We start from the raw sequence: 71,215 nt of genomic DNA, 5'->3' as shown, positions 1-71,215 counted from the left end.
TTTGATCAAGAAAGGATGCTGTACATTGTCAAATGCTTTTTCTGCATCTATTGAGAGGATCATATGATTCTTGTTCTTTCTTTTGTTAATGTATTGTATCACGTTGATTGATTTGCGGATGTTGAACCAGCCTTGCAGCCCAGGGATAAATCCCACTTGATCATGGTGAATAATCCTTTTGATGTACTTTAATGTACTGTTGGATCCTATTGGCTAGTATTTTGGTGAGAATTTTTGCATCCATGTTCATCAAGGATATTGGTCTGTAATTCTCCTTTTGGATGGGGTCTTTGTCTGGTTTGGGGATCAAGGTAATGGTGGCCTCATAAAAGGAGTTTGGAAGTTTTCCTTCCATTTCTATTTTTTGGAACAGTTTCAGGAGAATAGGTATTAATTCTTCTTGAAATGTCTGATAGAATTCCCCTGGGAAGCCATCTGGCCCTGGGCTTTTGTTTGTTGGGAGATTTTTGATGACTGCTTCCATTTCCTTAGTGGTTATAGGTCTGTTCAGGTTTTCTATTTCTTCCTGGTTCAATTTTGGTAGTTGATACATCTCTAGGAATGCACCCATTTCTTCCAGGTTATGTAATTTGCTGGCATAGGGTTGCTCATAATATGTTCTTATAATTGTTTGTATTTTTTGGTGTTGGTTGTGATCTCTCCTCTTTCAGTCATGATTTTGTTGATTTGGGTCATTTCTCTTTTCTTTTTGATAAGTCTGGCCAGGGGTTTATCAATCTTGTTAATTCTTTCAAAGAACCAGCTCCTAGTTTCATTGATCTGTTCTACTGTTCTTTTGGTTTCTAGTTCATTGATTTCTGCTCTGATCTTCATGATTTCTCTTCTCCTGCTGGGTTTAGGCTTTATTTGCTGTTCTTTCTCCAGCTCCTTTAGGTGTAGGGTTAGGTTGTGTATTTGAGACCTTTCTTGTTTCTTGAGAAAGGCTTGTATTGCTATATACTTTCCTCTCGGGACTGCCTTTGCTGTATCCCAGAGATTTTGAACAGTTGTGTTTTCATTTTCATTGGTTTCCATGAATTTTTTAAATTCTTCTTTAATTTCCTGGTTGACCCATTCATTCTTTAGGAGGATGCTCTTTAGCCTCCATGTATTTGAGTTCTTTCTGACTTTCCTCTTGTGATTGAGTTCTAGTTTCAAAGCATTGTGGTCTGAAAATATGCAGGGAATGATCCCAATCTTTTGGTACTGGTTGAGACCTGATTTGTGACCTAGGATGTGATCGATTCTGGAGAATGTTCCATGGGCACTAGAGAAGAATGTGTATTCCGTTGCTTTGGGATGGAATGTTCTGAATATGTCTGTGAAGTCCATTTGGTCCAGTGTGTCATTTAAAGTCTTTATTTCCTTGTTGATCTTTTGCTTAGATGAATTGTCCATTTCAGTTAGGGGTGTGTTAAAGTCCCCCACTATTATTGTATTGTTGTCAATGTGTTTCTTTGCTTTTGTTATTAATTGCCTTATATAATTGGCTGCTCCCACGTTAGGGGCATAGATATTTACAATTGTTAGATCTTCTTGTTGGATAGACCCTTTAAGTAGGATATAGTGTCCTTCTTCATCTCTTATTACAGTCTTTGGTTTAAAATCTAATTTGTCTGATATAAGGATTGCCACCCCAGCTTTCTTTTGGTGTCCATTAGCATGGTAAATGGTTTTCCACCCCCTCACTTTCAATCTGGGGTTGTCTTTGGGTCTAAAATGAGTCTCTTGCAGACAGCATATCGATGGGTCTTGTTTTTTAATCCAATCGGATAGCCTGTGTCTTTTGATTGGGGCATTTAGCCCATTTACATTCAGGGTAACTATTGAAAGGTATGAATTTAGTGCCATTGTATTGCCTGTAAGGTGACTGTTACTGTATATTGTCTGTGTTCCTTTCTGATCTATGCTGCTTTTAGGCTCACTTTTTGCTTAGAGGACCCCTTTCAATATTTCCTGGAGGGCTGGTTTTGTGTTTGCAAATTCCTTTAGTTTTTGTTTGTCCTGGAAGCTTTTTATCTCTCTTTCTATTTTCAATGATAGCCTTGCTGGATATATTATTCTTGGCTGCATATTTTTCTCATTTAGTGCTCTGGAGATATCATGCCAGTCCTTTCTGGCCTGCCAGGTCTCTGTGGATAGGTCTGTTGCCAGTCTAATATTTCTACCATTGTAGGTTACATATCTCTTCTCCCGAGCTGCTTTCAGGATTTTCTCTTTGTCTCTGAGACTCGTAAGTTTTACAATTAGATGTCGGGGTGTTGACCTATTTTTATTGATTTTGAGAGGGGTTCTCTGTGCCTCCTGGATTTTGATGCCTGTTTCCTTCCCCACATTAGGGAAGTTCTCTGCTATTATTTGCTCCAAAATACCTTCTGCCCCTCTCTCTTTCTTCTTCTTCTGGAATCCCAATTATTCTAATGTTGTTTCGTCTTATCGTATCGCTTATCTCTCGAATTCTGCCCTCGTGATCCTGTAGTTGTTTCTCTCTCTTTTTCTCAGCCTCTTTATTTTCCATCATTTGGTCTTCTATATCGCTGATTCTCTCTTCTGCCTCATTTATCCTAGCAGTTAGTGCCCCCATTTTTGATTGCACCTCATTAATAGCCTTTTTGATTTCGACTTGGTTAGATTTTAGTTCTTTTATTTCTCCAGAAAGGGTTTCTCTAATAACTACCACGCTTTTTTCAAGCCTAGCTAGTATCTTTAAAGTCATGATTCTGAACTCTAGGTCCGACATCGTACTAATGTCCGTATTGAGTAGGTCCCTGGCAGATGGTACTACCTCTTGTTCTTTTTGCTGAGGTGATTTTTTTCGTCTTGTCATTTTGTCCAGAGGAGAACAGATGAATGAGAGAAGAGAATGCTAACAGGTTAACAACGTCCCCAGCAAATATACTCAATACAAATCAGAAAAGACCTGAACCCAGGGGACAAGAAAGGGAAAGAAAGAAGAGAAAAAAAAAGGAAAAAGAAAAAGATAAAAACAAACAAAAACAGAACAAAACAAAAAAAACAGAATATGACCAAATATGACCAGGTTAGTGCATAGATCAGTGCCACACACTAGCTTTTGGGCATATTTTGGTCTGTTAGAAGAAAGTGCCTGCTAAAATTTTAAAGGAAGAAAGACTTATATATGTACAAAATAAGGGTTGATACAATGAAGGGATGGCAGATGACTGTAAAGATGAAAAGTATAAAAGATTTTATAAAAGGAATTGATAAGAAGTTGTTTTTAAAAAGGAAGAAGAAGTTTTAAAAAGAAGAAAAAAAAGAAAAAAAAAGGGAGAGAATGTGATCAGGCAGGAGACTAGAACAAAGCCATACACTAGTGATTTAGGATATATTTTGATCTGTTAGAAGAAATTGTATCTCAAAATTTAAAGAGAGAACAACTTATATATATATATGCCAAAAATAAGGGTAACTACTATGAAGGGATAAAAATATGACTCTAAAAATGAAAAATAATAAATGTTTTTTTTAAAAAAGGGATTGATAAGATGTTGTTTGAAAAAAGGAAAAAGAAAAAGTCAAAAAAGAGTTAAAAAAATTAACTTTGAAAAACTAATGAATCATGGTAAAAAAGCCGTGAATTCTATGCGCAGTATTCCCCTAGCGCTGGAGTTCTCCCGTTCTCCTTGATCGGTAAACTTGGTCTTGGCTTGCTGGCTGTTCGTGCTGATCTTCTGGGGGAGGGGCCTGTTGCCGTGGTTCCCAAATGTCTTTGCCGGAGGCGGAATTGCCCCGCCCTTGTCGGTCCGGGCTAAGCAAGCTGCTCGGGTTTGCTCTCAGGAGCTTTTGTTCCCTGCAAGCTCTCGGTACAGCTTTGGAGGACCAGGGTGAAAATGGTGGCCTCCCAATCTCCACCCGGAGGAGCTGAGAACTCGGGGCCCCGCTCCTCAGTGCGCCCCCAGAGAAAAGCAGTCACTCCCGTCTCCCCGGTCTCCGGCCGCACTCCGTGCTCACCCGGCCTGTGACCGAGCATTTCTATCGCTGGCACCCGACCCCGTGTGGAGTCTCCAAACCCAGCAGACCCCTGCGGTGCGCTCCCGCGCCGCTCCTCCCGGGGGAGGAAGGGGAGTCTCCCCGGCTCTGCCGCTTGTTGGGTCCCTGCTGGAGGAGCAGTGGCCCGACTGGGCCGCGGATCACAGTTTATGGCCACCCCGAGCTGAGAGCCCGCGCCTCGGCTCGTCTCTGCAGCCGGCTTCCCCGCTCCGATCCCTGGGAGCTCTGCCGCACTCAGGCACCCCCGGTCTTTCTGTGACCCCGAGGGTCCTGAGACCACACTGTCCCGCGAGGGTTCCACCCCCCGCTTAGCCACTGGAGCGACGTCCCTCCGCGGAGCCGACTTCTAAAAGGTCCGATTTTGTGCTCCGCGGCTCTAGCACTTGCCAGAAGCGGCCGTCGGAGGCCCCTCCCCCGCCGTCTATCCTCCCGAATATCGCCTCGGATTCACTTCTCCGCACGTCCTACCTTCCAGTAAGTGGTCGCTTCTCTGTTCAGAGAGTTGCTGCTACTCTCTTCTTTGATCTCCTGTTGAGTTCGTAGGTGTTCAGAATGGTTTGATCCCTATCCAGCTGAATTCCTGAGACCAGACGAAACCCAGGTCTCCTACTCCTCCACCATCTTGCTCCACCCCCTCTTTTTGCCTGGGTTTTGAGCTCAGTAACGAGCTATTGACTTTCCTGCCTATAACTGTTATTTTAAATAAGCACTCATGGGGGCTGTGGTCACAGCACATATTTATTCTTGTCTCCCCTGTCTTTTAATATCCACTTAATGGGGGAAGATTTTCCTCTGCCTGTGAGAAACCCCTTGCGTGTTATGTGCTTACTCTTCTGTGAAGGTAGTCCCGGGGCCACTTTTAGTGAGAAGGCAAGTCGTGATTCAGAATTTAGGGTACCCTGTCACCTGTTATGGCCAAAACACTGACCTTGATTTAGAGACATCTGCTCCTCTTGACTAACAATGTTAAATAAAAGCGTAGGGTAGGTTGTTCGTATGGTGTTCTGGGCTCATTTTTTCAATTTAAAAGGAATGTTTTTAATATTTCCCCATCTAGGAAGACATTCGTTCTGTGCTTTTCATGCATACACATTATTACATCAAGGAAATATTCTTTGTTCCAGAAAATAAAATCATGATTGGGTATTTTCATTTATTGTGATACTCTGAATTTACTGAGATTACCAGATTGATTTCTCTTTTGACGGATTAACATAGTCAATTCTATATGTGCCTCTTCTGATATCAAATCACTTTCGCATAACTGTATAAAATGCAAATTTATTGTGCTGGATCATCTTTATATATGTTCTTGGGTTCCATTTTCCAGTATTTTATGTCTACAGGCATAAGTACTTAAATAATAAATAATAAAGAACAGGATAATATTAATTAATACTTTAATAAGGAATTACATAAGCCCAAATATTCCCTTTCTGTGATGTCATTGAGTTGTATTAGCACCAGGTTATGATGACTTCATGAAATGAGTTTGGAAGTAATCTCTCTTTTTTTTTATTATCTGTCAGAATTCGTATAAAATTCGTTCCTTAAAGTTTTGGTAGAATCAGCCTATAACCACACGGGACTGATGTGTCCAAATTTTAAATATGTAAGCCTTTTGATGCAGTAATCCCAATTTTATTTATTTATTTATTTTTTAAAGATTTTTATTTATTTATTTGAGAGAGAGCATGAGAGGGGAGAGGGTCTGAGGGAGAAGCTGACTCCACGCTCAGCAGGGAGCCCGATGTGGAACTCGATCCAGAGACTCCGGGATCATGACCTGAGCCAAAGGCAGTCGCTTAACCAACTGAGCCACCCAGGTGCCCAACAATCTGAATTTTAGTAATCTATTCTATTGATATAAAAAACATGCTGAGCATAAAGGTTTGTGCATAAAGATATTTATTTCTAGAGAAAACAACTGGAAATAATCTAAGTTGCCTCTATGCAGTGAAACGGTCACATATAGTATATTTAACAACAAATTATGAGACCACTACTATAAAGCATCTCTCACCTCTCTATGCTTACATCTGCAAAGATGTCCAAATACATTGTCAGGTAAAACAAGTAATGCTGCTATAAAGAAAGAGAAAAGAAAGAAAAGGTGGTCATCTGGACCTGCGTAGGTTCATCCACGTCTACGTGTGTTTATTTAAACAAAGAGCATTAACATCTGCAGAAAGTTTGCCCAGAAGGATTAGCAGAGGAGAGTAGCTGTGACCAGGGGCTCCGAATGGAGTAGCTGTGACCAGAGGCTCCGGAATCAGAGATTGCTGTTGAGATCCCAGCTCTGACATGTCCTGACTATGGGACCCGGGGCTTCTTATTGTCTTCTCTGTACCTCCATTCCCGCACCTGTGTCCGACTCCTCTACTTTGTGGATGAATGGACTCAGCTGTGCTCCTGGCACAGAGTAAGCACGTCATGAATGGTGGCACTTCTTATTATTAAAGTATTAATTAATATTATCCTGTTCTTTATTTTTTATTATTTAAGTACTTATGACTATTTAAGTATTACTCAAGAGTTGATGGAAGGAGGGAATATCTGGCCTTTTAAATCCATTACTGTGGCTTTTTAAAAATGTCAATGATTTACTTCTGTCACTGAAAAAAATAAATGAAATGGAAAGAAAAGGGCCCACCAAGTGTATCAAGGGTGAGAATGGTTTCTGGGAACAGCTGAATCCCTGGGCAGACAGATAAATCTGTGGGAGTTTTGATGTTTCTCAAAACGGAGCATTAAGCTGAGTCACTGCCTCTCCTGTAGCTTTGTATCATTCCTAAGTTGGAATCTGTCTCATTCCTACCCCAAATCATCAGCAATGACATGCTCGCTTCCTGGCATAGTAATTAGGAGCCTATATAAATAAGCATTTTTATTTCCCAAACGCTTGGCTCTGGGATGGGAGCCCTGAGTCATAATTCCTGACTCCGGGGTGACAATGGCCTTTGGGGACACGGCAGCTGGAGTCGGACCACACTGGTCCTGCCATGTTCGAGCTCCCGGCAGCTCACTGCGCCTGACAAACTGTGGTTTGGGGAGCTGTTTCTTCCTGATAGGGGCTGCAGTGAAAATTTCAGGAGATAAACGTACACTCAAGCTTTACAGAATGCCTGGCACAGGAGACTCACTTGACTCTGATGAAGATGATAACAGTGGCTGATTTCCAAGATTGGAACAGCATGCAAAAAATAAAATAGTAGATTTGGCTAAATAATAATTGAACAAGTTCATAATTCAAAAACATTTTAAATAAGAGGAAAAGACAAATAAAAATTTAAAAATGACTCAACAAAGCACTTGTGCACCTCAAGCTCAGCAGAAAGTGTGCACTGATAGAAGGACGGACAGTTGGCTGTTGAAAGCGGTAGAGAAGTGTGACCCCTCCTCACTCTCCAAACACCCTAACAGGGCGAATTCTCCCCAGATGAACCGATGTCACTGCAGCCCCTTCCTAATGCTCCCCTAAGAGAAGAGGACCGTTCTGAAAAGTAAAGAGGGGTGCTTACTCACATGCTCCCTACTTCTTTTGGGGAGCCAGATGCCTACGGGGTGGGGGGACCCTCCTCTGTCCCTCCACGCTGAGACTCAGCAGGCAGCGCCCACGCCAGGGAAGGTCTGTCCCAGCAGACTATCCGTCCATCTGTCCAACTGGTACTACTCGGGATGCAGAGAAGTGGGGCTGTTGAATTCATAATGCAGTTCACAGCCATTGAGCCCTCACATGAAGCTGCCTCCTCCCTCTTCACCTTTGTTAAGAATAGAGGTGATATTTTAGCCCCTCTGTCCCTCTTAGGTCTTTCTGCAATTGTCAGACCGCAGGCAGGGGAAAGAGCTGCCATTTTGTGGGCTCCTTCAAGATTTCAGCCATACGTGCAGAAAATGTCCAACCTGATTGATAACCAAATAAATGCACCCTGAAACAAAAGCAAAAGCCGCGGGCCCCTGGCCACCTGTCAGTGAGGTGGGGCGGGGAGGGGGCAGCGGGAGAGCTGCGCATGCTCACACCTGCTTGGTACAGTTGGGCCATGACTGCCAGGACCTTTACAACTGTTGGGATCTTCTGACCAGTGATTTCATTTTCAGGACCCCACCCCAAGGACCAAGATTCACCTCCAAGCTTTTCCATATAGCACTGTTCGAAAGAATAAACTTGAGAACACCGGCAATGTCCAATAAAGGAGAACCGCTGTGTCATAGGCACCAGCTACGGGCCGCTCTGTGATAAGACCATTGAAGAATGTTTGGAAAAATCTTCATAATATGCTTGTAACATAATGTTAATTAACAAAATAGACGTTATTGCTAAATTATAAATTCAGTTATGTACTTAAATTGGGAAGGAGATGATACAAATTATAATGGGATTTCTATCTCAGGGGTTGGGCCACAGGTGATTTTTACTTTCTCTTCTGCATTTTTCTACATTCTCCACCTTATCTGCAAGGTGAACATACTTTTTTAATAAGAAGAAAAATCATTTTTAAAAAGTCTCAAATTGATCCGTTATGAAATGTGGGATATTAAAGGCCGTGACTTGAACACAGAAGATGGGGCAGCTGGTCTGGGTTGGTTGCTGGGGCCTGCCAGGAAGAAGGACAGAAGGACGTGTGAGCGGAAAAAGAAAAAGATTCACCTGTCCGAAGAAGGGAGGAAGGTTTCCCAGGGAGAGCCGGGCTGTGGAAGACACACGCCGGTGCGCCGGGACCAGCTGTGTGGGAGGAGTCGACCTCTCCTTCTGTTGAGGTAGAAATGTTCCCAGAGATTCAGACACACAGGGCTCTGTCTCCATGGCCAGAATCCACCTGTTGTAAGGTCTTGTTTCACTGTAGCCGCGCTTAGGACCCCATCGTCCAGGTCACACCAACCTGCCCCCTCCATCTGGCTCCCAGCTCCGAGTCCGAGCCGCTGAAGGGAAGTTTCCTCTCTGGCCAGAAGGGGGCGCTGTGGAGCGGGACGCTAGTCCAAGTCTCCAGAGACAGGTTCAAGTTCTCATTTTGCCCTTTCCTGTAACCTGCGAAACCCACGTGGGGGACGTGGGATGGTAATAAGGCCTTTATCACCGGCTTCCTATGGAATTAAATAAAGCAATATACACGGATGTTTATAAAGCAATTATACACAAAAGAATAAAAGACCTGCGGGTAGGAGGGGTTATTAATTCTTCAGTGCCTTCTTTGTGAGGGTGAGACTCTCTGTTGATACCGCCCCGGCTCCCCAACCTTTCACATCCCGGATACCTGTTGGCATAGGCCTGCTTGTTGGGCTGTGACCTTGCCCTTGTTCTGCCCTTTGGGCTTTGGGGCCTGTGTGTTGCCAAGACCTGATGAACGCTCCTCTTGACTCAGTCTGACCACCAGGCCCAAGCTCTAGGTGCCCCCGACCACCAAGGAGGGATGACCGTGAATGCCTGGCCCAGGTGTTCCTGCGCTCAGTGATCAACATCTTGAGCCATGGCCTCCTGCAGAACCAAATGCCAGAAGAACCCTCCTCTCCTTTCTGGGGAGAGACCCTGCCGGCCACTGTCTGGGCTCCAGGGCAGCCTCCTGCTTTTGGCTCCACCATGAATCCAGCCTGTGCAATGGGACCTCCTTGTCACTATTGGTCTTTGCCCTGACGCTGGCTCAAAATCTCTCTGTATGGCTGTGTGGTCTGTGCACTGCACATCCCTAGGTGAAGCTGTTCATATTGCAGTCTGCAAGGAACAAGGCCTGAACAGCCACAAACAGCACCGCTGCTCCATTGCAGTGATCATGCTGTGATCCAAGTGCGTTGGTCTTGGCTTGTTCATGAAAGTTCCTGGCCTTTTCTAGCTGTAAGACAGAGACGACCTCAGAATCTCTCTGAACCTTATTTTCCTCCACTGTGAAGTGTGGGGCTGGATTGGTTGATTTCTAAGCTCGATTACCTAGACATGCCAACTGGTACCATTTACCTGGCTCTAGAATCTTTCAAACCTACCTGCATCGGTCAAAATGGGTTCTGGCCAATGCCCTTGATGTTACCAGGTGTGTGCCAGTGCTCAGCCTCTGGATTCAGAATCCCAGCCCAGTCCTTCTCCAAATGCAGTCTTAAACTTGTTGTTGCTTCTGGCCCTGTTCCAGCACCTTCCACCCACCATCACAGGAAGCTCTTCCAAGGCCCCAGTAATAGACATTTATATCCTACCAGCTCATGCCTTCATGCTGCACCTACTCCGGAGTGGGGGCATGCATAGCCTATTCACAGGCAAGAAGGAGCGGGGAGGGTATGGAGATGGTTGGGGAGGTTCGAGACAGTCCAACTGTACTGAATCAGAGAACTCATGGTAGATATTATGGCCTGAAGTCTGTGTCTGGACCACTACGCTTGCTCTTGTCAAGGTGATTTCAAGACTAGTAGGTTAGGAGGCAAAGATCTTTGGGGCAGGTGGCCTCTTGGTGGCCGGCAGTCACACATGTGACCTGCTCCCTGCCCCCACCCTGACAGTGAGAATGCACAGAGACAACTGCCATCCAGCAGATACTACACCCTGGGCGCTATGGGAGGAAGTGGAGCCTGGGTGAGGACACTCTCCCAATGTCATAAGACACTGGCAAGGATACCAAGTTCAAATGCTCCCCATTGTGAACTCTGGGGCTCCACGGAAGCCCTTTGAGTGGGGCTGGCCTGCATGTGTCTCATACCTGTAGCTGGAGGGTGGTATGCAGAGGGAGGGGCTGAGAGGCTGGGCAGGTGCACGTAGTCAGGTCAGGGAGGGCCTTGTGCCTTATTCCGATTCTATCCCGAGGGGCCACTCAAGGTGTTAAGCAAAGGAGGGATCTTTTGAAGGGATCACTCTGGCTGCCTGCTGAAAACGGGTCTGAGAAGGGCCAAAGGGGACTCAACAAGATATTTGGGAGTGTGTGCAATAGTGCAAAGAGCAGGTGGCTACAACTGAGACAGAAATCACGTGCACGGGGCCATGGGGACACCAGCTACATCAACCAGTACGTGCAGAGTGCCTTCCAGGAGTCAGGTGCCTGATGATGGAAGAGGTTGGGGCTCGGGGGTGCCTTGAGACCAGAGAGGCCCTGGCAGAGCCAGGAAGAGGCAAGCCTCTGGTGAGACTGCTCTCTGCCCCAGCAGCCCCCCCACCTCACCCAGGTAAGGCTGCAAACAGACATGGAGCTGTCTCCACCAACCACGCAGCTAGGGCTGTGCATCTGCACTTGTCACAACAGTCAGGGGCTATGCTGATTAAACCAGCATCCTCTCCACACCGTCTGGACTGGATCGTATCAAGGTAAACAAGACTGTACTATGTTGCCTCACAGATCGCTCAGAAAGGATTCATCTTTCTCTCCTTTGAAATGATGGCAAACCTGCTAGGGGCAGAACAAACCGCATCCGGAGAGGAAGTGATAAAGCCCAGAGCAGTGGTGACAATAACCATGGTGATAATCTTGCAATTTGGAGGTCGTAAATAAGAGGTGTGTTTACTTTGGAATTGCAACCCAAAAAGAGAAAGCCACAATGACAACAGCAAAGAGGCAGCCTTCTCTTCTGGGCGCATCTATAAAGAAGAGACGGAGAAGGAACCGTTTCCCAGGGGCTGTAGGTAAATCCAAGATTTCCTTTTGACATTACAGTGTGAAAGGTCTTCAGTTAGGAAGATGAATCATTCAGGGTTTGGTTTGCTTTTGTTTTTTGTTTTTTAGCTTTCTATTTTGAGATCATTTCAGATTCACGTGCAGCTGTTAAAATATAGTAGAGAGATCCCATAAACCCTTCCTAGTTCCACTAGTGGTAACCTTCTGCAGAGCTATAGCATGACATCTCAACCAGGAAATGGACATTGACACAATGATTCAGTTTGGAAGTGCTATATTGTTACTTCTGAAAATATAAAAATATAAAACTTCTGTATTCAAAAAAAAAAAAAACAAAAACCCAACCCTAAAATTAAATTACGAGATAACCAGACAGGGAGAAAAATGTTTTTACCTTAATTCTAGTAAGAAGTTTATGTCCATAGAACAGGCATGTTTATAAGAAAAATATTAAGTGGCCCTTGGAAACATTTTGATAGCCTGTAGAATTATAACCAGAATGAATACAATACAGTAATATCTAAGGAAATTTATGAGTCATCATTGGATGCATTTACTTTACTTTAAGAGGTTTGGGGCACCTGGGTGGCTCAGTCGTTAAGTGTCTGCCTTCGGTTCGGGTCATGATCCCAGGGTCCTGGGATCGAGCGCTGCATCGGGCTCCCTGCTCCTAGGGAAGACTGCTTCTCCCTCTCCCACTCCCCCCTGCTTGTGTTCCCTCTCTTGCTGTGTCTCTCTCTGGCAAATAAATAAATAAAATCTTTTTTTTTTTAAGAATCTTTAAGGTTCTTTAGAGGTATTACTGTTTATCTCCTTTCTGAAGTCTTTCATTATTCTCTTTTATATCTAGGAACCCACTAGTTCCTTCTAGTTTATTACATTGTAAATATCTTGTGTCTTTTGGCTGATTCATTCATTCAACAAATATTTATTCACCATCTGTTGTGGCCGGTTATTTTTCTAGGGTTAGGAAAACAGGAGTGATCAAAAAAGCCCTTTGATCAAAAAAGTTGACATTCTAATTGGTCCCCCCCATTTCATCTCAACTCTGATGGCCTTGTTTCAGATTCCATCGCCTTCCAGAAGGACCACTGTAGAAGCTTCTGAATCCAGCAGTCTCCATATAGTCTCCCTCCACCCCACCTCTGTGTTCATTTTCTGCTCTGCTGATCCTTCTTGGGACTGTTTCATTTCCACTGTGGCCCTAACTGTCAATAAAAGTGATGTTCTTTTTTTCTTCTTCTTCTTCTTTAGAAGACACATCTGATTATGCACCATTCTCACTGGAAATCCAGTATTCTCATGCCTTCAACTTTGCTTCTCTTTGATTCTTAGTAAGATTGCCTAAATTGTCATTTGTTGGTAAGCTTCTTGTGCTTACCTCTATGAGTTTTCTATGCATTTTCTTTTCCCATTTCCTTAATGGAATATTCCAGCTTTTCTCATTGATTTATATGAGCAATTTATTTATTGAAGTTTTAAACCCTTTCTCAATATTGTGTATTTAAAAAACCATTTTAAACCTGTAATTGGCTGTCCATTCTTTTGTGATGTTTGACATGTAATTTTTATATGAATTCAAATCTATCTTTTCCTTTTGATTGCTTCTCATTGAGTTTAAACTTAGAAAGTCCTTTCTCCATCCAAAAACCAAGGAGCTGTTTTTTTTCCCCCCTATTTTTTAAAATAACTGAGCTGTGATCAATCTGCAGTTTATTTTGGTGTGTGGTAAAGTTAGAAGCGGACATTTTCCCCAAATATCTTGCCAACTATGGTATCATCTTTGATTGAGAAATCTTTCATTTTCCATTGTTGAGTGACACCTCCCTTAACATATGTTAAATACTGATCAGTTTCTGGCCATTCACGGTTCATTGATCGGCCACTGCTTCTTCCTTCTATCAGTGATGCTCAGGATCACTTGTTTCAGGTTTATCACACGGTGTAAAATCTAGTAGAACCAGTTCTGCTTCATTTTTCTTTCTGTAGAAGATTTTCTTGGGTGTTTCCTCTTATTTACTCTTCCAGTTTCAATTGGGAAAGGTATTCACTTTAAAACCTAGCATTTTTTTCCGGTGCAAGACCTGGCTACTCCTTCTGAAAACAAAAATATTTGTCAGCTCAGTTTTTAGTTTTATTTATTTGGTCCCTTATATTTATTATTAAGGATATTCTTAGCTATTCTATTTGTGGGTGCTGTTATAAGTGGGATTTTTTAAATTATATTTTTAACTGGTTAAATGCTTCTAAACAGAAAGGTTATTTACTTTGGTGTGCTTACAGTGATTTTGGTTATTTTATTAATTTCTATTACTTCATCAACTAGTCAGTGATCTCTTGAGTTTCTGTATATAGCTAGAAGAAACTGAGAGTGGAGAACTGGTATACCCCCAGGCCAGGTAGACAGCATTCCAGCCACATAAACTGCAAAGCCAAGCAAAGCTGGTGGAGAGTGGCAGAGGTCAGGATGGAGGCCGACTCTGGGAGGACGACAGGGGATGACGAGGAGGGGGCGTCCGTGGGGATTCTGTGCAGTTGTTCTGGGAGGTGTTTACACGAGGGTTCTCCATGTACAAAAATTCACTGAACTGTCCACTTATGATTTGTGAACTTTTACATGTATCCCTGTCTGCAGCGGGGTGGACAGTGGTCCTCACAAAGATGCGTCTAAGTCCTAACTGCCCCCCCACCAGCTGTGAATGTGACCTTATTTGGAAAATGGGTCTTGGCTGATGTAATCAAGTTAAAGATCTTGAGATGAGATCATTGTGGATTAGGGTGGGCTCTAAATCTGGTAACTAGGGTCCTTTTAAAAAAGAGGGAAAAGGCAGACACACAGAAGAGAGGGTGCTGTGAGGAGGAGACAGAGATGGAAGTGATGCATCCACAAGCCCAAGCACCGAGAACACGGGCGACTACCTGAAGCTAGAAGGAGGCGAGGAAGGGTCCCTCCCCTAGAGCTTTTGGAGGGAGCGTGGCCCTGCCAAACACCTTGGTTTCAGACTTCCAACCTCCAGAGCTGTGAAAGGATAAATGTCTGGTTATAGTAATTTGTTATGCCAGCCAAGGAAAGTAAAACAACGCCATACTGTAATAAAAATTTTACTTACACAAACAAACACAAAACACAAATAAAGCCAACAAGGACCAGTGTTGGCAGGGATGTGGGAACAGGTGCTCTGATGCATGGTGACTGCGAGCTCTTTGGGGAAGCCATGAAATTATTGATCTGATCACTAAACACATTCTTTCACTTTATTCCATTCATAGGACAATGACCCAAGGCACAATTTCAGACGGCCACAAGGATTTTCATTCCCACACTGACTCTCGCCGGGCCTTTAGGACACCTACTGTCTGACACCAGACCTTGCTCTTGCTCTTCTGGGCTGCAGTCCTGCCCCGATTCTGGTTCTTCTCTCTCTCTTCAAGGTCACAGCCCCAGGGACTTCCCTTTGCTGCTCAGCTCCTCCATCCTCTGCCTGATATGGTCATGGGCCAGTCCTGCCTCCTGCCCCTACCCTCTGCCAGGCAGAGCTCCTGTCATGGACTGAAGGCATGTGCCCCACCAAATTCGTATGTTGAAGCCCTAACTTCCATGTGATGTTATGTGGAAGTGGGGTCTTTGGGAGGTGATGAGGGTTAGGTGAGGTCATGAGAGTGGGGCCGTCAGGATGGGTTCGGCATTTGTAAGAAGAGACAGGAGGTCACTCCCCAACCCCCCACCCCACCACCTCGAGCACATAAAGAAGAGGCCATCTGTCAGTCCTCATCTAGAACAGACTCTGCCATCTCCTTGACTCTGAACTTCCAGCCTCCAGAACTGTGACAAACAAATGTCTGTGATTTAGATCCTCAGTCTGTGGGAGTTTGTTACGATGATTCACGCTGACTGGGACAGCCCCCGAGCCCCAAACCCCATCCATTGGTCGGGAGGGGGCCAGTTTCTTGAGAGTCTCCTGTCCAGGGAAGAAGCTTCGGTGTTCTACCGCTCTGCCGGCTCAGCCCCATGGCGTTACCCCGACGCCCTTCCTGCCCCTTGGGCAGGCCTGCTTCTCTCTTTTCCCACGACCAGGGACTTCGTTCTGGCCCTCTGCTCCCCACCTGGACGGAGCCCATTCTCCCAGCCTTCTGTCCTTCAGCCTCTACCAGGGGGATCCTTTAAAACCAGGGGTCTCATTAAGCCTTTTAGTCATTACCTTAATGGTCTTTTCTTTTCTTTTTCTTTTTTTCCCCTTCATTCTTCCCTTCCTGCTATCTTCTTCTTCTTTTTTTTTTTAACATATAATGTATTATTTGTTTCAGAGGTACAGATCTGTGATTCAACAGTCTTGCACAATTCACAGCGCTCACCATAGCACATACCCTCCCCAATGTCTATCACCCAGCCACCCCATCCCTCCCACCCCCCACCACTCCAGCAACCCTCAGTTTGTTCCTGAGATTAAGAATTCCTCATATCAGCGAGGTCCTATGATACATGTCTTTCTCTGATTGACTTATTTTGCTCAGCATAACACCCTCCAGTTCCATCCATGTCGTTGCAAATGGCAAGATCTCATTCCTTTTGATGGCTGCATAATATTCCATTGTGTATATATACCACATCTTCTTTATCCATTCATCTGTCGATGGACATCTGGGCTCTTTCCACAGGTTGGCTATTGTGGACATTACTGTTATAAACATCGGGGTGCACGTACCCCTTTGGATCCCTACATTTGTATCTTTGGGGTAAATACCCAGTAGTGCGATTGCTGGATCGTAGGGTAGTTCTATTTTCAACTGTTTGAGGCACCTCCATACTGTTTTCCAGAGTGGTTGCACCAGCTTGCATTCCCACCAACAGTGTAGGAGGGTTCCCCTTTCTCCGCATCCCTGCCAACATCTGTCGTTTCCTGACTTGTTAATTTTAGCTTAATGGTCTTTTCTTATTTGTAATTGCATATTTACTACGCTGACCTTTTGAACACCACCAGTCTCTGCCCACCCCCCTGTAACACACCCACACCCACACACACGGCTTTGATGGCAGAACCACAGCCCGGTTCTGAGCGATCAGCCACCTGCCTCAGTAAAGTCGGGCACAAGAAGCCACCCCAGCTGAAGATCATCACGTGCAGTCGTCAAGAGGAAGTCATCTTGGTGTGACCCATGCTGGTTTCCCCAGGCTCGTCTCCCTCCACTGTGTTCCATTCAGCCAACACTGCACTGTCACCATGGGGCATTCCCACAAATGTGCCTCCAGGCTTGTGCACGCTGCCTCCTCCACGTGAGCCTCTCCTCCTTGCCCACCTAGCTCACACCTCTTTCTCCTAGGAGATTCTGCCAATGTGTCATCTAGCACAGGAGGCTGTCCTGGTGTCTGGAGGCAGAGTGAGGTACCGCCTCTTCCATCCTTCCTTAGCACTGTTCTCCTATCTCTACACAAGGCTGCTACTCTACTCTTGTTGGACAGTGAGCCCAGGTGGCACATCCTGTGTGTTCCCAGTGCCCCATACACCTCCCAGACAAGGAACCTTGATGGAAGTGTGTTTTGTGAATGGATGAATTTCAGATTGACCCTGATTTCTATGATCTGCCTGCCTGGAGCCTGCTGGGCTATCTCTCATGGCCGCCTCCATCTCTGCATCCTCAGCATTCGGATTTACACTAACAAGACTTTGCATTTCTTCAAACATTTTTCATTCATCAGACAAACATGAGTCGTGTGTTTATGATGGAAGTTGTAGCACAAGAGCTCTGAGGACTGAGAGCTTGGGTTTGGTCTCAACTCCCCCTTGACCACATGCATGCTCTGGGAAAGTCATGCAACCATCCCCATGCTTCAGATGTGTCCCCTGCACGCAGGCTAGTGACAACAGCCCAGGTCCTAGAGTGTCCATGAAGAGTAAATACAATCATGCCTGCAAAGCGTTTAGCACAGGTCAGCAGCTCATTGTCCTGACTTGCAAGGTACAGAGTCAGTCCCAGGTAAGGGTTCCTGGGTCACTAGAGAGACAAGACACAAGATGACCCTCTGTCTCCAGAAGAGCTCTGTGTGCTTCTGGCAAAGCCAAGTCCTCTTCAGCCAGGATAGGTGTGGTGTCCATTCTAGTGGTGACAATAGTATCTCAGCAGAGTGACTGCCCTCTGAGATAACATACAGGTCCCCCTGGAGGTGTTCACATCTCTCTTCAAGAGAACTGGCTACAGGTAGACCAGTAGGCAGAACCTGCTTGGTAGACACACACCGCCGGCTGCTGCAGCTTTGGATTCTCCACGGTGTTAGCTCCATGGCCACACTTTCCCAAGGTGGCACTCAGCCAATGACTAAGCATGCTGCCAGGGACCAGAGCTGGGCATTCCATTGCCGGGCACCATTGCCCAGGAACCCCCGCCAGCTGAGGTTGTAGTCCGAGGTCCTTCTTACGTATTCCTTCCTTCCTTGCCTTTTCCCAGATGTTAGACCTGCATCAATCTGAAGGCTTTCCCCATCTCCCTGCCCCTCTCTGTCTATCCTTCACAGGCATATCCTCTCATAAATCTCTCATCTGCCTAGTCCCATCTTGGCTTCTGCTTTTTAAAGGACCCAGGCAGACAGATCAACTTTGCCCCGATTTGTGAATTCAGAGTATCTGCTCATGAACCTGTGGTCGTCCACCTCAGGTGTCACAAACCATTGGCATACAGAAGCAGAATGCATGCCCATCCCCAAAGAGGTGCTGTGGCTTGAATTAGCAGTTCTTGTACCTAGACTAACATGCTGTCTCATTACAAAAGGGTAGTTTCACAAAACCTGAGTGTCAAAATTTCATTAACAAATTTTTCAAACTATGATTTCCTAAAGAGATGCTGAATTTCTATTTCTTACCCTAATTCCTTCCTAGACATGTCTACCCTGTCCATCCCCTACAACCTACACCCACATGTGAGGATCAGTCATCAGATGCCCATGCCATGCCTGCCGTTCACATGGTGGCAGTCCCCTGAGCCACACACACAGAGACTGTTCTGGGAGGGGACAGCATGAAAATCTCTGAGGGGATGGTGTTCTCACAGACATGGTAAGTGAGGTCTGAAGCTTTAATGATTGGCCTATTACCCATTTAAAGACGAGTGGTAATCACACCATAATGTTCTACACCTTAAATGTGTACAGTGATGTATATTAATCATTCCTCAATAAAACTAGAAAAAAAAAAAAGACCAACGGTGTCCACACTGCCATAGAAACAACAGACTTACAGAGAGATAACAGGGAGGACAGGGCAGTAGAGCAGACCCAAAAGGAATCCCAAAGGGATCCTGATAATGTCCTGCTCAGATCTACTGAACAGTAAGCAAGAAAGGAACAAACAAGTTGGGATTTTTATCTGCATTTGACTTAATAAGTACTCCTAATCTCCCAGTGTCATTGCCGAAATTATGAAGGAGTTTCTGAGCCTGAAGATATTCAGCATCAAGAGGCAATTTCATAAAAGACATCGCAATTTAATAGAATGACTACAATGTCACGACTTAATAACCAAAAGTATCTGATTAAAAAATGGGCAGAGGAACTGAATACACATCTTTCCAAAGAACACATATAGATGGCCAACAGACATATGAAAAGATGCTCAACACGGGGAAATGCAAATCAAAACCACAGTGAGATATCACCTCACACTTGTTCAAGTAGCTGTCATCAAAAAGACCAGAAATAACAAGAAATAACAATTGGTGAGGATGTGGAGAAAGAAGACCTGCTGTGCACGGTTGGTGGGAATGTAAGTTGGTTTAGTCACTAAGGAAAACAATGTGGAGATTCCTCAGCCAATTAAGAGTAGAACTACCCTATAATCCAGCAATTCCATTACTGGGATATGTCCAAAGGAAATGAAGACAGAATACCAAAAAGACATATGCACCCCCATGTTTACTGCAGCATTATTTACAATAGCCAAGATATGGAAACAACCTAAGTGTCCATTGATGGATAAATGGACAAAGAAGATGTATATAAAGGAATCTTATTTGGCCATAAGAAGAGGGAAATCCTGCCATTCGTGACAACATGGATGGACACTGGGGGCACTATTCTAAGTGAGGGAAGTTCCAGACAGAGAAAGATAAATACTGTATGAGCTCACTTATTTATGGAATCCAAAAAAAGCTGAACTTAGAGATAACAGAGTAGAATGGTGGTTTGGAGAGAAGGAATGTTGGTCAAAGGGTACAAACTTGCAGTTAGAAGATGAGTAAGTTCTGGGGATCTAATGCACAGCCTTGTGACTATAACTAACGAAACTGCTCATATACTCGAAAGGAGCTAAGAAAGTCAATCTTAAATATTCTCACCACAAAAAAGAAATGATAATTTTGTGATGTGACAGTGGTGTTGGTTAACACTACAGAGGCAATCATATTGCAACACGTAAGTGTATCAAATCAACACGTTGTACACCTTAAATTTCCACAATCTTATATGTGAAGAACGTCTCAATTTTTAAAAATGATCACAATGTCAGAAAAGACTTAAAAATGATATAGGAGTTGTTTTGCTCAGAGACCAAGGGAATGTCCTCAAACCCTTGAAAAAGCACCCGAGATTTCAGGGGCCGTGAGTGTCCTGAATATACCCAGGGAGACTTCTGGGGATCTATGGACCTCAGTTCCCTGATCTGAAATTTGTATCTCTGAAAATATAGCCACAATATTTTCTTAATTGAAAATAAAGTATGTTGCAGACAGTATGCATAGCTCAACCCATTTTTCCTTTCACCATTATGTACGTAGCCCAAAGGGCGTTATCTGAGAGAAGTAAGATTGAGGGTTTCTTGTATTTTATATACAATTTATATATATTTTACCTTGTATTTTATTTTTTTTTTAAGATTTTATTTATTTATTTGAGAGAGAGAGAGAATGAGAGCCAGAAAGCACGAAAGGGAAGAGGGTCAGAGGGAGAAGCAGACTCCCCGCCGAGCAGGGAGCCTGATGTGGGACTCGATCCCGGGACTCCAGGATCATGACCTGAGCCGAAGGCAGTTGCTTAACCAGCTGAGCCACCCAGGCGCCCTACCTTGTATTTTATATACTTCTAAACGCTTTGAAGTATTTAAAATATCAAATATGTTACTTTTGTAATAATAGTTTCCAAACAAATTTAAAAAAATGATAAATATGTTTCCAACAAACCAATACTTGGACCTAGTCTTGCATCTCTGATGGCAGAAAGCAGTGGACGGCACCACCATCCACCCCAGAGCAGCCCAACCACCTGTCAGATGTCTGTTCACGGTGATTCCCCATCTCTTGCCACTCTTGTCTCTTGGTCTGCTCTGTAATGTCTTCTGCCCCGCTGGCTACTGCTTGACCAACTTCCTTGGAGGCTGATATGGCCAAGGGCGTTTGAATGTCAGGTGGGTCTCTGCTTTACTGAACTGATTCCACTGGGCCACCTGCAGTCCTGTCCTGACATCAAAAGGCTGAATTTCTCAGTAGTAAAAGCCCTCATCTGCTCTTGAAGACTTATTTATTCATTCATTATTTTTTAATGCAGACATTCGCTCAGCAAATATTTTTATAGCACCCAATGTGTAGGGGTTCTGTAGAAACAGAGAAATTAGCTGTAAAAATTAAATAGAAAAATACATCCAGCTGGAAATTAAAATAGCATGTTCCTAACAGCTAACAGCCGCTATGCTAAGAAGCATATAAAAAGGGTGTTTCTCACTAGAAGGCAAGGAAATAAATGCACATTAAAATAACAATGAATTGACACTTTCACTTGTCAGGGATTAAAATAAAATCATAAAGCTCATTGCTGGTGAAGATATGGTAATTTGGGCAATTGCTATCCACTGTGGGAGACCAAGTATGAAATCAGGTGTGGCGGGCTAATTCAGTGTGATATTAATTTGTGTTCTTCCTACCGAGTTTTTCCTTTCTCCTTCAAAGAAGGTAATTAGACTATATTAACGTCTTATTGTTACATAACAAATATCACCAACTTAGCAGCCTAAGACAAAACCCATTTCATGGTTCACAGTTCTGTAGGTCAGAAGCCCAGGCAAGGCTCAGCTGGGTTCTCTGCTCAGGGTCAGATAAGACTGACACGAGGTGGCTGCCAGCTTGGGTTCATTTCTGGTGGCTCTGGGAGACAACCGACTTGCAAGTTCATTCAGGTTAGTGGAGGAATTCAGTTCCTTGGGGTTGTAGGACTGAGGTCCCTGCTTCCCTGATGGTCATCAGCCAGGGACCATTCTTGTCTCCTAGAGGGTGCCTGCATTCCTTGTCATGTGGTCCCCTCCATCTCCAAAGCCAGCATCTGTCTCCCCCCCACACACAGGGTCCTTCTCATGCTATTTCTAGGAAGGTCCTAGTCTCCTGTAAGGACTCATCTGATTGGTTCAGGCCCAATTATTGAAAAGACACGGGCGCCTGGGTGGCTCAGTTGGTTAAGTGACTGCTTTCGGCTCAGGTCATGATCCCGGAGTCCCGGGATCGAGTCCTGCATCGGGCTCCCTGCTCGGCGAGGAGCCTGCTTCTCCCTCTGACCCTCCCCCCTCTCATGTACTCTCTCTCTCTCATTCTCGCTCTCTCAAATAAATAAATCTTTAAAAAAAAAGAAAAAAGAAAAGACACAAAATAATAACATGAATAAATGACATGATAAGTAAGACAAACACTGAGTTTTGGAATGAGATTTGCACCATAGTTTTGTGGCAGAAGGGTTACTGATACACTGACCTTCCTATACGTAAGACAAAGATAGTCTGGCCTCAAACTCTGGACCCAACCAAGGAGCTGCCAAAGATGGTGCAGAAGGATTGTTATTAACATGTGGAAGGGTGGTTTCTTTTTCCCTCTGCCTGTCTCTTGAAAGTTAATCCCATCTGTGTCTCTCACTTGTGCCCCCTCTACACACACACACACACACACACACACACACACACACACACACACCCTTGCCCAGACAGATCAACAAGGACTAACAGCTTGACCAGCTGGCCACATTTGGAAGGTTTCCTGCCCCTGCTGTAAATCCCAGAAACCCAAGAAACCAAATCAGAAGCTCAGTCTATTTCAGCATGCCCTAGCCACAGAGGCTCAACTTTTAGATCACAAAGACGCAGGGGCTGTGGAGAAAGGGGAAGTCCAGGGCTGATGCCTCCCGTGGGGAACCCAGCTAGGAAGGCATTTAGCAACCACAGGTTGAAGCCAAAGGACTACATCTCCTTCTCACTTCCTCAGGAGGAAAGGAACCGAGCTCTGTGACGCGGGTGTCAGTGATGTTGGGGCTGGGGTTTCTAGCAGGCGTCATAGCAAGGAAACCAAGGAATTTTCACTTTGGATTTGGCATCCTTCTCCTGAGGGCACGCTGCTCTAATTTCCAGCTCTGACTTCGGCCCTTTGCTCAATGATTCTATTTAGGGGTCTCGTTTTGCTTCTGCCCCCACCCTATACAAGTGTATGCACACACACACACATCCACACGTGCACACATAGACACACACTAGCTACAGACATACACATATGTGCAAAGCCACATAGACACACAGCAACACATAGATGCTTACATTAGCAAACTTACCCACACGGAGGCACATACATGCCAACTCACTCAGATACTCACTGACACGTCTATCCACATCCACATCCACGTGTTTGTATAAAGGTAAATACACCTACTCTCGAACACAGACACACACACAAATATACAGTGTTCATGTGCGCACACACAGACACACAACTTCTTGGCAGAAATTCCAACCCACATGTCCCATCAGCTGTGCATGTGGATTTTACTTCCCAACTGTTTGTTGACGCTTTCCTTATTTTCCTTCAGAGTTAGGTAATTATAGTTCAAAAGAAGTGAAAACTGCTAAGCAAGCGGAGCCACCGACCCGGGGGGTCAGGGAGCCTAACGCCAGCCCTCAGCAGGGCCTGGGGCAGGGCGCTCTGCAGACACCAACTCTGGGTTTGGATTGTGAACCCCTTGGGCAGTGCTGGTTATCTTCCCTGTGCGAGAAGCTGAGCAGACCCCACACCCTTGCAGCCCAGGCACGTGCAGGGTTCAAAACCCTGCAGGCGAGGGGCTGGATTCCCGTCACAGGGCACAGCGCCACGCTGCCTCCTAGTACCCCACGACCTCTCTGTGGAAGGAGGCTTCTTCCGCATCGGGGTTGCCCTGTGGTGCCTGGATATGGTCCATGGCTCCCATGCTGTTGAGATGCACCGCAGCAGTCTGGGTATCATCATGGGACTTCCTGATCACAGGGAAGAAAGAAGTTGTCCTCTGCTTCAACTGGATGCGGCTTCCCTTGGATTTGGAAATTCAAACCATCAGGGGTAGTTTTTATGTGAAATTTCCGTCTGTAAGCACAAAAGTGCGGTTGGTGGAGCCCCGTGTCCTTGGGCGGCATCAGCAGCGGTACCCTGGAGGTCCCTCCGCCGTCCTTCTTCGCTTGGGCAGAGCTCCCCGAGGACAGCTTCTGTGACAGCTGTGCTTTTTGGGACTGGTGCACTCATGCCTTATTTTGCGGAGGCAGTGACCAGGGCTCTACCTGTGAGGGTGAGGGTGCTCTGGAGGAAGGTGCAGGCACCAGGGACCCTGTTTTCCTTCCGGGGACTCATAGAGCCTATGCATGGTCTGCCTCCTTCCCAAGACCTCCCCTGACGTCACAGCCCCCAGATCCCAGCCCAGGAAGACAGCTGGGCTAGTTTAACTTCCCTATTTCCCCTTCTCCAGCCGAGCACCCAGGACCCGCAAGGACAGGCGTGTGCGGGGAGCTGGCTCCTTCATGCCAACACCTGGGCTGGTGGAGGCAACCAGAGCTCCCAGCCCTTTTCCAGCAGATCTCCATCCTGCAGGACCGGCTACTCCATCCTCACCACCTCCTCAAGGGCACGACTGCTTGGAGCCAGGGGAGAAACCGCCTAAAAATCTCCTTAAGAATCCTAAAACTCCCTCGCTTGAAAGTTGTGGGCCCCTGCCCCCATATTTTTTAATCTGGCTTAGGAACCAATGCCTCCAGATGTCTATTCTGGAAATGTCCTTTGGGGTGGGGACCAGGGGAAGCAAGTGAGGTACCCCAGAAGCAGAATCAGAGGAGGTGCTCACTCTCGGTGAGGGAAGGACAGAGTTGTGACCCTGAGATGGAGGTCCCCTAAGTCTCTCACCCTGGGCTCCTAACCTCGTCTCTACTCTGGTGTTGTCCAGATCCCCCCAGGCCCATTAGCGGGTGTCTGAGGGTGAGGGGTTTGATGGCAAGGCTAGACGTTTATCTTCTCCTCCTCAAGGGTGCAGGGGAAGCCCACAGAACAGGAGAGCCACTCAGTTTCTTAAAAAAATGAATGCAATTACCAGACAACCCAGCGATTGCACTCTTGGGCATTTGTCCCAAGGGCATGAAGTCCCAGATGTCCTTCAGGGGGTGAATGGCGAAAGAAAGGGAGGTACATCCGTCCCCTGGACTGCCACTAGATGATAAAAGAAACGAACCATGGTTGCATGCAACATCTAGAACGGTGGGTCTCCAGGGAAATACACCGAGCTGGAACCCATCCTAAAATGTTGCGTACTCTATGATTCCATTTATAAAACATTGTTGAAGTGACTAACTTACAGAAATTGCAGAGATTAGGGGATGCCAGCATTGGGAGTTGGGGGTTGGGAGGGGCCAGCTGTAGTCATAACAGGGTCACATGTGGGGCCCTAGTGGTGTTGGAACCACTGAGTATCTTGACTGTGGCAATGGACACCTGAGCTTGCATGTGTGATTAAGGTCTGTGGAACCAAATGCACAAACACGAGTGCAAGTGAAACTGGGAATTGGAAATAAAACCTATGTTTGGGATCAATGTCAGTATCTCTGCTGTGATGTTGTAGCATAGTGTTGCAGGAGAACTACCTCTGGGGGAACTGAAGAAAAGGCATGTGGGAACTCTCTGCATCATCTTTCGGTTGCATGTGAATCTACAATGATCGCAAAATAAAAGCTTAATTTTAAAAAAAGAGGGAGACACAGGGGTACCTGGATGGCTCAGTCGGTTAAGGATCTGCCTTTGGCTCAGGTCATGATCTCAGCGTCCTGGGATCGAGCCCCACGTCCGGCTCCCCGCTCAGTGGGAAGTCTGCTTCTCCTTCTCCTTCTGCCCCTTCCCCTGCTCACACTTTCTCTCAAACAAATAAATAAATAAAATCTTAAAAAAAAAAAAAGAGGAAGCCACAGGTCTACCATCTTGCTCTGGGCTCCCTGGGAAGGCTGCACTCTTTGGGGCTCTTTTATCTTTCTTCTTTAGATTTTCTTTGTCTCCTTAAATGAGTGAGTTTATTTTGTCCAGTTTTCCCTGGTTGTGACCTGGTGTTCCCTGAGGAGACTGATGCTAGTGACCGTCCAGGAGTTATTCATGCTGTAAGCAGAGGTAAGAGGTGTCCTTATCTGGTTTCCTGCTCAGAGCATCCTCGGCTCCTACCTGTCAGGGAGACAGGCTGTAAAGCTTTTCTAGAGTCACTGTGCCTTCAACAAACATCTCCTGGGCACCGACTTATGGTCCATCATGGTGTTAAACCTTAGGAGGTGGACTGCTGAAGTACAGAGGCCTGACTTACAGACCCTTTGCTCAGGGATCCAGAGCTAGAGGAGAGATAAATAAGCAATCAGGAAATTATAACACCACATGGTAATGACTGCCACAGAGGTGAGCACAGGGATGGAGCTCTAACCCAGGCTGTGATGGTGGCCCTCCTGGAGGAGGAGACCCAGGCTGATTCTGTAGGGAGAGAGTGGACACTATCAAGAGAAGCTGTGAACATCACATTCACCTGGGCTTCCGAGTCTCTGCTGACTCACCTTGACATTCATTCATGCCTCCTGGCATCTTCAGAGTAACAGAGAGTCCTTTCCATCCCCAAAGCCACACATGCAGACCGACGGTGTCGCTTAGCACCAAACATCATACGCCCTGGCATGTTTTGTTTTGGGTTCGGCACACTCAATACCAGAAACAGTGAAACCGAGGATAACAGCTCAAAGGGACCACTGAGGACTTCCACCCAGAAGGCAGGAGGTAGTGAGAACTGAGAGAGTGGGTGAGCCGTATAGCGTGAAAAGATTTTAGCTTGATCATCTTGTCCCTCTGTTCCGTGAGGTAAGTCAGCCAGTCCTTCCAACCTATGTCCACCCAGTACAAAGACAATCGCAACAATCAGAGCCCTCCAAATGCCATTTCATGAACCTGTCCCTCCCTGTCCTGCCTCCCCCAACTCGGATGGTAGTACTTGTAGACGTGGAAGGATGTCTTGATGTATCTAAGGTCTACTTGACTTCACTGGCCCCTTATACCACCACAACAGTCACCAATAAGCTAGGGATGTCTTGAAATTTTCCAGATCAGTGGTTCTCAAACTCCCACACGCAACAGAATCACCTGGAGGGCTCATGAAAACACAGATGGCTAGGCCCTGCTCCCAGAGCTTCTGATTCAGTAGGTGTAGGGCAGAGCCCAGGTAACCAGGTGATGCTGAGGCTCTGAGGACCACACTCTGAGAACTACTGTTGTAGCAATTCCTAAGGGCATAGGTGATCCACCTGACGCCATCTCCCCAATGTCCCACATAGTCAAAAGAAGTACAAGGGTGGAACAGGGACAGGGACCAGTAGAATCCCTAAAAGCATTAATTGATACCTGATTTACTCCTCTCCATGATGTCACTTCCACAACTAACAGCTTTGGGGAGTTTTTTATTAACCACTGGAGCAGTCAGAGGACAGGAATGAGAATTCTAAACTAGAAGTGGGATAACCAGGCTTTAATCTAGACTCTCTACTACTTGCTTGCTTGTTGATTTCAGGAAAGTGGCATATACTCTGTCACTCTTTGGTTTTCTTAGCTTAAAATCCCCTCCATCACATAGGGCTCTTAATAGGATGAAATAAAATAAAATAAATGGAAGATATTTTTTTTAAAATACAAGGTCTACTCTTGTTTGGTTTCTGTTCAGCTGCAACAAAACAAAGCACTAGAAACTTAATACTCAAAACCTGAGTTTCAAGACCTCAAACTTGACAATCCCACTGGAGTTAGGCACAAGAGAAGACCCAAGTGTAGGGGTGCACGGGGACATGGGCTGGCAGACAAACCCTCATTCTCAGCCCTTGGTAAGAAACATCAAGGATGCCCAGCGAGGATCAGTGGGTGGCTTGGTGGAAGGTGAACATACAAAGAGGAATCTCAGAGCAGAGTACATGTTATGATGCAGGCAGGCAGTTGAGGTGACATTTCTCAAAAATCAGCAGGTGCTAACTTGCAGGGCAAGGCTGGAGGACTCTGCAAGCTCCTCCCACCCATTTCAAAGCAGGGTGCATTTCCTCGGCTGGATGGTAGATACTAACCAGGCAAGCAGCCTGGAAGCAAACCTGGTGACCGATGTTGGGTCTGCACCAAACTGGGAAACCCAAAATCCCTTCTGACTGAGAACAGAATTGAGGCCAAGCTGAGCCTGAACTTGCCAAAGGTATGGGCTCCAAGGCATGACAGATCAGGGTAATGAACTCCCTCCTTCACCCTCCTTATCACGTCTTTTGCCATGCAGTACCCCACCCCCAAAAAAGGCAGAATCCATTTCTCCACCTTGAGTGGGGCTTCGACTGTGAGACTAGCTCTGTCCACTAAGATGGGGTGGCAGTGACAGAGTACTACCAAGACCCGGCCTGCATCTCAGGGCCCTTGCTGGTTCCTCTTACCCTTTTGCTTTTCTGCCATCACTGTAAGGAGGAAATGCCCAGACTAGCCTGCTGGTCATGTGACGAAGATGAGAGACATGGGGAGCAGAATGGCTCCAGCCAAGCCCAGTCCAGAGCAGACACCCCAAATGACCCCACATGCATTAAGGAACCTAGCGGAGATCAGCCAAGTGCAGTCTAGATTAAGCAGCTTATCCCCAGCAGGTCCACTGACCAGTGAGCTATAATAATAAGTGACTGTTGTCTGAAGCCACAGAGTGGGGCAGTTTGTTACCTGGCAATAGCTAGCTGAAACAAGTGGCTACTTTGTCAGGTTTGGGACACCAAGATGAATTAAGATGAAATATTTACCTGCAAGGAGTGTGTAATCTGACAAAAGAGGCAGTTGCCATAAGATGTGCTAAGTAACACGGGAGGAACTAAATTGGTGTGGTAAGAGTTCAAAGACCCAGGGACCTAATCAGAGGTTTCAGGGAAGGCTTCTCAGAAATCACTCTTGAGCCAAGCAGCATGAGCACAGGAGACTGGGAGCTCTGAGCATGCCCTACATTGAACACAAGGCAGGGTACTTATGGGTGAAATGGAAACAAGTGCGACCAAGCCCAAGGTTGGATTCGCATCAGAACCCGTTCACATCTTAGGCTCTGGGGACACAGAATGCCACCTCGCCTCCCCTAGGCACCTCGCACATGGCCCACATCCACGGCCACCCCTGCTGGGGGTCTGGCAGATGCCCAGAACCCAAACTTTGTCAATGAGCAAGTAACTCCTTGTCCAAACACCAGGGGCCAACACCACTAGACCCACTGGACACTGTAGCAACAAAACACATTTTCTCCGGAGAACCTGCTTCATATTTGATCAACTTTTCTAGTAGTCCTTTTTGAAAAAGTCTTGATTTGTATCGCGTTTGTAAGATTCTTTGTTTGCCTACAATAATATTTGGGCACAGGACTAGGGACAGGGAGTGGGGGCAAGGCAGACAGAAAAAAAAAGCAGAAGAGCTTGTGACTTCCCAGTAATTGACATCTTTGCACAATTTTATTTGAGTCTGTAAAACAGAATTGCTGTAAAACAGAATTGCCGGAACAAAACATCAAGCTAGTGCTGTGCTGAGCCCAGTGTCTTGGGGAGCAGCCTGCTGTGCTTTGTGCAAGCTTATTGCTCCAGCAACTTCCCAGCAGTCAGACCTTCTCAACCAGGGGCTCGCATGGATAGAGCAGAATTGTGGGTGGAGCCCATGGTGGCCAGTAACCCCACTGGCCTCTCCTTACCCACCGGCTACATATGAAAGTTTAGCTCCCCATCTGAAGAGCGTTTTGACGGGTCCTCCCCCAAAAGCTGATGCAACTTCTCTAGACTTTGCAGAAGGAGTCATGGCAGACTGCTTAATTTTATGTCATTGATTTGAAACCATGTAGCTTCTAGAGATATTTCTCAGGGTGTTACTATGGGTCACAGAAATACAGCATGACTCAGGGAATAACCGCTTTCCCTTTTTTAAAAAAATAGAGAAACCACGGGACAGACAAAGGAGGCTGCTTTGCTGGATCATGTGGGAAGCTCTATGCCAGCGTCCGAGCCGCTGAGGCAGCTCAACCTTGCTCAGCCTCCTGAGGCAGAAGTGGGAGTCTGTGCCACAAAACCCAAACCCAGAGTCAAAACTCTGTGTGTAAGGAGGAGAGCTTCCAGGTTGAGGGCTCCTGGTCTCACGAGAGAGCCAGGTTCACAGAAGTCGTTACAGAAAAAGAGGATGTGCTGTCCGTTACATAAAATGGTGGATGGAGGGGCTCTTACAAGTGTGCTTGCTGTTCTTTCAACTCGCTGGGTCACCAATTTAATTGTACACAACGAGAATAAGGGCAAAAGACGTATTTCCTAGAGAGTCCACAAGTTCCAGCTGGGTTTAATGAGCAACTCCTATATATTCTGGTCGCCATTTTGCAGGAGGAATGGATTCTGGAGATAGATTGAAGGCAAAGTGGACATAATTTGCACATGGCGGAGATGCAGGGGTGGGAGGGAAGGGAACAGCAAGGATGAAGCCAAGGGCATGGCCTGGACCACTTCTGTGTCTTTGCCTCCAGCTGTGTAGGGATGTGTTCGCCTCCACTGCCCCCTGTCCTGGAGCATCTCTGTCACAAGCCTTCCCTTCTTCCTCCAGAATGAGGGAAAAGGGGCAATTTTGACTTCATACAGAAAATATTAGCTGCCAACGTAGAGCCAGTCACCCCTGCAGGCATTGCCACTGGGCTGTGAGTGTCCGAAGTGAAGTCATCCATCAGCCACACTCAGGCCTTGAAACAACCGATTTGCAAACATTCCCACCGTCCAGCTCCAGTTGCTGCTACCGAGGAGATGTTTGGTGGTGAGAGACAAGGGACAAGCATGGGAGACAGAGCTCCCAAGGGACCGGGGGAGCTGGCTAATGCTTCTCAGCCCCTTTGTGGTTGTGACCCACAGTAAGAAATACCTTTTACATCAAGAGCCCAGTATGCACACTCACAGCCTTACTACTGGCGAAAACCTCAAGCTTTTTGCCTTCTCTTCTCTCCCATGTAGGTTTGTTTTAAAAAAATGCTGCTCAAAACCCACTAAATCGACTATGCTGCTCAGGTCTTGACACACAGTTTTGAAAATCCCTCTTTCAGACAACGCTGGACAAGAATATTCTTCTTGCCTGAAACTAAAGCCATGATATGACTGCTTCTGACCTCAGTCACCTGTTGGAGGTGCCCACCCTTGGAGGGAGGTTGCAGAACCAGCAGCAAGGAGTACCTTTAGGAGATGCTCGTTTCCTGAAGTCACTGGACTTGCCTGAGATTTCCAAGAGAAGTGCCAAGAAATCTGACTTTCCTCCTGCTGAGCTCCCAGCACCACACCCTTGGGCTCAAGTTGTCACTTTAACCCCGTGGTGGTTGCTGGGCTCAGAGGGGGCTACACAAACCACCCTTCCAGGGTTAGTGCTCTGGGTGCTGAGTGAGGCACCTTCTTGCCTGTTGACTCATTTTGGGATGGCCAGAGAACCAGCTCATAAGTTAGTTTTCTTACTGTTTATTTTTTAAGAGATAATCTCTATGGAGACATAGACAGAGGGCAACATCAATAACCAACAAAGAAAGAAGCTTGAGAATTCTCACATCACAAGAGTTCATGTTGTCTTGGGACTAAGCCCACTGGAGAATGGCAGCTTCGATTGTCACCTTCCAAGTGTCCCTTCCTTTCATGAAAGTCCAGCAAGGCCCCCATTCTAACCATGTTCATCAGCCACCTGCCACTAACATCCTTGAGGACCTCAGCTCAAACTTTTTTTTTCCAGCTCAAACTGTTTTTATAAGCCAGACTTACTATATTTTATAACCATTGATTTGGGTTCATAATCTGAAGTACATACAGCCTTATCAGCGGGCTCTTCTTTTCGTTTTGATAATTTTAAATGTGTGACTCTTGAGTTTTCTAGGTACACAATCATATCACAGGCAACTAATGATATTGTTTTCTCTTTTATTCTAAAAACTATATCTTTCATCGTTTCTAGAACTTCTAGAGCAATGTTAGGCAATAGTACATGGCAGGACTCCATTCCTGATTTTATTGGAAATACTACTAGTTCTTTACCCTTAAAACATAAAACTGTCCATTTGGTGTAAGACATAATCCTGGAATACTTAGCTACTTTCAGAGATTATTGTTTTCCCCAATAAGAATAATTTTTGAACTTTATTAAATGCTTTATCATCATCTACTGATATTTTTCTGTTTTTATCTTTTTAAAAATACTTTTATTTTTTAAAGTGTTCTCTATGCCCATTGTGAGGCTCGAATTCACCACCCTGAGATCAAGAGTCATGTGCTCTGGGGGCGCCTGGGTGCCTCAGTCGGTTAAGCATCTGCTTTAGGCTCAGGTCATGATCCCAGGGTCCTGGGATCAAACCCCACATGGGGCTCCCTGCTCAGCAGGAGCCTGTTTCTCCTTCTCCCTCTGCCCTTCCCCCCACTCACTGTCTGTTGGTCTCTCTCTCAAATAAATAAATAAAATCTTTAAAAAAAAGTCACATGCTCTACTGACTGAGCCAACCAGAGACTCCTCTGCTTTTATCTTTTTAATTTGAAGTATGTATTCATAGATTTCCTACCGTTATAGTACTCTTGTCTCCCGGGAATAAGCCTTCAGTGAGGCATTGAAATATTGTAACATACCTATGAGTTTATGTGCAAGTACTTTATTGAGAATGTTTGCATCCACGTTACTGATATGCCATCTTTGACAAAAGTACTATTATTGGAAAATAGATTATTTACATGAAAAGAATAGTATCATGGTCATCTTTGGAAGAATTTATAAAGTATGAGAAGTCTCTTTCCTTGAAAGTTTAAATGACTTCTCCAGTGAAATCTTCTGAGTCTGGGGTTGGGGGAGGAACAATGCTTTATCTTTATTTTCTGTTGTTTGATTTTGTTTTAAATTTTCTTTTCATCATGAAAAATGTCTTCATGCCTTTTCCCGGGTTAAAATTTTTCACTTAATACATGAGCAGAAAAGGGATGTCTCGTGATTAACAGTTTCAAGTTGGTTGACTGATCATCCTGCTTCGTCTTCTCATGTAGCTTATATCCACTTTTTTTTATTTCTGCTTTTTATGCATGACTTTTCTTCATGAGACTTACCAGAGATCTCCCCAACAAACCCTCAAAGAACCAGCTTTGGGTTGATTTATTAATTCTCTTTTTTTATTCTCTTCATCTTTTTTGTTCTTAAAAGTACGTGAATACATTGGGCAGGGTATGTGCTATGGTGAGCACTGTGAATTGTACAAGACTGATGAATCACGGATCTGTACCTCTGAAACAAATAATGCAATATATGTTAAGGAAAAAAAGAAGAAGAAGATAGCAGGAGGGGAAGAATGAAGGGGAGTAAGTCGGAGGGGGAGACGAACCATGAGAGACGATGGACTCTGAAAAACAAACTGAGGGTTCTAGAGGGGCGGGGGGTGGGGGGATGGGTTAGCCTGGTGATGGGTATTAAAGAGGGCACGTTCTGCATGGAGCACTGGGTGTTATGCACAAACAATGAATCATGGAACACTACATCAAAAACTAATGATGTAATGTATGGTGATTAACATAACAATAAAAATTATTTTTAAAAAGTACATGAATAAAAATATTCTTGTTGTAAATATTTAAAGAACTCAGGAGTATTCAGAACAAGAAGGGGCAGCCTCCCTCCACTACTCCCGCCCCCTCAGTCCTGATGCCTCCCCTGTCCCAGGGCAACCACAGGCTGGGCTGGGGGGCCCTCCCTCCTACCCTCTCCCTAGTTGCTCTTTCTACACACATTCGATATTTTTTACCACTGATAGTTCACGCCATGCAGATTGCTCTCATATGCTAATTTCACTTAGCAATACATTTCAGAGATCCATTCACTTAATCAATATTATTAAGAGATAGCTATGTGCCCGTTTCTGTTCCAGCATCCCAGGATCCATATGTGAACAGAACAGAGATCTCCCCGCCCCACTTATGGAGCTTAGACTCAGCTCTCCTTCCATGTCAGAAGTTTGTCACCAAATTCTTTATAATGGCCACACGACTTCGTTAGGTTTACCCTTTTGAAGGTCATTGGGATGTCCCCCCAAGGGTTTTACAGTTACAGACAAGGCTACAATGAATGTCCTAGGACATACGTCTTAGCGCACTAACAAATATTTCTAGGGGATGGTCTTTAAGAAACACATTTTTGGGGTAAAAGGTCAGCATATTGTAGATTTTGACAAAGACTCACAAATTGTTATTTGGGAGAAGTTCTTCTTTTTATATTTCAAATTTCCAAATGGTTTAGGATTTTTTTATGTGATTAATTTTTTTACTTTGATGCACGGGGATAGAGAACTTTGCCTTTTTATTCTTTATCATTTTTTTATCTTTGTAAAAGGTATTGTAAGGTCTACGGCGTATGGCTGTACAAGGTAATAACCAGGCCATTTGTCTCCAAGGGATTCCCTCTCCAACCCTTCAGGTGGGGGAAACTTACTCTCTGCAGCTGCTTCTAAGCTTCTGGAGGCTTCCATCAGAATCTTTGTGCTGGCTGGGACCTGTCCACTGAGGGGAGTGCTTCCTTTCCCACCAGTGACATTCTTCTTCCCTGTTACGTGATGAAAATTGCTCTGCCAACATGGTGAGCACATGTTGCACCTTGGGCTAGAGATGTGGTCAGCCTTCCCTCGTACGTGCACCCTATTCTCCTTCTGCAATGGACCAAAGCACATCCCTCCACAACCTGTCCAGACTGACATAGGGGTAGAAACATCCACTTCCTTCTTCCCTCTCACTAGTGGGGTCCTGGGGAACCCCTCGAATCAATGCCATTTGTGTCTGTGTACCGAATGCAGAAATCACGTGTTTCTTTATTTTGTTATAGTTGTTTATTTGCTTGCTTAAGTTCAACAAGTCTTTTCCCCAGAAGCTAATAAATAGATTCGTGTTTCTCTCTAAGACTTTCATCACATGACATTTTCTGGTAATATTCAAAACCACTGCATGGATTTTCAAGGAGTTGGGTTTCCTTCTGGTGGCATATAAGGTTGTCATTTATAAATGCTACAAAACGGTTTTATTTTTTTCACTTACCCAAGTGTGTCTATGTGATCTTTCATGGACTTATTGTGACCCAATAATGGCTCCTCCTATGTGTGTGATTCTTTCCAAAATGTATCTTGTGTTTTACCTGAAGCTCATGGATGTTATGTTGCTTGGTACATGAAAGCTCACTAAGGGCAAATATTAACCTAGCTTCAGTCAGATTGCTTGAATTTAAATCCTGAGTCCACCACTTACTACTGAGATCTTAATTTAATGCAACATTTGATAAGTATTTGTGCAGTGCCTACAATGGGGCATGCATGGGTCCACGTGCTGAGACTAGCTTGAGAAACAGAACCCATGAGGTCTCTGCTTAATGGTGCTCACACTGGGGGCAGGGATGGACGGGAGGAGGGGGATCACAAAAAGGCAGCAAAGCTGTAGTAGGTCGGAGGGTGGTTCAAGCTACAGAGAAATAGAAAGGAGAATGAGGGGTACCAGGGATCTGGGGACTGCAGTTATGTATGGGGTTGCTGGAGTGATACTTGAGACAGACTGGTCTAGATGTTTGATGCTGTATGGTAACCAGAGTCCTGAAGAAGAGGAAGCTGAAAAGGGGAACCCTCCATCCCAGGTTTTGGTTTGAGGAACTGGGTGATGCAGAACAATCCAGAACCCCCGTGACTGGCAGTGAGTTTTAAGGTCCCAGGCCTGGGGAGGCCCCCAGGAGAATGCTCCTGACCAACAGAAAACTGCAGGCCAGCAGAGCCTGACCCGTTAGGATGAGCAGGTTCACAGGTGGAGTGGGGCAGAGTCCACTGCTGTGCCAGGGTGAGGGGAGGAATTTGGAGCTTCTGGTCTCCACTCAAGGAAGGGGAGAAGAAGTGAGAAGGAAGAGAAGAAGGGGAAGATGGGCCAGAAAGATGGCAAAGTCCCCCTCCCTGGGCCTCCTCCCCGCATCTGTATCTTCAGGAACGTCTTCAGCACGCATGAGCTTAGAGAGAGAGAGTTCTTGAAGGAAGGGGCCGAGTTTCAAGCCTGGGTGGTCAGTAGAAGGCAGAGGAGGTCCTGAGGTGGGGGAGGACCTCAAGACCGTCACAATGCCTACCTCTGAATGCCAGGTTTGTGTGATTCCTGATTTCTCACCCAAAACTCTGCAAAAATTCCACACGCCATGAAATTTCAGTGATCACCAAGAGCGTTAGGTGAGACGCAATTTCTTCCTGTTCAAAAGGCAACCCAGCTCCGAGGGGCCAACTAAGCCAAACAATTATTCCAGAGTCCTTCCCCCACCTCATGACACTCTTCATTCTTCCTTGCTTTTCTTCCTTTTTTTCTTTGTGTTTTCTTCTTCTGGCTCCCTTCTTTGGTAATACTTCTTCTAATCCACCCCTGAAGGCAAAATAGTCGCTTCAGGAACAACAGACCTACCTCTGCTCAGAACTGCATCTAGAGCCATGACTTCAGAAATAAGGGCACCTCAGCCTGCCTACTGCAGGTGGGGAAACTGAGCTCAGACAAGAGGCTTCTTCTTCTTGGTGTGTGTGTGTTGTGTGTGTGTGTGTGTGTGTGTGTGTGTGTGTGTGTGTGTTTACCATGGTGTGAGCCACTGAAATAGTCTCTGCTGTTTTATCAGTTGATTCTCCTACATGATTTTGCAGGGAAATATTTGATCTGAGAACATCTGTTACTGCCTGGAACATATTTTTTTTGCCTAGTACTTGACTTGGCACTTCCTATAGCTGTCAGATAAGCATCGTCTTACAGATTCTGTGACATAGCTCAATATTCCCGAACAAACATCAATTATGCTTATGGCTGGAATTGTGTGAATCTGAATGCAAAATGTACCAGCTGTCTTCCTGGCTAGCAGGCTTCTTAATTACGCTGGCTCAATTATGCTGATATTGCAGTACTGTTCATTGTTGCTTTAGAAATAAAAATGACATCACTAGGTGACTTCTAAGGCTTTTCTAGTTGGGCTAGCTTTTGCACATTCAAAATACTAACATGCAAGACCCTGAACCACTCCTCAACTTGGGTCATTGCTTCTGATCCCTGCAGTCTACTGGTCTCCCTTCATCTGACCCTCTTGAAGCTTCCAGTGTGTAGGTCCCTCCCAACTGAGCTAATTAATTCTATTGTCAAGGTTCCTATTGTTAAAATGGAATTGTAGAGATGTATTGGAGAGGTTTCATTTCAAGCACTCAGGGTGTGACAAAAATATTTGCAGTGTTTCTTTCTCCAAACTTCTGTGGACCTGCTGCTTAAAATCTCTGTGGCTAGCATATAAATATGGCTGTAGACTTGTATTTACATTTGTGATCTACGTGATTAGCGTCATTCTTTTGATAAAGAACACAACTCTCTCTCTCTCCCTCTCTTTTCTCTCTCTTAAAAAAGTGTTTCATTTGAGAACCAATAGTCCTGTTCCTAAAAATTAATCTTAAAGAAAAATTTCAGACAAAAACTTCTGTATGCACCGAACATTCCTAGAAAAAAGTTTTTTTTTGGTAACAGTAAAAATTATTATCATCGGGGTGTCTGACTGGCTCAGTCAGTGGAGCATGTGACTCTTGATCTCAGGGCTGTGAGTTCAAGCCCCACATTGGGTGTAGAAACTACTTAAAAAGAAAATCTTGGGGGCCTGGGTGGCTCAATTGGTTTAATGTCTGCCTTCGGCTCAGGTCATGATCTCAGGGTCCTGGGATCGAGCCCTGTTTCGAGCCCCGCATTGGGCTCCCTGCTCAGCAGGGGAGTCTGCTTCTCCCTCTCCCTCTGCCCCTCCCCCCTGCTCGTGTGCTCACTCTCTCTCTCTCTCTCTCCTTCTTGCTCAGGCTCTCTCTCAAATATATTAATAAAATCTTTTAAAAAAAAGAAAACCTTAAAAAAATAATATAACCTAAATATCATTGCTTACAATTGTCACCACAAAGGACACTCAGCTTATGATCCTTGTCAACACCCCACTTTATTTTATGCATAGTACACCATTTGCCACATGTATGTAGTGATGATTTTCCTTGTGTATCATACCTGGCAAAACTGGTCATTGGGCACAAGATTATTCTAGGAGGATTAATCAATGATAAATGAGACATCACATTGTTTGACATTAAATACTTTGACTCTCTGTAGATCTGGAGCTCCGTGCCCATCACTCACTCATCCCCTCTGGGGACAGAGCAGGAGGCCTCCCCTCTGCACAGGAGGGCATGGTCTATACCCGCTATTTGCTGACTGGAGCCTGCACACTCCAGGCTTGCAGTGGACACACAGAACTTGCAGTTTGGATCTCATCTATAACAAGAACTAATTTCAGGTAAGCGCATGGTTTACCAGGTTGGCCCTACATGAATCAGGAGGATGGAAGAAAAACAATCCTTTCAAACATATCCCAGGCAAAGCGCCACCTCCTCTCTACTCGCCCTGCTCCCCATCTGCCTTCTAGTTCTTTGCCTCCGTAGACCCATAAGTAATGTCAAACACAGGGTTAAAAGCGGGGGTGGGGGAGGAGGGGGAGTGGGGAAGCGCCAAACATTTCCAGCTTTGGCTAGCGTTCCCCCTTCCAATACATGATATGGATTGAGCAAATGCTACAAAAATGCAAAGCAATACAATAGTGGCCAAGACAGTGAAATAATGTGCACCTGTTACAAATGATAATTATACAGACATTGGCAACGGAGAATTGGTTTGGTCTAACGTCAGCTGATAAAAGCAGAATGTGAAATTCAGTGTGCCTTGCGTTGGCAGTTACAAAAAAAAAATAAAATAAAGAGAGGGTCTTATTTTGGTGATACTGTGGTTTTTTATTTTCTCAAGATAGGGCTCAGGATGAGCTACCCCAAACTATGGCACCTTGTCGTTGCTATTTGAAGCTGAAGGAGTTTGAGAAAAAAGCAGAAGCAGGAAGGTCACTCTGACCTTCCCTCCCTTCTTCCCTGACGCGGGTCACAGCCCCTCACATGCGAGGTGCACCTCCTGTGCAGAAGGAACGGAGCACCCTAGCCCCGAGGACGAAGGGCTGCTGAGAAGAATCTCAACACAAGCCTTGCTGTTTCATCAGATTGCAACACTTAGCTCTTACTCTGCCTCATCACTCCTTTCACGACCGCCCACTCTTCATCAGACCCAGCACACAGTCAGAACACTGGGGGTCAAGCATTCCTCTGGGCCTTCATTTCCTCATGTCATGTAAAACTTACATTAAATAAACGTGTGTGCTTTTCTCTTGTTAATCTGTCTCTGTCATCTTAATTTTCAGACCCAGCCAGGGACACTAAGCAGGTCGAAGGGGACTTTTCCTTGCCCCCACCCTCGTTTAAGAAGGAAGGGAAAACTGTCTTATGTATTCTGTAGACTTCTTAATAAACTACGTAATCAAAGAAAATACTTGTTCATCCTTACACAGCTCTCATTTCACAAATGGTAGAAAGCCATGATACTTCAGAATGCCTCCAACATAACAACCAAATGCAGCGTACACACCTTATAGGGAATCTGATTTGAACAAACCAGCGATGAAGAAGAGATTTTTGAGAAAATTGGAGCCATTTAATTATGGAATGCATACAGGATGATATTAAATATTATGGTTAATTTTTAAAGTATGATAATAGCACAGTGGTTATGCTAAAAAAAAGTCATCTGTTAGAGATATATTTATGTAAAAAAAACTTGATGTTTGAGATTTGCTTTAAAAATTTTATTTTTTTTTAAGATTTTATTTATTTATTTGAGAGAGAGAGAATGAGAGAGAGCACAAGCGAGAAGAGGGGCAGAGGGAGAAGCAGACTCCTTGCTGAGCAGGGAGCCCGATGCGGGACTCGATCCCGGGACTCCAGGATCATGACCTGAGCCGAAGGCAGTCGCTTAACCAACTGAGCCACCCAGGCGCCCATTGCTTTAAAAATTTTAAAAACTAGGCGCACCTGTGTGGCTCAGGTGGTGAAGCATCTGACTCTTGATCTCAGCTCAGGTCTTGATCTCAAGGTCATGAGTTCAAGCCCTGCATTGGGTTCCATGCTGGCTGTGGACCCTGCTTAAAAACAAATTAAAAACTAGGAAGTAGAGCAACGTGAGACAAAATGAGGAAAATGATGGTAATGTTGAAATTGAAGCAGTAGGTACCCACATGGAGGTTTATAGTTTCCAAGTGTGAGGTATGCTTAAAACTTCCATAATAAAAAGAAACAAGGTCGTAACTCCAGCTGGCTCCAGTTATGGAAATGAAAATAATTCAATATCAGAATAACCTTACAGTTCAGAGCATTAAATCAGAATAGTTCAAGATTTTGTTGACAGTGAAAGATGAGATTTACTGGATTCTTTTTCTTTGTTAACATTACCGTTTGTGCTGTTGATTCGTGCGTTCCGATGCTACGGATGTGTTTTTAGTGTTTGTACTGGGAAATGTCAAAAATTTCTTGACTTCCTTTTTACAAATCAAATTGATTTTTCCTTATGGCCTCCTTGACTTTATCAATATGTGCAGATAGAGAATCTAAATACTAGTTCGTTGTAAAGGGATTCTTGATGGTATAAGAAATAATCATAAAGTAAAACAGGAGAGTTGACGATTTAAAAATTCAGAGATTCGGATGTGGGAGATAGAAGGTAGACCGGGGTTGCCAGGGGCAGAGGAGGATGGGGTGGGTCGGGATGCTCAAAGGACACAAACCTCCATTTGTCGGATGAGTAAGTTCTGGATGTAATGTACAGCATGGTGACTGTATCATATACTTGGAAGTTGTTGAGAGAGCAGATCTTAAAATACCTCACCACACACACGCCAATCGGTAACTATGTGAAGGGATGAAGGTGCTACCTAACCTTACTGAGGTAGCAATTCTGCAATACATAAGAGTTTCAAATGATCCAACTGTACACCTTAAACCTAACACAATGTTGTATGTCAGTTATGTTTTAATAAAGCTGGAAACAAAATCCAGAGGTTATGTAAAATGAACAGAGAGAGCTGACATTTCCAGATATCTTTGAGAAAGGAACTTGGAGAAAGAACACTGTATTTATTTCTGAGTTTCCTGGTAACTGAGACCAAAAGAAAAACACAGATTACACTCAAGAGTTGAAAAGGAAATCAGACACATTTATCTGTGTTTGTAACGAAACCATACTTGTGATGGAATCCATCTCGAAAGATTATTCTTGGATATTGAGTAACATTAAAGACCCTGTTTTCAGTTGCTGTTTCATATAAGACACAGAGACACAACTTAAAGGAAAGCTTCCTGAATTAATTTCCTATGAAGTTTGAAAACATGTTGTTAATTACAAATCAGTAGCATTGGTTCTGCTGAAGGTTAAGAAAATATGCTCCATGCATTTTTGTTTTCCCAAGTTGTAACTAAAATGAATAATCTAGAAGAATGGACAAGCTGTGCATCCATGCCAGGGCTCTAGTGAAGTGTGGGCAGGGACCAGAGAAACAGGGCCACCTTCTCTCCCAGACCCTTTCTCGCACACGCTCCGGCCGTCCATCCCTGTGTGTATTCTGGACAAACATCAGTTTTGTTAGACATTCCCAGGGGCCCTACAAAAAAGGTTTCAGTGCCAAGTATTGAGATGTGCTGCTCTAGTGCTCGCTTTGGCAGCACATATACTAAAAATGAGATGTGCTGCCCTAAACAAAGTTAAGTCATTTCTTTGCCATAGGATATTCCTAGCCTTTAATACACTGCAATGTGTTTTGAATGTCCAAGAGGCATAGAATGTACCGATCCCCCAACATGGTTGATTATGACCTCTTCCTCCCTGCTTTTTTTTTTTTTTTAATGCAGTGTACTTTATAATCCTTTTCCCCTCGACACGTAGTTTGGAAAATGTTCGATGGTAGTATCTGCTGAAATGAGGGCCCTAAGCTTTATATAACAAACATCGAAACCATGGTTCACATTCTGTCATTCAGAGCCAAACTTGCAGACTTCTAGAATCATATGGTAGCTCCCAGCAGGTGCCTGATTGCCTGATTCATCCTCTCCCGCTAAAAGACCCGTGAAGGCACATGCAAAATTGCAAAATTGCAACTGCACCAGAAGCTAAGAATATCAATTAAAGCTTGGCCCCAGTCTAGGAGGGATTTCTGCCAATGGTGGTGCAGATGAGGACAGATTGAGGAACTCTCATTAACTGATGCACAATGTGGCTTCTGAAACAGAGTTCTGAGATCAGACAAGAGGGAGCCAAGCCCTTCCCAGGGGTGCCAGCAAGTGCTGGGCAGTGAGCTCTGGACATGACGGGAATGGCACCCTGAGGTGAAGAGGGCTATTTCCTCCTCCCAGCCACGGACATTCCTGCTAATCTGTATTTTTTAAAAGGATGCACCCACCAGCGAAGCAATCTGCAGCTCCTGGTCATCCAGAAATGCTCTGCTCCTTCTCCAGGTAGGAAGGCCCAGATGATCACCTACTAACACCAGAAATGTGGCTAATGGCTCTTCCTTCTGCAAAGACTCGGAGAAAGGAATCTCATCAGCACCGGAGTGGACAGGGTGGGTCATGGGGATCAGATCCAGCAGGCTTCTCTAACACAGTGGAGGAATATCATTTTAGTAGATATGAAGTCAGTCAGGAGATATCAGGTTTTGGACAGATGGTGAAGTATTTACAACTTAGAGGTAATGTTAGTTAAAATTAAAAATAAGGACATGAAAAAGTAGCTAATGCTATTGTAGTAATCATATTGCAATATATATATGTCTCAAACCAACACGTTGTACACCCCAAACTTACACAATGTCATACATCAATTATATCAATCTAAGAAAACATTCTGGGGAAAAAATAGGATATATAAGATAGTCTACAGACAAAAAAAGACAAAAAAGAAAGGAAAAGCAAGGGTGGATAAAAAACCAAAAAGCACAACAATAAGATGGTAAAAGTAAAAGCAAACATACTTTTTGGGACAATTAACAAAATAATTAAAATCTCCTTCTCAGAGACTCTAAGACTGGATCGAAAAGAAAATTTAAATGCAAGTTGTTGATATAAAACTCTCCGAAAACAGAAGGACAGAACAGAAATTTTAAAAGATGGACAAGGATATGTTAGGGGCACACACACACAAGAAAGCAAGATTTTTAAAAATGATCTGAGACAAAATAAGCTGCAAGGGAAAATCATTAAACAGGAAAGATTTTTTTCAGGGTGGGAAAGATAAAATTACAGTGAAACTCTAATGATCATGAATATTTATGTGCCAACTAAAATAACATTGATAATAGTACTTAAAGCAAAGGCTATTACAAATCTAAGAAGAAATTCACTACAAAAACATTTGGAGTAGGAGATTATAACAAACCAAGGTAAGGTTTTCTTTGTAAGTCAAGGGATGGCTAAAAAAGTTTAAGAAGCATAGAAAATTTGGATAATAAAATCACATGGCTGATTAAGGAATAATGATTAAAATGCATACACTCAAAACGAAAATGTACCTTCTTTCAAGCACCGAAGAACTATTTGTAAAAATAACTATTAACACAGAGGAAAACCTTGAATTACAAAAGTGACTATACTGTATGAAGTTTGCAGTTAAACTAGAAATTGTAGAGTGCCTCAGCGGCTCAGTTGGTTAAGCGTCTGCCTTCGGCTCAAGTCATGATCCCAGGGTCCTGGGATCGAGCCCCGCATCGGGCTCCCTGCTCAGTGGGGAGTCGGCTTTCCCCTCTGCCTCTGCCCCCTGCCCCACACCCCTGCCCATGCGCTTGTGCTCTGGTCCTCTCTCTCTCCCTCTCCAATAAATAAATAAAATCTTTTAAAAAAATAAATAAATAAAAGTAAACTAGAAATTGTAACTAAAATTTAAGCAAAACAAAACAAAAGTAATTGGAAAACTTTAAAGACATTTCTAAACAACTCTGATTAGGAAGAAGAGTTAGTTCCTTGCTCCTATTTTTCAGCTAAAAATTAAAAAAACAACCACAAAGGACATGAACCAATTGTGAACACGGACCAAGAGGCAAAATTATAGGTGATTTAAATTTGCTTCTTTCTATTTTGTGATTCTGAAATTGTGGACAATGATTATGCAATTATACAAGAAACAAGCTATAGACCTTGTTTTAAGAAAAAATACAAAATTACAAGTGAGTTCAGGATGTATTGCCTCTGATTTGGACTCTGGGTGCCCTGTGGCTCGGCCTGGGGAGTAACCGCCCCCATCGCTCCAATCAGAGCCTGCTCGGGTGTCCAGGAGTGATGGAAGGCACTGCCCCCCCAGGAGCCTGGGTCCCCAGGCAGACCCGGGTCCTTGGCACTGGCAGGGGTTGGCAGAGAGCAACCCCCCCGGGGCAGCAGCTTCCAGGCTCTGAAGCCCCATTGACAGAGCACAGCGCAGGACCCAAGAGGGAGGGAAGCCCCCAGTATTGCTGACCTCAGCTGAGACTGTCCCGGGGTCCTCTTGAAAGAGTGGGGGAAGGACCCTTCTAGAAGAAGATGAGTTCCCAGAACAGCTGGTGTAAGCAGATCCCTAGGAAAACTGCCTGTGCCCATAATCTTGACCCTGGTTTTCCCCATGATCACATGGCCAGGAAAACACGGATTAGACCAAGCCTGCCCGTTAGTCATTATTTCTAGGAAATAATCCCTTGGTGGGATAAACTGCAGCATGTTGCTCATCAGACGGAGAGGTTTCCTATGTCACAGTAGGAAGTGTCAGTGAATAAAAGGCACGTGTACTCATTCATTCACTGACGATCAGCAATCTTTTTTTAATTTTAAATCTTGCACAAGTTTTGGAGGTTGTGTGTGTGTGTGTGTGCGTTTCTGTTTTGTTTTGTTGTTTTACACTGTGAGTTTGGGGCAGAACCAGCCCAGAATTCAGCACTTAAGAGAAGTCCTGAGGGACTGCCCAGGACTCGTCCTCTAACCCAGTACTCTGTCCTCCTGCACAACCTGATAACACCTTCATTTCTGATAGGTGAGGGAAACAGATTGTTGGCCTGCCTGCCCCTTGATACTCCAGACCACTAGGTGGGCTTTTTCTCCTGTAACTAAATTAGCCTCGGTACCCATCTGTGTCCCCTGGAGGCCTTCTGTGTGGAGATCCAGCAACGAGGTTTATGGGGGAGCTCACTGGGGTCAGCACTGGAAGCTGGGGTAGGGGACAGCAGGAGCCCACCGCAATGCCATCTCAGGGATGCCTCAGCTGATCCCACGGGGTAGCCTAAAGATACAAGGATTCCCAGAATATTCCACAGCATGGGCAGAGCCCAGTGCTCGGAGCTCGGGGAGAGAAAACTTCAGGATGGAAAGATAACTTGCGCACAGAAACAGGTAGTGAGGTCTGGAGGAAGCACTCTCCTCTTGTATTGTGCATGCACCAACCCCTGAGTCTGCTCTCCTCGTGTTCTGCGGTCCATTCAGTGGTGCGAAAATTACCTTCCCACTCAAGGCCAAGACCATGAGCACCCTCTGCCTCTTGCCTGCACCCTCCACATCCCAAGCATCAGCAGGTCTTGTTGGCTCTAACTCCAAACTGACTTCTGATTTTAAAAAAGGTTGAATGACCACTATTTTAAAACGTACTCTCATTCTGTCTTCAGTCACCCCCTGAAAACAGCACTGAAAATAGGGCATCTCCTAGTTATTCATTGTCTTGTAGGGCGGAGCATCCTGGCCGGAGTGTGCTAGGCTTCTGGGCCTGTGAGTCTGACCTGTGGCTCTGCCTGGATGGGTGGGCTCCATGTCTGCTCATCCATGCCCTGCCTGTGCTCTAGTGACACGAGGCTGAGGCGGGAATAATGCAGAGCTTCTTCCTCAAGAGGCTTTGCATGCAGTAAACCCGGGGGGTATTAATAGAGCCCAGGAGGGGGAAGAAACCAAAGTGAGTCCTGAAGGATAAATCAGAGCCATCCAGGTAGATGCGGGAGGAGAAAGGTGTTCCAGGGAAAAGGAGCAACATCCCATGAAAACAAGTGGTCTTCAGGAAAAACATGGGCATCATGACAATTCGTGTTTCACATACTTTGAGGTACATTGCCTGCTTTGGAGATTTCCTGCTAGATAAAGAGAGCTCCACGGATTTAACATCCCTGTCTCTCTTGACCCTTTCCATTCTTCCAGTGAAGGTTGAGGGATTTATCTGACTGGCCAGTTGGGAGAAAAATTGATAGGACAGCTTTAGGCAATCCGTCTCCAGCCTGGCTCCCTGGCCCCAGCTCACCTGCCCCTCCATGAGGCACAGAGCTTGGGGTTCCCAGGACCACTTCTCTCTGGGGGGGGTGCGGGCTGCCCATGCTGCCAGGGACAGCATGCACTGTCCGTGTCTTCTGAGGTTCAGTGTCAGGAATCTCGTTGCGGCTGCTGCACACCCAAGCTCCTGTTATAGACTGAAGGTTTATGTCCCCTAAACGTATGTTGCAGCTCTAACCTTCAATGTGACAGCATTAGGAGTTGAAGCCTTTGGGGGTGACTACGTTTAGATGAGGTCATGAGGGTGGAACCTTAATGATGGGATGAGTGTCCTTATAAGAAGAGAAAGAGGGGCCAGAGATCACTCTCTCCACCCTGTGAAGACAGCGAGGAGGCAGCCTTCTGCAAACCAGGGAAAAGGTCCTTCCAGACACCAAATCTGCTAGCACCTTGACATTGGACGTTGCAGCCTGCAGAACTGTGAGCAATAAATGCCTATTGGTGAAGCCCTGGGTCCATGCTGTTCCGTCCTGGCAGCTTGATCTGAGGCAGCCCCACTGTCTACAACCAGCCTTGTCAGGACCTGCGTGGTTTCCACCGGCTCCTCACCGGTCTTTCTCAGTTGTTCCTAACTCAGCGTGCGATTTCCTGGGCTTACCCACCCCGAGGAATGCCATCCTGTCTCCCTTGCTGAGGCTGCTCAGGGTGCTGACTCCTTTGCCCCTCCTGTCCTCATTGTGGGGTCCCCCTGACTGTGGAGATCTTATTGGGAAGCTCTCTTCCTCCAATGCCCTCAGTTTCTAAGCGAAGAATTGAGGTGTAGGGCTTACTCAAGGTCACACACCCTGCAGGACCAAGGGCATATGACAGACCTTCATTGTGTCCAGGCACATTGGGCCCTGCGCTCAGAAGAACCCTGTGCTGATTTGAATGATCTGCTGTTCCCATCTCTAAATGCTTTAAGAATTTCTGAACAAGGGGCGGCGCCTGGGTGGCTCAGCTGGTTAAGCATCTGACTCTTGGTTTCAGCTCAGGTCATGGTCTTGGGGTCATGAGATCGAGCCTGCTGTCCAGCTTTGTGCTTAGCAAGGAGCCTGCTTGAGATTCTTTCCCTCTCCCTTTCCCTCTGCTCCTCTCCCTGCTCACATGTGTGCTCTCTCTCTCTCTCTCAGATACATACAATCTTTTTCAAAAGAGGAAGAATTTCTGAACAAGGCCCCCATTTTCTCACTGGGCTCTGCACATGTAGCTGGTCCTGTACGCAGAATCAGGGTTAGAGCTCAGGTCCCCTGAGCAAGCCTGGTGCACTTTCCAGTACCCCACCCTGATAGCTGAGTGCTGGTAACGCTGAACCAACACATTTCCTGCGATGACATTCAAAGCTGAAAGTTTTGGACAGCAACTGAAAGTTGCAGGACAGCAACTGCCCATATCCGGCACCATATCCACTTACTCAGCAGTTTCTTCCTTGGCCTGAAAGTCCCTGATGAATGGCGTCCCAGATTTTCTGGTTACTGTATCATTCCACCCCAGGCAAGACAACTGCTGCATTTTCCTCCTGTAAAAATTACCTCCTGGGACCCTTGATTGCTACCTGAGCTGAGGCTACAGGCAGCTACTAGCATCGGAGTCCTGGAGGGTCAAATTGGCACGACGTCCAGGAGGAGAAAAAGATCAGAAGAGCCCAGAGAGGCTCCAGGAGCGTACATAGGACAAAAAGGACCTAAGTGCTCACACAGCTGCTGGAATTGGAGACGTACAAGCCTAAAAAATGAGCCTCAAACCTCCCCAACCCCCTTTATTCCATGTCTCCTGCATGGAAACAGGGGGACGTCGCTCTTTTTAAGGACACAGTGACGAAGAGCAGCTTCTTTACAACGCTAAGGTAGGGCTCAGTCGCAGCAGTCCATCTGCAGCCGAGTAGAAGGGAAAGGGTGTCTCAGGTAGACTGGAATTTCCCACAAGGAAGGGCTTTTCTTGACAACTTCTTCTGCACGAGTTCCCCGTATCCCTGAGACGCCCGTTTTCGCTAATCCCTTGCACCACGTGCTTATTGTTGAATTATTATTAAAGTGCATGTGGATCCCACGCCTCCCCGCCACGGGGCCTCTCACCCCATCAGCTCAGACTCCCGAAGCTCCCGGAGTAAGTCACAAGAGGAGAAGGCAGGCTGCTTTACGGAGCTCCGCGGAGCATGGTCACCTTCTTGTGGCACCGTCCACAATCTGGGGTCCAGTGTGGGAGTCTCATCCAAGAAGCAAGATTATCACCCACGTTATAGAAACCGCAATTTTGTAATACCTGCCTTTCAATGGACCGTCAATCAGCTCAACCGTTTGGGGAGTGAACGGATGAGAAAAATTAACTCAAAAAAATGTAAGACCACTAATTTCAAAACAAAACCTCCAGAACAAAAAGTTAAGGTTCTTAAATAATTCATGTTCTAGGTGGCCCTTTGGAAGATGCAGGGCTTCCTAAATGATACATATGGGAAGAGCTACCTTCTCAACGGGGAAACATGACATTCTGCAGGTAAAAGTTCAGGGGGACAGTCGAGAGCTGCTGTTGCCTGGGACATCACAAACAGAACAGTGGCAAAGTCACTTACTTAGTTGCTTGGCTAATTAGCTACTTGCCCTTAAGGAAATATTCCTAGATTCCTTGCTAAGACACAAAGGAAAATGAAAAATGTGACCTGATGTCTACCTATTCCTTCTAATTCTGTTTCAGTATTAGGAAAATATTAGAATATTCTAATGGGATTTTGTTGGGTTAGCGTCAGACCGCTTGGGGGTCAGCTGCTGAGTGCTACAGTGATGTTGTCCAAGGAAGAGTTCTATTTTCTGAAGTCATGGGAGTTTCCAAAGCAGCCGATTGACATAACGATTTGCAGTCTCGCCTCCCGAATTAGCAGGAAGCCACAGCCTACATGGGGGGCTGCCAGAGCTTCCTGATGCCCTCTCTAGAAACGAGTTCCTACTAACAGCCCACAGGTTGTTCCGCATCCCAGGGCCTGCGTGGGCATCTTATCAGCGTCCGCTCGGAGGGTGTTGTGTGCTAGACCCACAGCAGTCTGCTGACCCGATGGCCTTTGGATAAAGAGATGCATGGTTTGTCCTGGGGCACATGCAAGGGACAGGGTGTGGGCAAAGGTCCTCTGCCTGTTCTCGGATGGAAACCACCAGCACTGTGTCCTGGACGATGTCATCATGCGATGTGTCTCCATGGAGCCACTCCATGGTGGGCGAGAGGACCCGGCTTTCGGCAGCGCACCACCTGCTTGAACACCCCAGAACTAAGCAGGACAGCAACTGCCCATATCCGGCAGCAGGCTCTATGCCATATCACATTCCTAGTGTCTGATGTAAAGACCAGGAAACAGGAAGAGGGATGAAAGTGAGCTGAGTGAGGCCATCATCAGCGGGACAGCGGTGCCTGAGGCCCTCCCCTGTCCTGACTCTGGTCCCCAAATTGCCAGCCCCTGTCTGGAGCCCCTACTCTCGGGAATGAAGTGCTTGTGTCTCCTGCTCCCCGAATCACGCAGCAGTGCGGGTGGCTGGAGGAGAAAGGAGTTGTGCAGCCTTCTCCATGTGGATGATGGGCTGATTGCGGGGATGGAGCCTCTAGTCTCCTGTGACTTTCCTGTCCCTGCCCTTGCCCCATTCCAGCGCCTTTCCTTATCAATCTCATTCCATGCCACAGAACGCAGTTTAAACTGGGAGTCAGGGGAGCAAGGGACAGATGAGGGGGGAGGCTGGGGGTCTGACATCTGTCTTTGGTGTTCCCCATTCCTCCCTTCCTGAGCATTCATTTGCCATCCTGAGCTAAGAGCACCCCTGTTCTGTCAGAAAGCATGCAACTAAGGGTACATGGGTTACATGAAGGAAGTTTTAATAAACTTATCAGGATAACCTAATTCTGGGCAAGACTGATACAAATATGAATGTGGGGAATGCGTCTTTCCTTCGAAAGAGACAAGGGAGAAAGGAACCACTGGCCATCGAGGGGAGAGTGGAGAGAGGGCAGATTCCCCTGTCGAGAAGCTTCTTCTCTGGCAGTGCTCCCTGGGCTGCAGTGAAAGCTTACCCAGGAGGCTTGCTGGTCACCGCCCCAGGGCAACCAGGGGGACACCCTAGTCAGGGTCACGGAAGCCCTGAGCTACTCCTCAGATGGCTGGGTCAGAGCCTCAGTCCCTCAGGGAATTCCGAGTTGGTCCTCCTTTGGGGAATTAATGGGACTGATAACTTCAGGGCAGTGTGTGTGTGTGTGTGTGTGTGTGTGTGTGCGTGTGTGTGTGTGTGTGTGTAACACACATGCAGGTTGAAAGCTGGTAATAAGACAAACACCTGTGCACCCACCATCCAGATAAAAAGTAAGCTTTCTGTCTTACTGTACCTTAAATTCTTATTAATCATAATCCTCAGCTCATGAGGTAGTACTATTGATTCGTGATCTCTTTTAGCCAATTAGCTTCTTTATTTGCAAGTACAACATAAACGAGCACATGTGAACTCATCACCCAACCCCAAAACTATACATCGGCTGTAAATTACACCTGGCAGTAGGCTCCACCCATAGCCCACCCTCCCCCAAAGCCTACCCGCCTTCCAGAACTTCACACTGATCACGGCCTTCCTTTGTGACCGCAGGTAGCATGTGAATCCACTGGACGGACTTCTCATCCACCTCCTTCCCATAGAGCCTGCTCCTATAAACCCTTCTGAGTGGGTTGCGGATCTGGTGACTCACACTGCCAAGCTCAGACGGCAACTCGTGATCACAGCACCAATCTGATTTCCTCTCTTAGAAGTTTAGAATTGGCACCTCAAAGCTCTGTGTAATTTGTGCAGGGCATTTGAGCAGGGAGGTCATGAAAAGCTGCGCCTCAGTTGGCCACATTTCTGCCATATGCAAGGGGACAAAAAGAGCGAGTCTTCAGAGAGAAGGAAAAACAGAGGTGGCACGTAGCAAAAATCAGGGAAGAGGGAGAGATGGCTCCCCGGATGGAGTTGGAGAGTGGTCTCCTGGTCCCTTGCTTCCTAAATCTTGATCCCAGAACCTCTCAGGGCTGGGTTGCCTGTAACTTCTTTTGGGTTTTGGAGGTGCGCCCCCTCTTTGTTTAAGCTGCACTGGGTGGATGGCTCTACCTAGCAGCCAAGCAATCTGAGAGCGCAGCCGTGTTTGCCTGGTACAAAGCCACACCTATATCTTATATTCAAGAGCATTGGTTGCTAATGAAGCTCTGACCTTCATGGGTTGAAACAGTCAAGACAGAAGTGGTTGTGGAGTGGAAGAGCTAGACATCTGCCCTGTCCCCTGAGCTCTGTCCATGCCAAGGACTTACTTATCCTGTCTTCAATTAAGATTGCCCAAAATAAAAGTGACTTTGGACTCATCACCGCTAAAACAAGAGAAGAATTGTTATGTGCAACCAGAAGGGTGGTGTGCAGCAAAGACACAATATATGTCAGCCCAGGCTGAGCAGTTCCAGTACCACACCACCAGCCACCAGAGCTGCACACCGGGAGACCCAGCTATAATTTCCCTTCTTGAATATCTGACATGTAACCTTCTGACTATAACGAGCAGGACTTGCTGTAGAATTTGCAGGGTCCACTATAGAATTTTCAGGGTCCAATGGAAAGAGAAAGCAGAGCCTCTTCTTCAAAAGGCACTAAGCATTTCAAGACAATGACAGCAGAGCATCAGACCAAATGCCAGGTCTTCATGGGGACCTGTGAAACGTTACAGGTCACACACCCATGGAGCTGGCTATGACCATCAGAAGAGTGGGTGGTGCTATACTGGTCAAGAGACACATCAATCTTAATCCCCCCAAAGAAAGTCCATTTAAGTCCTTTGATATAGTTTCTGCACCACTGGGAGCTACCACTCAACGTGTGTTGAATAAATGAATTGCCTGTGGCTTGAGCTAATGGCTGATAAGGGAACGTAATGTAATTTCTCCTCTAAACACCAAAATGAGGGAAAGAGTGTGGTAAAGTCACTTGTTACAGAGAGCATCAATAAATTGACCAAGTCTAGGTCTTGGGAAAAGTATAAGCAAGAACAATGCTTTAAAACTCATTGAAGACCCAGGAAGAATAGTCCTAATGGCTGGACTGAAACACCCCTCAGGCTCAGCAGGGTTGCCTAAAATTACGATTACAAGTCAAGAAATAATAGGAAGTAGGAATCATTGCCTCAGTTGGCTCTTTGGGATTTTTTTTTGCCTCTGGTTGAGCCAGGCCAACTGTTTAAAAGATCTCTAGGTTCACTCCAAAGCCACTGGACCAGAACCATTACTGACTGAGCCCTGGAGTCTGCATTTCCCACAAAGCTTCCAGTTGATTCTTAAACACAAAGAAGTTTAAGACTCACTGGTATAAAGGAATTGTCAATCCTTGACCTCATATTTCCCAAAAAGTATTTCTGCCAATCTCTTAAAAGATTATTTCATGGGACAAAGATGAGGACATACCAGCCTCAGTGGACATTTGGAAGAGAAACTTTGGGATGATGTTGGCAGAGAGACGTAGTGATGGAGCTATATATCTGTAGAAACAATATTCTGGGGTATCTTGACTGCTTCTTAGCTTCCCCCAGATCTTTTCTTTATGGCCCAGGCACTACTTGAAATCATTCCATACTTTGTTCTGAGAGAAACACTTAATGCAGTCCTAAGAATACTGTATTAGAAGAGAATGGCCATGTTCAGTCATTGGCTCACCAGGCTGACTTACTTCCTATGAGCCCAAGTCACTCGTCTAACTTAGGGGTTTGTGTGAACCAGGTAATTTCTAAGACTCAGCTCTAATAACCTAGCACGGTAGAAGCCATGTGATCATGTACAAAGGAAACTGGACCAGACCTCAGAAGACCTGGACTCAGTCCGAGCTCCAGCTCCAATTAAGTCTTGGATTTTAAGTAAGTTCCTAATTTATCATTTTTGAATTTTTGAAATGGGCATAATAAATTTAAGACTAAGAGATTTTTGAGAATTAAATGAGAAAGTGTGATTGAAAGCACCCTGGTACATTTCTACATCAACAAAATGTCAGGCATGATCCCATGTTTCTGAGTATAAGCAATGTTACAGTGAACATTCTTTGGTGCATCTTTGGGTGTACCTTTGTTTATTCCAAGAGATGGTATTATTGGACAAAAGGCATTATTGCCAAAAGTGGAATTTGGGGGTCAATAGATAACACTTTTAAAGCCCATGATGCATATTGCCAAATTGACCTCTACAAAAGTTGTTCAAATTTACCTTAAACAAGCATCGTATATGAGTGCTATTTCCTATCACTCTGGTCGACACTGAGTGTTATCCTTTATCCTCACGTTTCCAAATTTGGTCTTGTTGTTTAATATTGCTTACGTCTCTGGTGGTGTTGACATTTAAAACATATGTGGATAGTGCCTTTGCATCTCCTCTTTACTGCATTTATTCTTTTAGTGAGACAATGCACAGAAAGCTCCGACACAGGATGAGGCGTGTATGAAGACTTCAAGAAATGTCAGCTCCTTTTTTTCTTTCTCTGATTGTCTAACAGCATGGCCAATGCTCTCCAAGTTTGTTACTTCACCCGCCACTCTTTATGGCATTTCTTGACACACTAAAAAAAAAACAAACAAAACTTTAATTTTATGGTAGTCAAAACATTTGAAGCATGAGCTATGAGACAGCTGATATTTATGATGCCATAAATATATTATTTATCACATGTACAGCATGAATTCTTCCCTTCCCCCACCTCCATACACACTCTTAAAAATGTATCTTGGTAAGGTTTACTTTGCAGGGATACTGGAGGCTTCTCAAATTTTTAAAGTACTTGTCACATGTTGAGCTGTCTGGTCCCATTTGTTCACGTGGACATAATTGACACAAGTTTCCCGTGGATATTAGCTTAGGATTTTTTTTTTTCTTGCTGACTTCCTTTTGATAAACATTCTTTTCTATTTCATGAAGGTTTTCAAATTTAAGGAAGTAGTTTAGGTTTTAACCTTCCTGTCATGTCAGCTCCGTATTTTTCTTAATTTTGTATACTTATGTTGTCTGTAATCTTCTCATTATCTTTTTCTGGTGGTATATCTATTTTCATTCCTTCAAAAATTATTAAGGACCTACTAAATTCTAGGTGTTTTCTGAGGTGGGCAAAAAAATGGACAGCATTCCTACGCTCCTGGTACAAATATGCTCTAATGTTCTCTGCGTAGTTAACTGTTTCTCAGAGAAAGATGTATTCGTCAAACTTCTCCCCCCTTAATTTATTAATCTGTGCATTTGCCTTCATGATTTCCTTTCTCCTATTTGTTCTGAATTTGGATCTCACATTCTTTCCCAAATGCTTTTTGTCTTTATCTTAATTTTTCTTAGTAGATACTAAAAGAATTTTAGGTTATAAATCAGATCCTGTCGATAACCTAAGTTCATTTGCAGAGTTCTCTTTCTTTAATGCATTTAACTTTTTCTGATTCTGAAAGTATCAGTCTTTACATTTGTAAACCCTTGCACACACTTGTTCCGAGATAGCTGCTCCTAACCGGAGTTCAAGAAAATATATGACAGTTTTTAATTTTTATTTTTAAAGCTTTTTAACTTATTACTTTCAAGTTTATTTTAGACTGCATCAGATAAGGACTGAATTTCAATTTTTAAAAAAATTTTAGGTGGCTAACCCTGTTCTCAGCACTATCTACCAAATAATTCTTTCCCCACTAATTAATGATGTCACTGTTTTCATGTCAAAACCTCTGTGTCTCCTGTCGGGCTGAGCAGTCTCATTTATTTAGATGTGTTTATATTTTAATTACTCTAGGTTTATAATGTGTGTTAAGGGCTTCATCATTACTTATCTTTAAAAGAATGATTACCTCTTCTATTTATTTTTTTCAGATTATCTTTGAAATCACCTTCTGATATTAAAAAAAAGAATCCAATAGAAAGTTAGTGGACTTTCACTGAACCTATAGTTAATTTAGGATAAAAATGTCATATTTACAACTCTGATAAGTTTTTCCTCCAGGAACATGGCAACTTTCTCCAAACCTCTCCAGTTTTTTTTTTTTTTTTATTTTTAGCTGTCTTTTGTAGTTTGCTTTTGTTTTTCTTGAATGGATGCTTACATTTTTTTCTGCTAAGTTTATTCCTGGATATGTGCTATATGTATTTGTATGAGTATACATCATATGTGCAGTTGTATATTACCCACACAGGTACGTACAGTGGATCCCCCTCCTACTAAGTGTTGCCATTAATAAGGAGATTAAGAGAGGAGCCTGCCTGGCTCAGTCAGAAGAGCATGTGACTCTTGGTCTTGGGGTCATGAGTTTGAGCCTCATGTTGGATGTAGAAATTACTTAAAATAAATAAGCAAAATTTAAAAAGAACAAGGAGGTTGATAATTCATTCACATTCATTAATTACATCTCATAAGCTGCTTAAAAAAAAGACTTTCTGTTTTAGAGCAGCTTTAGGGTTACGGCAATATTGAGCAGAAAGTACAGAGTTCTCATGTACCCCTACCCTAACACATGCATAGCGTCCCCCGCTATCAGCATCCCACAGTGATACATTAGTATCACCCCAAGTCCATAGTTTAAATTAGAGTTCATTCTGGGTGTTGTCGATTGTCTGGGTTTGGACACAACTACAGTGACATGTATCTGCCATTATAGTTACATATAGAATAATATCACTGCCCTTAAATCCACTCCCTCTTCATGTCTCCCTCCCCCCAACCCTGATAATCACTGACCTTTGTACTGTCTCTTTTTTTCCTTTTCCAGAACGTGATATAGTTGGAATCATATAGTAGGTAATCTTTTCAGATTGTCTCCCTTCACTTACCAATACAAATTTAAGTTTCCTCCATGTCTTTTCCTGGTTTGAGAACTCATTTCTTTTTAGCACCGAGTAACATTCCCTTGCCTGGAGGCATCACAAGTGATATGTCCATTCACCTACTAAAGGACATACTGGTTGCTTCCAGGTTTTGGCAATTACGAATAAGGCCTCGAGAAACATCTGTGTGCACATTTTTGCATGGACTTTAAGTTTTCAACTCCTTTAGATAAATACAAAAGAGTGCAGTTTCTGTATTATATGGTAAGAAAATGTTTGGTTTGTAAGAAACTGTCAGACTGTCTTCCAAAGCGGCTGCACCATTTTGCATTCCCACCAGCAATGAATGAGAGATCCTGTTGCTCCACATCTTTGCCCACATTTGGTGTTGTCAAGGTTCTGATTTGGGCTATTCTAACAGGTGCAGAGTGGTATATGACTTATGATGGGGAGCATATTCTAAATGCTTATTTGCCATCGGTCTATCTTTCTGGTGAGGCGTCTGTTAAGGTCTTTAGCACATTTTTTCATAAGATTGTTTGCTTTCTTATTGTTGAGTTTTAAGAATTCTTTGTATATGTTGGATACTAGTCCTTTATCAGATGTTTTTTCTTTAGTTCTAATTCTAACTTCAGTTAGTTATCTTGGGATTTCTGATAGATACAGTCTCTCAACAATAAGCAATTTCTCTTGCAAGTTGTTCCTCTCACATGTCTTATTGCATTGGCTTCAATGTCTAAGACCATTTTGGAGAGACGCGGTGATAATGGGCATCTTCTCCTGGTCTTACCTTTCAGGGGTCTTCCTAGAGAGCTCAGCTTTAAGTATGATGCTAATTACTGCTTTGAGATCGATAGTAAATGTTCTTTGAGGAAAATAGCCTTTCTCCCTTGCAGTAAAATATGATTTCATATTTAAGGCATAACAGTTATCAAATTTCTGCTATGGGCTAACATTATAATGTAAAGAAGAGATCAGAGGTTCTTTGCCTATTTTCAAGCTAGAACTAATACTCTCATCTCCCTGGCAAAACGAGGTCTGCATTTTTCTTTTTTTTTTCTCTAAATTTAAATTAACACTGCAGTAATTCTAGCTTCATTAAAGCTGTCTTCTCTTGGGGCACCTGGTTGGCTCAGTCATTAAGCGTCTGCCTTCGGCTCAGGTCACGGTCCCAGGGTCCTGGGATCGAGCCCCACGTCGGGCTCCCTGCTCGGCGGGAAGCCTGCTTCTCCCTCTCCCACTCCCCCTGCTTGTGTTCCTTCTCTCACTGTGTCCCTCTCTATCAAATAAATGAATAAAATCTTTTTAAAAACCTGTCTTCTCTCAATTTTATTTTTACTAAATTTGGCACATAATGATCCCTATTTATCACCTTTTATTGATGGGGATTCTGAGTTTTCCAAATCATTACCTATAAAGCGAAAGGAAAAATGGAAAAGAAAAAGAAAAAAGAAGGAAAGTAGAAGGTTATTCTCATTCCTGCCTGATCTCGGGTCCCTTCTCTGGCTTCCTTGGAACCCCCAAGGTCCTGCTCCTGCTGGAGAAATGGTGCTATTTGCCCTCTTCCAAAGGGTGACCCCCTCACTCTCGGGGGTCCAATCACTGCTGGTGTTACCATGTATGATTTCTTGAGGCTCAGTACACAGAAGTCACACAAGATCACCATGCTTGTTTTCCCCTTCAGTGAGACTTGCCATTTATTGGAAAAAGGTCTTCTTTTTTCTCTCATGGTAGCAAAATTTCTTTTCGTGGTTTGTAGACTACAAGTATGAGTCCGGCTGATCTTTATTTTGATTCTTGAGGACACATAAAGCCAATTTTCTTTTCTCTGTTGTGTTCTCTGGAGAAGCAATTATTTTGTGAATGGTGTGTAATGGATTTTTTTTAACATTCACTGTTTTATTATGTTAATAGGTGCTTGCAAGTTTTCAGATATCCATCTGTCATCCTGCTACACGGACAGGGGCATTTGTGTGCTTTCTCACCTTCTTGCTTCTATGCCACCTGGGGGTTGTAAGAGCCAAAGGAGACCCTCGGAATCATGTGGTCCAGCATTCGCAGAACCTGTCCAGGAGACACTAATTTTGAACGGTGATCTCTGCCAAAGGATCTCGTGGCCAAATCCGCAGATCTGTAAGAGAAGTTCTACTACAGAGAACTCTATTTCACTTAGTTTAATCCAGACATTTTCCAGGCATTTTATCACATAATCCTTTCCTTCCCAAACAACATCGCAGGTCAGCAAAGCCCTTGGAAAACACGTCGCCCCTACCCGCTTGTCCCAGAAAAGTCTCACCATTAACCTAGCGGGCAATGAAGGGACAATTCTGTCAAAGCCTCATGTTGATCACTTGAAGGTATTTATGATTGTGACTCAGTTTGTGGTGCGACCTGTATGTAAATACAGTCTCATAATATCTATGGAGACATATCTCTTTCCTCAACGTGAGAGCCGCCGATCTCAGCTATTGTTCTCATAAACCCTCAATCTTTCCAGTTAGTCTTGAAATTTGGAGCTCTTGTTGCTTATGGACACCTGTGCTGTGTGCATCTACCTGACTCTTCAGGCAAGGTCCTGGACCCATGGAGCCGCTGTTCCTGTGGGAGGGCTGCTCTGGGGAGGCACATTTCCGTCTGGGGGCACTGCGGGCTCACGGGGGTAAGGTGCTGCCTGTGATCCAGAGGCCAATGCCCTGAGTCGTTGACCTATGGGGACCAATTCCGTTTTCTCCTTCACGGGGCTAACACTGCATGCCTGACTTCAACCAGTCAATCTATTTTTCCAAGAGGGATAAAAGGGTCTGGCTCCTCCTTTATCCTCCATTGTTCAATCTCCCTTTAACCACTGCGAGAGCATTTCCCAAGCGCCACAGGGGTTTAGGAATCCAGAGCAAAGTAACCCAGAAAATTAACAGCTGCCTTTGGCCAGGCAACAGTGGTACCGCAGGACCCCGAATTTCTTTCATGGTGTCAGGGAAAACTTGTCAAGGATCCCCAGCATCACCTTCCCAGGGAGCTCACACTAAAATGCAGATTCTTATAGACCTAGCAAAATAGTATTCCCCCTCAAGTGGCTCCTGGGAATGACCTTTGAAACAAGCCCCCCCCCCCCCCCCCCCGCCGCCGCCAGGTGATTGTTTTGCCCGAGAAAATGTGAAGTGGTTTGTTTCCTGAATTATAAACCACCTTTTTCTTTACCAGGTCCTTGAACTCAAGTATCAGGTAATATCTCTTATTGTAAGTACAAGATCAAATTGTTTCTTTTTTTTCCTCCCTCCGTTGAACTGCTTCTCAGTAAGCAATCCCTGAGCCCTGTTCCCGCAGCAACTCCATCCGCCCTCCAGGGGCTTAGGACTCTGGGAACCTCCTCTTGGTCCCGAAGAAAAACCCTCCCGCTTTGAAGTCCTGGGAGCAAAGAGAACAATAAAAGGGCTCTTCAAGGGGCTTAAAATAAACCAGAACAAAGAGATGCCTAAGCCTTCCGTGGGCCATTATCTCTCCCTGTGTCCTCCAAGGGGCTCCAAACAACAACCACAAAACAAAGAAAAGCCACGTTCTTCCTCGCCCCGCCTCTGGAAGCAACTGCCGAACAGAAACACGGTCTTGCCTCAGGCTGGTAAGTTCACCCGGGCACCGATTTCCCGAGGCTCTGCCGTGCCGACCCCTCCTTGTGAGGCAATCCTACGAACCGTATTCCGGGGACCACACAAACAGCGGAGTAAATAAGCATAGCATCAAGTTAAATTCTGGCTTCCCAGGGGCAAAGGCAGACACGAGCACTTCATCCGTTCGTGAATTATAAATGCAAAAATATCTCCAGAAAAACAAACAATCAAGACTCTTTTACGTGTAAACTTACTAGTAGGACGGCCGCTGGGAGGAGGGCGGCTCTTTGTGTGAACGTTATCTTACTGACAAATGCACAGAAATAAGCATTTGTCGACACTTTGTGTCGTATATGAGCAACACATGCACAACAGTTTACATTTATGAAACATGTACCATGTGACAGGCCCTGGGTGAGAGCTTACCTGTTTATCTCACTTACGCCTTACAACAGCCGTAGGGGAAACTCGTACAAAAGAATACCCATTGTACAGTTGAGAAAATGGAGGCTTAGAGTGTTTTACGGTCCCAGATTATAAAGCTCCTGAACTTGGAAATAAAAGCCAGGTCTGTCTAAGTCTCTGACTCCATTCCTTTAATCCCATTTATTATACATTATTTTTTTTACCATCTTCCTAGAGAGAACCTGTTTTCATAACCAAGCTATCCCGCGGTCCTGGAAGGGAGAAACAGGCACCTTTACAGCATATTCTGACGCTGCAGAGCTGGTGCTCCTGGGTAACCTGACTTTGAGTCTGCTCCCGGGCCCAGTGGGGCCGTATTCCTGTCTGCATGGGCTGCAGAGACACAAGACATGGCGTGGCTTTGTCCACCAGGAAACAGTGGCGCCCACGAAGGGATCAGGGACCCGGAAATTCACTTTTAGGTGTACAAGCAGGTGCCCTGGGCAGGTTTGCCTGTCTCTGTCCAGGTCTTTGAACGTGAAGTTGGAGCAACTCTTCTATAACTTCCAAGCCCGTTTTTAAATGTTTGTTTCTCATTTCAGAGAGGATGAACGATAATTACCTTAAATTTAAGTGCCTCCACATGCTCCTCAACGATGGGTATTCTAGATTCTGATGTCCCGATCTAAGTCCTGATTCTAAGTCCTGGTTCTGGCCTCTGAAGGCAGGCACCGGGAGCTCTCTTTCCACCACAAGGACAGACAGGACTGCGACCTCTGGTCGGTGTCTGTAAAGCCGTTAGTCCCCAGGCTTTTATCACTGACTACCCTGGTGCAACCATCATGCATCCAGTTGAACTAGATGAGCATGGCCTCAGAAAGAAGAAGCAGGCAGAATAAGTGCTCGACGAGGTTCTTACTACATTCTCCCTATAGTGGCGGGGAGGCTGGGTGGGGGGGGGAGTTTTACCAAAGGAATGGGGCACAGGAATGTGACCTCCAGTCTCTGGAGGCTCTTTCTATCCAAATTGCAGGGGCTCCCTCCATAAACACAGAAAGGAACTGCCCCCCGCCCCCCACACAGGCACAATCGACCGGACTGGGAGCACACGGTGGAAGATGAGGGGCCAGCAAACCCTCTGGTGCAGAAGAATGATGTAACCCCTAAAGTCTGAAAGCAAAATGCAAGTCCAAGAAGGCAGGCAGTTATACTCCACTGAACCATTTGCTCAGTGTGCTTCGCTGAAACTGTAAGCGTTGTGTGGAAATGGGGTATGGCCCGGTGTACCTGGGACACACTGGGTGAGCAGGTGAGCGGCTCAAGTTTCTTTGCTGCAGGACTTCTCAGAGCTTTTGCTGTGAATCGTCAATCACAAGACACAAAGCCTTATTGCCATTTGCAGAATTTTCCAAACTTACTGAGTGTAGAAACCTTATGTGTGTGGGATGAATAGCATGGGGATGCGGGGGTGTGGGCGCATGTCTGTGCATGTTCGCATGTGCGCGTCTGTGAGTGTGAGTGTGGGGTGCCCACGGGGGTCTGTATAGAGTCTCCCGGTCACCCCGTTGAAAAATACCGCAATAGAGGTATTTGCCCAAGACACCAAAGCCAACACCTCGGTGACAGTAGTCTCAGGATCCGTATTCAGCCTTTCTCCTGGCTGCAACCTCATCTCTACAACTTAGCCCACGGACATCCAGGCAATGACTCCAGTGTCAGAAATAGCTAGGGCAGTTTTCACCCCCCACTCCCAGAACCCTCTGCCTCTGCGAAGGGGGTTGCTTTGAGGAATTTGTGAGGACTCCAAACCAACAGAGTGGTGATAAACCTCAGCCTCTGCATGAGGGTAATCTGCTCTGCCGTGAGAAGAGCAAGAGACAGATGAGAAAGAGTTTGTGATTAAGGATCTGTGGCCTGTGCTCACGGAAGGAAGTGAGTGCAAAGAGAAATAGCTGAATATTGATGTGGGTAGAGTTCTTACCCCTAGCCCCTTCCAAGAACCCTACAAAAAAAAAAACACCCCAAAACAAAACAAACAAACCAAACAAACAGAAAAAAGCCATCTCTTTTCTTTCAGGGCAGCTTTAAACAAAAACAAATTGTCTTGTCATCTTAGCGCGTACTAGCGAAGAGTCCATCTCTGCCCCTTGCACCCCCCCAACCTTGGATCTACCAGGTGCTAAAGGCACTGGGCTGCCCAAGCTATAGGCTGGTTTTATTTATTTGTTTAAGGGGCAGGTTGGGCTTACCACTCTCCCCCCTGCTGACCATCCTAAATCACACTGCCCTTCCAGCGTGTGGGAGGGAAACCTCAAAGGGCCAGGGGGCTGAGCCCTACTTAGCATCTGTGAATGTCAAGCAACCCAGAAACTTGAAAGGGATTCTCAGCAGCTCCCTTGAGAAAATGCCCTTAATTAATTTTGCAGCTTCTGGTCACGCCAGAAAAGCCTCAGGAAGTCGGTTTGCTGCTCGTCTCCACTTTCTTAGGTTTTTAGCAAGCATTGGAAACTGAGCCCATCAGCCCTACAATCCACAGCCTCTGCAAAAGTGTCTGCAGTGGATGGTGAGTTTTATCCTCCGAGCCAACGCTTCCTTGAGGAAGGAACCCGGGGCCCGAGGGGTGGGGGTTCCATCTCAGAAAAGATCATCACCATAGAAAAGAATGGTCTGAACTCTTGCAGAGTTGGGGAAAATTACATTTCTTTTCCGGACTTGGAAGCACAAGGGAAAATTTCATGTTTGAACTATGTAACCTGGGCAAGAGGTTGACAATGCGTGAGGTTGCTTCCGCTGATGATCCTGTTCTTTGAAGTCTCTGTGGCTGAAACACTGACGTTGGATGTTTGAGCAATCGCAGACGACCACGGCCCGCGGTGAGAATGCCCTGCCATCAGCGATAAGGCCTCTTGAGAAAGGCCACAACCACTCCTGCCTGGCCTCAAGGGGTGCAGGGAGCTGAAGCAAAGCTGTTTACCTTTCAAGCATCTTGATGCAAATTCTTTTCTCTGTGTGTGATGATTGAGGGGGATTGACCAGAAAGGGGGTAACGGCTTTAGGCAAGTAAAACCTGTGCTGGAAGAGAGAGCTCGAACTGTGGCGGGGGTGGGGGGTGGTTAGTGACAGGCGAGATTCAGCATTGACCCCTTCACACTCCAGGTCACCAGACTCCTAACAACTCAGATTCACAGAGTTCCCAGAAGCATTTATACATAGTTTACGAGACCCACTTAGGATTTCATTGTTTTTATTCATTCTATTTTTTTCATTTGAGCATAGTTGTGGATTTCACTGATTTTTTTAAATTTTTTATTGTTATGTTAATCACCATACATCACATCATTAGTTTTTGATGTAGTGTTCCATGAGGATTTCACTGATTTTAACTTATCCAGCGAACCTTCATTTCTAGGTGCAGTTTTAAGTATGCAGTTTTGTTTATGAAGAGGCTTTTTTTTTTTTTTTATTGAAGGCCTCTGAAAAACCTATGAATTATCCCACTCAAACGGTTCCAGGGATGGATGTTGGTATTGTTATTCTAGCATGGGAGCTTGTGTTTTATTTATTATTACAAAACACAGGAACGTTCAGATCAGAAAAAGAAGGTCTCTCAATTTCATCCCTGGGAGATAACCACCATTAATCATTGCTATGCCTCGTGCCAAAAAAATGTTTTCTATGCATACGAAATCTTTTCTGTTTTGTGACAACTCTCAAGGCAAAGGACTTTAGAATTGGCTTTAGGTGAGTAAAAATAATGCATGTTCTTTAAAAATTTCAGTACTGCAGTCTGGATCACACTAGATAGCCAAACTGCACTTTATCTTCCTGTTAATGACTTCATAGTATTTCATTGGATGGATGTTTTGTAATTGATGAAACAAATTCCCAACTGATGGACCGTTAAGGTGTTTCCAATTTTCTTTTATGCAATTAAAAACAATGGTGCAGTGAGGTTTCTCACAGCGATACTTTTGCATATTTCTGCTATTATTTCCATAGAATAAATCTGAGAAGGGCGGAATCACGGCCCCAAGGAATGTGGACGATTTTTAATTTTGATGGCTTACAATTTTTTATTTCCCTGTTGTCTTCTAAGGTAACATGCTGCTGATAGTCTTTACTTCACACTTCTCTGCCAACCCTGAGGATGATCATCCTGTTCCGTCCTTATCTACTGCAGGGGAAGAATGCACTACACCTTAACAGTGGTTCTCTCCTAAGATGTGGTTATGTTTCTGTTTTACTGTTCCCTCCATAATTTTCTTTAACTTCCAGATTTTCGACCATAATTATAAAATGTATTAAAGGGAAGTTTGAGGGCTGAGTCGTTTTCATGGTTGAGAGAAATCACATATGATCGGAGATTAGAAAAGATTGTCATGCGGGAGAATGTCCACCTCCTAATGGATGGGCAGAATTTCTGCCTGGGCAGGAACGCGTTGTGATTGAAGAGAATCCCCAAGACCCAGGGAAGGAGGTGGAGATGTTGATGGACAATGGGGAGCAAGCAAGGATTTTGGTCCCAAGACTCTGATCGGGCTGGGGTTTAGGAAGAAGAATCTAGCAGCGATGTCTCTCCAGGGAGAGCCCAGCCCCAAAACAAGGTCCCCTGTGCAGGCACGAGGTAAGGAAGACGAAACTACGCTAAAGCAAGGGGCCAGACAGGGAGGCACCAGCCTCAAACACCGTGCAGGCACAAGTGTTAGGTCTTGGGGGGATAGCCTTGTGCCTCACATAAGCCAGGGAGCCTCAGGTGTTCTTTGCAGAAGCAGCGCTATGCCATGTAAGCAGGTTTTCCTAGCTGGGCTGTTTGTGAAAAATAAATCTGGGTGGAAGGCCTACAAGTCTTGTGCAATTTCTCACTGGAGAGAGGTCAGGCTCAGGCTAGCAAAGAGAGGGCCATTTCAACCACAGTGACCGCCTTTTCCCTCAGGAAGATTGCATTTCTCCAACACATCAAAAAAAAAAAAAAAAGGCATGGGTTTTAAGTGTTTCATTTCTAGATCAATATTTTCCAAGGAGAGAGAGAAATTACAATTCAGGCGAAAACAAAACAAAAACAGTTTAAACTCTGGCCACTGGCCCTCTCTTTCAATCGCCAGAACACAGTGTCCGGGGGACAGTGTCAACCCTTTATTTCTCCATGTTTTTCAGCCAAATGTGTTCCCACCATCAGTCCATTCACTTCTCAAAAGAGCCACAAGAAATAAGCCTGTTAAGTGCTTTGTCAGAGATGAAGAAACAGGCTTAAGGGGATAGCATTTTTAAGATAGGTCTTTGGCAACAAAATAACACCCAGATCAGTCCCTTATAACCACAGAGTTCTGCTTCTCACACAAGCTACGCCTTGGCAGAGAGTTGGGCGTGGCGCCATGTTGTCTACAACCAGATGCGAGGGGGGTAGCTGATTTGGGGGTGGAGGTGTTCTCATGGCCAAGAGGAAAGAGCAAGAAAGCTTTCACTTAGAGTTTCAGCCAGGAAGTGGCACATTATATCACTTTTGCTCACTTTTCACTGAGCAAAGCGAGTGCCGACCTCCGTGCAGCGTTGGGGCATGGGAAGCAGAGGACCCAGCAAAGGATGCTGCAGCCACGGCTGCTGGAGCCACTGTATAAGCTTCAGACAGGGCAGGGGAGCAATAATGCAGGCTGCCATGGGGCCCGTGAGGGGATGGGGGCTGGAATTCAAAGGCCCACCTCTCAGGCTCCAACGCTCTGGTTCTTTCTATTACACCGCATTCCTTCTCCAAACCCTACACAGGATTTTGGCCCGTCTGATGGAGCTCTGATTCCAGAACTGTGCCTTGTCTTCCTAGTCTTTGTCTGCATTTCTGTTCCATGTTATAAAGGGCCACTTAGGAGCACCACCAGCCTTCCCACCAGCAAAACATGACCTCTGGACTGGGCCTCAAAGACTGGAATAAACCCAGTGGTGTAAAAATACTGACTCAGGTCCAGCTCAAGCTCAGCTTTCTTTCTGGATATATTAATTTGGGTTTTTGACCCATCCTCCCTGGATCTCCAATACATTTGGTCTCTCCACGGGGATCCTCACGCTCCCTGGCTGCTTCCAATTCTCCATCACCTCATTGTGAGGTGCCAACATACTTTGCAGCTACATGGCAAGTATAGGAAAGAAAAGGGAGCGGGTCTCCCTTACGAAGGGTGTCTCCCCAGAGTCTTCCATCAAAGGGTGCTGGTGGAGGGGCCTCCCTCTTGCATCCACGATGAACCTGCAGAGGCGAGGGCTCATCTCCAATTCTTCAAGGTTTGTGCTCCTTCTTTTTCCGCGTCGTATTAGCAAGAGTCAATTTTAGGAGCTGCAACAGTCAGGTCTGTGCAAACAAATTTTCTAATGATAACCGGACTAAATAGTTTGCCCAAGAACAAACAGTGCTTTGCAATTGGCAAAATGCCCTTTCCGGGGGCGGGGGGGGGGGAGTGAGCCTTGTAGGTACTTGATGTGGTTGAAAATGAGAAGTCCGAGGTGCTCAGCCAGGGGTCTGACAGGTTAATGCTTAGACCTGACAACCAGAAGGTAAGCAGAGAAAACAAACAAAAGCAGGATTACTACAAATAAGAAAGGTGCTTTGGACAACCTAGAATCTAAGAGAGTCGAAGAGGAAAAGCACCTACCAACTCATCACTTGGCTATTATTATTCTTACGTTTGGTTCCAGTCCCTTTTCATATGCATATAAAATCTAAATGCTTGCTTACATAAACTTGGGTATTCAGGTTTTAAAAAAATTAACATCAGTAGGGGCCCCTGGCTGGCTGGATAGAGCAACCTTGCAGCTCTTGATCTCAGAGCGGCAAGTTCATGTCCCATGTTGGGCATAGAGCTTCCCTAAAACCCCAAAATTAACATCGATAAAGGTTCTTCATAATCTTTGCTTTTGATGGCTGAATAATTCTCTTACTGAGAGGACTGTTTACATGTTTTGTAATTTACTTAGCCGACCCCCTTAATGCTGAACATTTAGGTGATTTTTATTTTATCCTTTTGAAATCATTAAGAACACTATTACGAACATATTTATACATTCATATTTGTGCATAAATAGGAACTTGTGGTTATCTTGTTTTTTTTTTAGGCAATGAAGCTAGATTCTGATCCCAAGAGTAGGGACATAAAAATGATATTGCCTATTTCCAGAAACCTAACGAAAAGTGTTCATTTTCTTGTGTGTTTTGAAATCTATAGGAAAGGCGACCCCTTCAAGAACTTATGACAATGTCTGCAGCCTGCAGTTGGACGAAGTGTCTTTCGTATGTATGCATGCTTGTTTGTGGGAAAAGTGGATCCTCCCTAAAAGGACTGTTAAAAAACAAAATTCAACTGAGGAAATTTTGAAGCTCTTATTGGCTTTATTCAAGGTTCCATGAATCAGGCAGCATCCAATCTAGCAGACAGAAAGGAGCTCCGAGGAGCTGCACAAAATGAAAGACTCATAGGCAGAAGCGAGCTGGAACAAGGAAATTATGCTGGACACAAAATCAGGTTGGCTATCCCAAGGTCACTTATTTAGAGGATGGTGGATTATCTGGTTGGTGCGGGTCAGGCAATTCCTGATGGATTGGCTTAAGATTCTATTTCTGGGAGAGTCAAAACCGTAATTAAAATTCTCAGTTTGGTGACGTGAGGCTTAAGTTAAGTTTCGGCTTCATGTTGTGGGGCTTAGCAGAAGCGACCTCATCTCGAGCATGTTATCTTGTTTTTAACAATTTGTTGTACATTTCTTTGTTAATCTCACCATTAACTTCCAGTATCCTGTTGCTATTTAAGATGATGTTTAAAAAGTTCTGTTTTTTTAAAAGATTTTATTTATTTATTTGACAGAGAGATAGAGAGCACAAGTAGGCAGAGTGGCAGGCAGTGGGAGAGGGAGAAGCAGGCTCTCCACTGAGCAGGGAGCCAGACGTGGGGCTCGATCCCAGGACCCCAGGACCCCAGGACCCCAGGATCATGACCTAAGCTGAAGGCAGCCGCTTAACCGACTGAGCCACCCAGGTGCAAAAGAGTTCTAAACGATGTGGAAACACACACACACACACACAACAATGTATACATTATACAAAATAGCATTTAAAAAAGACTGGAAAGAAATGCATCTGAGGTTAAAAGTGTCTTGAGTAGTGGGAATTTACCAAGCTAGATTTTGTGGGTTTGGTTTTTTTTGAACATTCTTTTTTAGAAAGCAAGGTTTTATTTTAAGTAATCTCTACACCCAACATGGGGCTCAAACTCACAACGGCAAGATCAAGAGTCACGCACTCCACCGAGTGAGCCAGCCAGCCAGCCAGGCGCCTCGTGTTTTTTGAACATTCTATATTTTCAATAATGAGCATGCATTACTTTTATAAGCCTAATGGGAAAAACCATTAGCTTTGGAAACCGAAAAGGAAATGCAAGTGAAGGTCGTGCTGCTGCGTGGGGCCAGCACCATTTATTTGGCATCAGGAAATTGGAAAGAGAAGCGCAAGTGCTTGTACCATTTACTCATTTGCTGATCACTGCCGCGCATGAGAATTTGGCTACTTTGTCTACAAAGCATTAGCCTTCTTTCTGTAGTTAGTGCAGCCACATTCAACATTTAGATACTGAGTATATTTCCAGGGCAGGTCTGTTTCCCTTTTTTCACTTCAGGAGCTGATGGGGCTGCCCCATGTTCTGCAGGTGAGTCAGTCTGGCACAGGAGGCAAGAAAGTCTGCTTTGTGGGGTGCCGCGAGCTGAGGCGAGCTCCAAGGCAGAAGAATCTGCCCTATTTGGCTTTTTTCACCCTTTTTCTCCTCTTTGCCCTTGCAGGGCACTTCCTGGGTGTCGAGTTCTTTTCTTATTCTGGTTGTGTGAACAGCATTTTAAAATGCCAATTTCCCCAGCTTACTTAAAAACGTACTTGGATGTTGTGATAGCCATGTTTCCAATTAGTGTGACACATTCAGCCATATTTTTTTTTAAAGATTTATTTATTTATTCATTTGAAAGAGAGAGAATGAGAGAGAGAGAGAGAGGCCACATGAGAGGGGGGAGGGTCAGAGGGAGAAGCAGACTCCCCACTGAGCAGGGAGCCTGATGTGGGACTCGATCCAGGGACTCCAGGATCATGACCTGAGCTGAAGGCAGTTGCTTAACCAACTTTTTAATAAAATGGTGAGTTCACGGAAAATGAATTCAAACGATTTAAGAAACTGCTTCCCTCCAAATGGTTATGCAATGCAGCACAATCAAATTCTGAGTTTCTAAGTCTACCCTCCATGAAAAACACCTCCATGAAATTAAACTACCCTCCTTATGCCTCTGTCTTAGAACTGCTGGATAAAATATAGGATATCCAGCTGAATTTGATTTTCAGATAAACAACAACAAATTTTTAATGTACATGTCTCAAACAGTACATGCCACTTTCTCCGACAAGTAAAGCAATCCCTGACCTCCAGTTAGAACAGCCGGTCTCTGGAAAAGAAAGTTTGTTTAGTAACTTATGCTGTAGGGAATAGATGAGAGCACACTTAGCAGTTTGGACAAATCGCCCATTAGTTGCTTTTCTCAAGGACAGGACAGTTTTCATTCTTTTGAGTCCGTTTGGGAACCCACCAAAGGAAGGCTACCCTGTAGTCCTTGGCACATTCTCATCTCCAACGTGGACAAAGTGCCTGGATCCAGAGCCTGTTGGATGAGCAGTGAGGGGTAATATTGGGAGGGGTGGGGGAGAAGAGAAGAGCTGTGGCTTGTGGGCTTGTGACCCCACCCCCAAACCTGACCGTTAGTCGGGTTGCTAAACCCACAAAATGCTTGGTGTGAGTAGCTTTCTTACCCAACTGAAGTGGCTGCATTTCATCAGTGTGTCTGAGGGATGGAGCAGAAGCAGCTCACACGTACTCACAGGCACTTAGATAGCAGCAGAGACTTTGGGAGGGGAGCCCCTAGGAGCTTGCAGGAATGGTGGAAGACCAGAAGGTCCCCCTGATATCTGGGTCCCTGTTTTAGAGTAGACAGCGTTCTGCATATACATGTATCCAATTGCATGGACTCAAATCCTGTATCAACTACCTATTAGCTGTGGGATCTTAGACCCGTCACTTAACTTCTCTGATCCTCACCTTCCACATCTTTAAAAAGAGAATGTTAACACTGTATCCAAGGTGTCCTTGAGAGTTTAATAAGACACTGCGATGATGCGTCCAGCGCATAGTAGGTGTTTCCAAAAGCTGTACCTCCATTTCTCTCAGTTTCACTATTTCTGGGAGATGGATATGTTAGAAAAGTTCATTCGGTTGGCAACTAATCACACACAGACATTGCAGTGAGCAACGCCTTGTTTCCCCATTGCTTTCAGGTTGCAGATGAGAGGGAAAGGAGAGCAAGAGAAGTCAGAAGCACAGGTTTAGCTACAGGGGCAAATGATGCAGCTGGTGTACATCTGCCCCTCATTTCCGCGCATGCACGCGTACGCGCACGCACGCGTACACCTGATTCATCCATCCTCCAGCCAACTTTCTAAAAAGAGTTCAATAGTTTGAAATTATTCATAGCGAATCTTTTCTCAAATTTTGGCATAATTGAGTAATCCAACTACTGAATAAAGAAGGACTTGGTATTTTTGGCTTCCTGGAAACTGTAGAGGAGAAAATGCTTCCTTCTACCCTTCTAGGTTCTGTGGCTGGTTTAAGAATTAAGTTGACATAAGACGGATTAATAGGAGGAAAAACCCCAACTTTAATTATCTATGTACCCACGGGGGCTCAGGAAAATATGAGACCCGAGGTGATTCTCAGAAGACTGAGATTTACATACCATCTTGAAGTAAGGAAAAGGGAGGGGTGGTCGGGGCTTTGGGGTGGAAGGAGGCAAATTCTGGGCTGGGTGAAGGAAGGAAGTGAAAATGGGCACAACCAGTAAATCCCAGGGGCCTTATTATGCAGGTAAGAGCCTCTTTAGTGAAAGACCACCTCTGGTAGGCTCTCTTCCTGGTATATTTACTAATGGAAATTTCCTTTATAAATCTAAATTTCCTCTGCAAGAGGGGAAGTACATTTGTTCTTACAGGGTGTAGGGGAAGGTAAAGAGCTTTTCCTATGCCTGCTGGCTCTCCCTCACCTTTGACTCAAATAATCCACATGCCAAAGTGTCGTGTTTTGGGGCGGCATGTTCTGAAACCTTCACATTTTTTTCAACACGAAACAACACAAAATGGATAACCTTTACCAAACTTTACCCAGAAATATCAGCGTGCTCCCAATTAGGACTTCTTAGGATTGGTAGTGGGGCTCCTTGCCTCATCAAATCTGTGTGGGGGCAA

At 45.0% G+C, this 71,215-nt stretch overlaps 2 long non-coding RNA genes across 4 annotated transcripts in view; both read left to right on the top strand.

The window, feature by feature from the left end:
• The first annotated feature begins 11,287 nt into the window (after window positions 1-11,287).
• LOC114210842 (uncharacterized) lies at window positions 11,288-39,138 on the top strand. Of its 2 annotated transcripts, XR_003609586.2 has the most exons (4): window positions 11,288-11,602; window positions 18,464-18,640; window positions 38,036-38,219; window positions 38,723-39,138. It is a non-coding gene; the product is annotated as an uncharacterized LOC114210842 (long non-coding RNA). The 2 variants fall into 2 exon arrangements; XR_003609585.2 differs by lacking the exons at window positions 38,036-38,219; window positions 38,723-39,138 and adding an exon at window positions 24,313-25,424.
• A 26,760-nt stretch (window positions 39,139-65,898) lies between these two features.
• Window positions 65,899-71,215, top strand: part of LOC114210905 (uncharacterized) — a 9,352-nt gene continuing 4,035 nt past the window's right edge. Inside the window, exons 1-3 of one of the 2 annotated variants that reach the window (XR_003609608.2) lie at window positions 65,899-66,180; window positions 67,119-67,183; window positions 67,292-67,415. This is a non-coding gene — a long non-coding RNA (uncharacterized LOC114210905). Of the gene's footprint in view, window positions 66,181-66,392; window positions 66,451-67,118; window positions 67,416-71,215 lie in introns of those variants that run through there. The other variant, XR_003609609.2, reaches the window with a different exon arrangement.

The sequence above is a fragment of the Eumetopias jubatus genome, unplaced genomic scaffold (assembly GCF_037043125.1).
Source record: "Eumetopias jubatus isolate StellerSeaLion01/CBP00866 unplaced genomic scaffold, mEumJub1_p1.0 scaffold_3, whole genome shotgun sequence".
Taxonomy (NCBI): domain Eukaryota; kingdom Metazoa; phylum Chordata; class Mammalia; order Carnivora; family Otariidae; genus Eumetopias; species Eumetopias jubatus.
Note: the sequence above shows the minus strand (reverse complement) of the source record. Positions and strands in the feature narration are given on the sequence as shown.